This window comes from Meriones unguiculatus, chromosome 2, assembly GCF_030254825.1.
Source record: "Meriones unguiculatus strain TT.TT164.6M chromosome 2, Bangor_MerUng_6.1, whole genome shotgun sequence".
Classification (NCBI taxonomy): Eukaryota; Metazoa; Chordata; class Mammalia; order Rodentia; family Muridae; genus Meriones; species Meriones unguiculatus.
Window position 1 is genome coordinate 10,117,769 of NC_083350.1, and position 72,089 is coordinate 10,189,857.

Sequence of the window (72,089 nt, forward strand, 5' to 3'; positions counted from 1 at the left end):
TGTATTGTGGAGTTGATGGCGATTGTATGTTTGTGTACTTGTTTTCTTTTTTTGTTGCTGTGAAGTGTCTCTATCCTGTGTTTTTTTTTGGTGTAGTTGATTTTGTTAGATTGGAGTTTTCCTTCTATTATCTTCTGTAGGGTTGGGTTGCAATGTATATATTGTTTAAATTTAGTTATGTTATGGTATATTTTTGTTTTCTCCATCTATGTTAATTGAAGGTTTGGCTGGGTATTGCAGTCTGGATGGCATTTGTGGTCTCTTAGTGTCTGCATGATATCCATCTCATCCCTTCTGGCCTTCATCGTTTTTGTTGAGAAGTCTACTGTGATTCTGATAAGCCTGTCTTTATATGTTACTTGGCCTTTTTCCCTTGACACTTTTAATGTTTTTTTCTATGTTCTGTAGAGATCAGTCTGAAATTTAATTGAAACAAAATTTCATCAATTGAAATGCTAGGAAAAATTGTAGACATGATTAATTGTTTTCCTAGCTAGAAGAAATTCAAGAAGAATTCACAGAAGAGCTCATAAGCACATGGCAGAGGGAGAGAAATAGGTTTGACTCAAGGATTTGTATTTGAGCTGCTCCTTTTCAAGTTTGTGATGTTGTCAATGAGAATGACCCCACAGGCTGCTATATTTGAATGCATGGCCCCTAGGTACTAGACTCTGTTTTCTGGGGCAAGGGGAGGAATTGGGGGGGATTAGGAGGCATAGCTTTGGTAGAGGAGGTGTGTCACTAGGGGTGGAATCTGAGGTTTCAAAAGCCCACAGCATGCCCCTCTTTCTCTCTCTGCCTTCAACTTGCCTAAAGATGTAAGCTCTTAGCTACTGCTCTAGCACATGGCCGCCTGCTGCTGCTTTGCTGCCCACTGTCATGGTCATGGACTCACACTCTGAGACTGCAAATCCTCAAAGAAATGCTTTCTTTTATGAATTGCCTTGGTCATGGAGAGTTTTCACAGAAATAGAACAGTAACAAAGACAGAGTAAATAGAACTTTTCTAGTGAAAGGATAAATAAGGGCATTTCCTGGTGGGAGAATAAAATGTGAAAGTTGGGAGAACAAAAATCATCATGTCATAAACTGGATATCCATAAGAAACTACTCTGGTGTGCAGCAAGGAAGTGACATGGGCTCTGTTGAGCTATAGTCTAAACACTTATGTCTCCCATGGTAAAGCAGATACTACTGAACACATCTTCTCTCCCTAAATTTAACTGTTTTAACCAGACCACCAAAATTGAAGTACCTCAAAACATGGAGTGATAATGAGCAGTTTAAGTGATTTGTGACTTGATCAAGGATACTTCTTACAGAAATGCCATGGCATGATAATTCATGCAGATCATGTTTTGTAATGTCATGAAGCAAGCGTCTGCCACCTGCCATGCAGTGTACCCTTTCTTCTTCCCAATTCTGTCTGTGCAGTGTTCCCTTCAAGCTCTTCATGAGTGCCCTATTAGAAGAAGTGAAGCTCTTCAAAATGGCTAAACCAATGTGCTTCAGACTTTTAAAACAATCATACAATATCATTTGTCAGCTTCAAAGACAGGAAGGGGTGACTATCATAGAATTTTGTTTAGTGTTTTGTCTCTTCTGTGACTAAATCATATTACTTTTAAAAGATGGAAGCATTGGTATGACACTATCAACCCTGAGTGGTTTAAATTCCTTCCACCATGAGAGGTTTTACTATTTGATATATAATTTGATAATTCAAGGTGATTCTTACAAAAGCTGAGCAATAACAACTAGCAACAAGCTAAAATAACAGTGTGTTTTGGTTGTCTTATACTTACTTAATTAGAACCATGGCATATAAAGGTGGTGCTGTGAAGGAAAGCATCTCAGAAATGCACATAGAGGCAGTATCAATTGGTCTCAGTGGGCAGAGAGAGAGAAAGGGTGAGAGAGAGAGAGGAGATGAGGCTGAACAAAGATGTATGTGGGAGTGGGGTCAGGAGTGAGGCAGGGGGTGATTGGTGGATATGATTAAGATGCATTGTACACAAACATGAAAATGTCAAGACTGAAAAAGGGAAAATTAGAGGGAAAAGAAATGTTTTTATGGTTATCATTTTTTTATACCTTAATTGTTAGTATTTGGTTATATTGAAAACAACAGGTCTTTACTCAGACTGTTTTTAATCTCTTTCTGAGGGTATTGCTGGTGCTATTTTTTGTTTAATAATAATAATTAATATTATATTAATAATAAGTAAAATAAACAATAAATATAAAATAAATAATGATTATTATTATTACTATTATTATTTACAATTTAGTCATCTTGCGTCACAGTTGTAGTCCCCTCCTCATGTCCTCCTGGTCCCACCCTACCTCCCTCTTCCTCCCCTCTCCCTCTTCCCTAGTCCACTGATAGCAGATGTCCTCCCCTCCATACTGTCTGATTCTATCCTATTAGGACCCATCAGCACTGCCTGAATCCTCTTTCTCTGTGAGTTGGGTCGGTGGCCACACTAGGGACAAGTGATTAAGGAAGACAAATGGTACTCGCACTTTGGAATACAATTTATTAAAAAGTAAACAGACTTATACTACATAATCCAAGCATTGTACTTGTGGGTGTTTTGCCCAAATGAATTATAAATTTATGCCTTAACCAACACTATCACATAAATGTTCAGAGAAGCATTACTGATGGCCAGCCCAAATAAGAAGCAGTCCAAAGGTAAGAGAACAAACAAAGAATAAAAACATACATGTTGTCCATCTACAGAAAGGCATATAGCCTTGGCAATTGCCTGAGTTGTCTGTGGATTCCTATGGGACTCCTTTGGCCAACAATTAGATGAGATGTAATCCTATCTTGGTACTAACCACTTCAATTGGTGACGAGATGACCAGTCAGGACTCTGTCTTTCCCATTATTTGGTGATTTTATTTGGGTTGCCTTCACATATGTATATATTTTAGGAAGCTTCTACTGTGTAGGTTTCCATACTAACCCTCTAATGGCCCTTAATTTTAGCTGCCTCTCCCTGTATTTCTTCTCCCTCCCCCTTCCTCACTTGATTCTTCTGTTCCATCACCCCACCAACCACTCATAACTGTCTATTCTATTTCCATTTCCTAATGAGATCTATCTGTGCCCCCAAGTTCCTTACTCCACGCCTAGCTTCTGTGGTTCTACAGATTAAAGTTTGGTTATCGTTGACTTAATGGGCACTATCCACACATATGTGAAAATATACTGTGTGTTTCTGGGTCTGGAATACCTCACCTCACTTAAGATGTTTGTTTTGTGTTTGGTTCCATCCATTTACCTTTTTTTATTCAGTTTTTTTTTTAACAGCTGAGTAATATTACTCAGTAATATTGTGTAAATGTACCATATTTTCTTTATCCATTTTTCTATTGAGGGGCATCTAGGTTATTTCCAATGTCTGACTGTTATGAATAGTGTATCAATGAACATGATTGAGCAAGTGTCTCAGTGGTAGGATGAAAAGTTTGTAGCTATATGTCCAAGAGTGGTATAGTTGAATCATGGGTTTGTTCAATTCCCATCTTCCTGAGGAGCCACCACATTGATCTCCACATAGTGACTGTACAAGTTTGCAGTCCACCGGCAGTGCATGGGTCTTCCCCTGACTCAACATCTTTGCTAGAATAAGCTGTCATCTGTTTTTACTGATATAGCCATTCTGATGGGTATAACATAAAAATCTCAAAGTAGTTTTCATCTGGATTTATATGATAACTAAAGATGTTGAACATTTTAGCTATATCCTCTACTGTGAATTATCTTTTAAAATCTGTACCCTATTTTAAGTTGGATTATTTTTTCTCTTGACATCTATTTTCAATTAAAACTCATATATTCTTAGTTTATATACAGTTTAATTTGCAATTTTTCTTTTATGATTTACACTGAATCTCCTTTAGTATATAAAATATCCAAATTTTCTTTCACATTTTAAATTTCATAATCCTGACTCATTAATATAGATCTGTGATTCTTATAGAAAAGCATCATCTCTGGTCTCCATTCTGTTTATCTTCACACCAATACTAAAATGACTTGATAATGATAATTGAAGAAAATTGAGTGGATAGTACAGATAGCTACCTAAAGAAAATTCTAAAAATGTCAAATTTATAAAAATAGTTAAATCAGTTGGAATTCCTTTTTATAAATATATTTACTTGTTTTCTTTTCATATACATATATATATATGAAAAAATATATATAATGAATTTGACTCCTTTTCACTCCTGTTATGACTTTCTCCTTCCCCCTTTCTCCCATTGAAACTTTACATCATCCCAACATTTTTTTTGTCCAAGTTTCATATCTTTTGTGCTCTCTTTTGGAAATGGAACTATCACATAAACTGTAGAAACAGTCTGGCAGTGTCTTCAATATTTAAACACACCATTCCCTGTGAATCAGCTACCTTACCCTACATATTTTCCCAAAAGATATAAAAATAGACTTCTGCTTGAATTTTTTTACAGTTTTACCCAGAGTATGCCAAACTCTCGAGAATCCAATTGTCTGTTAGCTGATGAATAAAGCCAATTGCTGTGGCTTGTTACCCAGCATCAATGTGCAGCAACACAGGCGATTTTAAACACATTCAGAAGACTGAAAGTAAATTACACATTCTATAGCCCGATTGATTTCGTTTATTTGAAATTTTAGAAATGGGAATAATATAGTAACAAAATAGTAACTTAGAATTAATGATTGGAGAGCTATGACAGACTTTATGGAAATTTATGAACACATTTGTCAAAAGTAATCAGATTATATTTTCAAAAGGGTAAATTTTATTTTATTTAAACTATCCTATCATTTTAAAAACAAAACTCTTTATTTATACACAGAGGATTTTAGAGATTATATCTTTCCATTTGTATTTATCACCTATATAATAAAGTCTAACCAAAGTATTGGTGCTATTCTACCATGGAGAGTTCATTTATAATTACTTTAAACTATTTTGCAAATAGTATTTATACTGCTTTTCTTTCAGTGCATAACAGTAGATACACCATAAGAACATTTTGGAGGTAAAGATTTTTTCAGCTATAGAAAGTGATTTGGGCAATGTGAAAAATCAGGGATGATTGTGGAGGTAAAAAGATTGCAAGAGCCAGAGACATAGAACGTTTACTATGAGATTGTGTCTCCTAAAAAATGTCAGAGAACCTACATCCATGAAGCCTCATTAATATCGCTGCCTAAACAAGACCTGAATATGACCACCGATGGATGTGGAACATGGTCAGGAGAAAGATCACATGGCCCTAACTCTAGGGAAAAAATGTCAGAAACTGGGGAGTGCTGAGAGCAGGAAAATGGTCTTTCCTAGGGAAGAACCCCTCAATTAGTTATACAATACCAGATGGTCGGCCCCGAGATCATATCTACAAGTAATATTATACAGATTGAACAGGACGTATTTAGAAATTTTGTGAGAGAGAGAAAGAGAGAGAGATTAAACAGAGAGGCCATGAATTTGAGAGAGCAAGGGGAATATGAGAGTTTCAGAGCAGAAAATGTAACAATATTCTAATTTCAAAAATAAAAATAAGATATACATTCCCTTTATTATTGTTACATTGTTATTTCTAGGTAAATAAAACTCTGCTATTATCATATATATTATCATACATATACATATACATATAGACAAACAGACAGCAGAAGTTCGACTTTACTCCAGGTTTCCTGTTTCCATATCAAACATTCACTACTATCATGAATCTTCCTCCATTTCTTTTGAATCAAATGCTCCATATTTCTTTCTCACTGTATAAAAACGCTCCATATTTCATTCAGACTGTATTTTACCTAAAATGGGCTCTACTCAGCAGATAAAACTTTTCTGTATTGTAAAGATTTGTTCATTTTATGTGTTTGTGCATGTGCCTGAATATATGTTTATACAGTAGATTAGTACAGGTGGCCATCAAGGCCAGAAGAGGGTATTAGATTCCCTGGGACTGGAGTCACAAATAGTCCTAAGCCACACAATATGATCCTATGTAAGACCAACAAGAGCTCTAAACCACCGAGCCATCTCTCTAGCCCACATTTCTCTGTATTTAAATTGGCCTATAAATTTTAATCAAGAGTACTCTTTTATCATTACTTTACCTTACTCTATAACAGTGGTTCTCACCCTTCCTAATGCTGCAACCCTTTAATACAGTTCCTCATGTTGTGGTGATGCCCAACCAAAAAAGCATTCATTGCTACTTCATAGCTATACTTTTGCTGCTGTTATAAATTGAAGTGTACCCTGCTCAGATGTAGCCCATAGTAGCTCAGTATCCAAGTGGGTTTCCCTAGTAAGGGGAACAGGAACTGTTTCTGACATGAACTCAAGGACTGGCTCCTTTACCTCTCCCCACTCCGGAGGGAGGAACAACCTTGCTAGGCCACAGAGGAGGACATTGTAGCAAGTAGTGAAGATACCTGATTAGCTAGGGTCAGATGGAAGGGGAGGAGGACCTCCCCTAGCAGTGCACTTGGAGAGGGGCAGGTAGGAGATGAGGGAGGGAGGGTGAGATTGGAAGGGAATGAGGGAGGGGGCTATGGCTGGGATACAAAGTAAATAACCTGTGATTACTATTAAAAAATAAAAAAAAATTAAAAATATTGAAGTGTAAATGCCTAAAATGCAGGATATCCGATATGTGATCCCCTAAAGGGAATACAACCCACAGATTAAAAACCGCTGTTCTGTGCTAATGGAAATGCCTGTTTAATCTCTCCATCAAATCATAACTTGGAAAAAAGTGACATATATCACTTTATCCCAGAAAATATATTGTATTATGCTTGATATATAGTATTTTTTCACTTATCACATTTTGTTCTTCTGTAAAAAGATGTTGAAAGTGTATCATTCTGATTTAGAAGGAGTATATTTCTACTCAAAACATAAGAGGACATATCTATTAATGTATCATACAATTCAGGAATTTAAAGAATTAAAAAATTAAGTATATTTTCTGATGAAACACGAATATTTAAAAACACTAAATTAGGCACTGGTGCGCTCTCTCCCTGCAGTGTGGCTGTTTATGTGAAGCAGTGGCCTGCCTCCTCTGTCGCTTTCCCACTTGATTTTATACCTCTTTCATTTTACACATGCAATATTACATCAGCAAGTATGTGCTTAATGGGCTGAAGCTAATGAAAATTGAAGCTTTGAAAGTGCCAAATCTGATTCTCGAGGGTGTACATTGCTACATTTTCTTCTGCTCCTTAGAACAGTCCGTTCCAGGGATCCTCAAAAACAAGTTAGTTTCACTGCAGAAAAGATAAATGACGGATTGCAGAAAGTGTGCCACTTAAGTCCTGCGGTGCTTCACTTGGGACTCATGACATTTCCCTTAAAATATCCCACACTCACTTTGGTCATGACACACAACTTCATGCTATTTGTTGAGCTAATTCAAAATTAGATATTGACACCAACCCAAATGTCCTAAAAAAAAAGACTCATTAATGCTATAAAATTTGAGAGATTAAATCTATTTGCATTTTTCTACATGTAGACATCCGGTTAGACCAGCACCATTTGTTGAAGATGCTATCTTTTCTCCATTGAATGGTTTTGGCATCTTTGTCAAAGATCAGGTGTCCATAGGTGTGTGGGTTTATTTCTGGGTCCTCTGTTCGGTTCCATTGATCCACCTTTCTGTTTCTATGCCAGTACCATGCAGTTTTTATTACTGTTGCTCTATAGTACAGCTTAAGATCAGGGATGGAGATACCTCCAGAAGATCTTTTAATGTAGAGGATTGTTTTAGCAATTCTGGGTTTCTTGTTATTCCATATGAAGTTGAGAATTTTTCTTTCCAGGTCTGTAAAGAACTGTGTTGGTAATTTGATGGGAATTGCATTGAATCTGTAGATTGCTTTTGGTAAGATGGCCATTTTTACTATGTTAATCCTGCCAAGCCATGAGCATGGGAGATCTTTCCATCTTCTGATATCTTCTTCTAATTCTTTCTTCAGAGACTTGAAATTTTTTTCATACAAGTCTTTGACTTGCTTGGTTAGGTTCACACCAAGGTACTTTATGTCATTTGTGGCTATTGTGAAGGGTGTTGTTTCCCTAATTTCTTTCTCAGCCCTTTTGTCTTTTGTATACAGGAGGGCTACTGGTTTTTTTGAGTTAATTTTGTATCCAGCTACTTTGCTGAAGGTGTTTATCGGCTGTAGGAGTTCCCTGGTAGAGCAACCATGTTTGTAGCAGCTTTATTTGTAATAGCCAGAAGATGGAAACAGCCTAGATGCCCCTCAACTGAAGAATGGATGCAGAAATTGTGGTACATCTACACAATGGAATATTACTCAGCAATGAAAAATAAGGAAATCATGAAATTTGCTGGTAAATGGTAGGAACTGGAAAAGATCATCCTGAATGAGGTATCCCAGAATCAGAAAGACACACACGATATATACTCACTCATATAGACATGTAATATAGGATAAACCTACTAAAATCTGTACATCTAAAGAAACTAATCAAGAGAGAGGACCCTGACTAAAACGATCAATCCCCATCCCGAAAGGGGAAGAGGAAGGACATCAGAAGAAGAAGAAAACAGGAAATAAGTTAGAAACCCGTCATGGAGGGCCTCTGAAAGGCTCTGCCCTGCAGACTATCAAAGCAGACGCTGAGATGTATGGCCAACTGTTGGGCAATGTGCATGGAATCTTATGTAAGAAGTGGGAAGATCTGGAGTGTACAGGAACTCCACAAGGAGAGCAACAGAACCAGAAATTTGAACACAGGGGTCTTCCCAGAGACTCATGCTCCAATCAAGTACCATGCATGGAGATAACCTAGGACCCCTGCACAGATGTAGCCCATGGCAGTTCAGTGTCCAAGTGGGTTCCATAGTAATGGGAAGAGGGACTCTCTCTGACATAATCTGATTGGGCTGCTCTTTGATCACCTCACCCTGAGTGGGGAGCATCCTTACAAGGCCACAGAAGATGACAATGCAGCCATTCCTGATGAGATCTGATAGACTAAGATCAGAAGGAAGGAGAGGAGGACCTCCCCTATCAGGGGACTTGGGAAGGGGCATGCGTGAAGAAGGGGGTAGGAGGGTGGGATCGGGAGGGGAGGAGAGAGGGGCTTATGGGGGTTACAAAGTGAATAGAATGTAGTTAATAAAATAAAATTAAAAAATTGAGAGGTTAGATTGATTTAATCTGGAAAATTATGTTTTTTTAGCTCAAAGGAATTACTGAATAAAGGAAATAGCAGTGACTATTTGAGTCAGTCATCATATCAAACTCATTTGATTTCACTCCATGACCATATTATCAGATTTACATAGGTATCTCACAGCAGTCTCACAGTCTTTTGGTGTGTCACTAATAAGTCTTATGACAAAGGTGAGGTTGTGGTAACTGAGCCATCATGGAGTGTGTTTTGCTCTATCATTGCTCACCTTCCAGGTACCCTTTCATACCACAAACAGCAGTGTTTTCATCATAACAGTTTGCTAATAAAGAAGACATAAGCTCACAAAATCAAGGATGTCCCAATGTTCAAAAGAAGGGAAACTGATAAAATAAAGATCATGTCTGAGCAATGAACTAAATCGAGTAGCATGAACTTTAAAAGGGACAAATATGGGGGCAGCAAATGAATTTAAATAACCAATGAAAGCTAAGGTGAAACAGAGGCACAGAAACACAGACATGTTAATATATAGTAACCTCAGACTTAAGCCATACTTCCATGCGGCTAGGAAAAGGGCATGAAAAGTTCAATGTTTGAGTGAGTGTTAAGTGGCCAGGTAAAGGGCAAAGTTGTTCTCTGCAATGGAGATTTCAGTGTGGTAATTTGTGTACCGCACTTTATAACACAAAAATGTCATTGAATATGACCGAGATGTTAGAAAAATTGAAGTTCATGATTCATGAGGAACATTTAGGTAATCAGGAATATTAGATACTGAAAAGATGAGAATTCACCAGAGACAAGAGAGCTTTTGAAAGCACTGAAGCCTGCATGGAGGATAGGCAAGGGAGACATTACAGCGGTGAGAAACAGTGTGGCACTGTGCCCGCCTACAAGCACAGAGGGGAGGGTTGTCTTTGTTCCCAAGATGAAGAAAACTACCAGTACTGTATTACTCTGTTACATTCAATAAATTGATATTTAGAAAAAATGTAAAAAGTATTTGAGTGGAAGAGGTTCCCCCACACCCCTGATTTTGTCATAGCCTGCTAGGAATGTTGTCTAAAAGAAGGGCATGTTACCAAGAGACATTCTCCATAAGTGAAATATAAGTTAAACTTTAAAATGAGATGGCAATGCAGATAACATTTACTCAGGGTGGATTGATTCCTTGAACTTATTTTGACTTTTCAAATATTCAAGAATGCTTTTAGAGTGAGCGAATGTGGAAACCGGAATAAGTAACAGGATGCACAGGCTTAGAATTGGTACAGATGTGATTCTACAGGGCAGATGTTGAAATACCAGGGCAGGTGCCACTTTGGAATGGATTGTACAGAAACACATGAATAGCTACAAGAAAGGAGATGGTTTGTTAGGGAAAGACTTATTAAGGGAGAGGTGCAGGGAAACATCTGCCATATTCCCCCACTGACAGGTTCAGAGGGCAAGAACGGAAAGGAATGAATACAGGTCCACTGTGAACCTTTTGGGTCAACAGCATGGTATCTGGCTCCTCCAAGTTTGTATAATTTAAGCTTTTCTGACTATAATCTTTTGGTTGAATGAAAATCAGGGAAACTGAGGGCTGCCAGTCTTTGCATTGATGCTACCTTGACATATTAATCTCCGGATCTTTCTTCATTAATTTCTATTCTCGTGCACTAGAACTAATTCCCACATGGCAAAGATTCACCTACTTTCTGTGCGAATTCACCCTGAATTGACTGCAGACATCTTGAGTTGTAGTCACCATGACTGTCCCCAAGAAGTGAAGTCATGTTTCCTTACTAGATTGGTATCTGGAGTTTAACATTACTCTACATGTCAGGGTGCGCCTTATTCCTTAGCAGCAGTTTGAGAGCTACTCTGACTTGATGTCTGCTCTGACTCAGGGCCTGGTAATGCCGTGACGACACTGGGCTCTGCAGAAATGCCTGTCCAGGAAGCTTACTTAGCTTCCCTCAGTTATGTTCTCTTCCACAACAAATACGGACGGAATTAAGTGAGATGGGGCACAAATACGCTTGGAATAGGCAAGTGGGAATTCACTCTAGAGTTCATTCCAGATGAAACATTTGTTTTAAAAAGTAAGTTGTTCATACGAAAAGTGTGAGGTCAATGAAGACTGTAGGCAGACGGAAGTTTCTCAATACACTCTTCTTGAGTCTAAAACTGACTCTGTACGTGTGCAGAGCCATGAATAGCCTGGAGTCATTTTGGAAAAGATTTTCTATTCATTGGCCCGTAGGTGATAGGAAGTAGCAGAACAGTTTAACAGTGCCCAGCACCTAGTTAGTTTAGAGAAACTTGTACAAAATACAGTGTCTGTGTATTTTGTGTTGCTGTTATTTGTTAGTTTTCTTTTTTTTTTTGAGTCTCAAAAGTAACTATTATTTTTAATTAATTTTTTTTTTATTAATCACAGTTTATTCACTTTGTGTCCCAGCTGTAATCCCCCTCTCATTCCCTCCCAATCTCACCCTCCCTTCCTTATCTCCTCCCATGCCCCTCCCCCAGTACTGATAGGGGAGGTCTTCCTCCCCTTCCCTCTGACCCTAGCCTAGCAGGTCTCATCAGGACTGGCTTGCATTGTCTTCCTCTGTGGCCTAGTAAGGCTGCTCCTCCTTCAGGGGGAGGCCAGCCACTGAGTTCATGTCAGAGACATTCCCTGTTCTCATTACTAGGGCACCGACTTGGAGACTGAGCTGCCATTGGCTACATCTGAGCAGGGGTTCTAATTATCTCCATGCATGGTCTTTGGTTGGAGTATCAGTCTCAGTAAAGACCCCTGTACCCAGATTTTTTTGGTTCTGTTGCTCTGCTTGTGGAGCTCTTGTCCCCTTCAGGTTTTTCCATCTCCCCCTTCTTTCGTAAGATTCCTTGAACTTTGCCCAAAGTTTGGCTCTGAGTCTCAGCATCTGCTTTGATACCTTGCTGGGAAGAGTCTTTCAGAGGCCCTCTGAAAATTATTCTACTTTCTGTTTATTGAAACTCTTAGGGAATATCTAACATGGATTGATATGTTTCTTCTAAGAAAAGTTAAGTGAAATCTTATCTCATGAACAGCAGAATTTTGATTTGGGAAATACCCTTAGTGTGAAAAGAAGAAAATAAATTTATGGATAAATGTAGTTTTCTCAAAGAGGTAAGCTGTAGTGATATAATATCCTAATCATAGATACATTTTCATTATTAAATATAATTTGTAGGTTTTGAATTAAAAATAAAAGCCTATGAGCATGAATCACCTTGTTTCAGGGTCCGTAGCTGTTAGTGGCAAGGTTCATCTTATGTGAATGAAATAAACGATTTTCTGTTATTTAAAAGGAGTAAACAACCACTGCAAAGAAGAAGTTATCCAAATGAGCGGCTACTTCCTAGATAATACTTTATTGCTAATGAAATTCAGATTAAATAAACACATAGACAATATTAAAAATTATTCAGAGGTCTCTAGCATGTTTATATTTATTTATCTGACCCATTAACCATTTCATTACTCCAGTTCTGTCAGCTTTTCTCTCTCTCTCTCTCTCTCTCTCTCTGTGCGTGTGTGTGTGTGTGTGAATGCTTACAGAAGCATAAAAATCAGTATTAACACCATTTGCTCCTCCAAGTGTATACTTTGGATGGATATGAAATTTGAGAGATTAAATATATTAGAGATTAGATATACAAACATTCACACACAGAGACACACACACAAACACATTCTAATTCTATTCATGATATAACTCTCGTTGTTTTTAGCCTAAGTTTCAAACTTTATTTTTCTTAGCTGTCATTTAAAAGAGTGATAAATGATAATATTTAAATGGAGATTAATGTCTTATTTATTGCAATTTGCCTTGAAATACATCAGGCAAAAGAATTTGCTATTTAGGCAGTAAGTGAGATAATGAAAACCCCAAGCCTAAGCACAATGATGCTTTGAGGTCACCATCAGTACCTCAGTCCGCTTAACTCCTCATCACTTAGCTGGTGCCTGTTCATCAACTCCGGTTTATATGATAAGCTTTGGAGAATGAAATAACCAAGATGATAAAAGCTATATTTTTTGAAATGTCTTTATCACTTTCTGGTTTTCAGATGAATCTCTTTGTGTCATTTCTCAATTTTCTTACATGTGATTGTTTGCCAGCACCATCTAGACAAATTGTTAAAATTCAGCCTTATCCATGGAACAGAAAATATATAAGAACATCAGAAAAAAAATAGTGAAATAACACACCCACAGAATTGTAACATTCAATGTCTTACTTTTACAATGATTAAGAACTAAATAACATTATTTTGTTCAATAATGAATCATGCCAAGTTGAAAAACTATTTAGAAGTTTAATGTCTAAAATTTCATTTTCATCCAAAGGTGAAGGAGCACTTTGATGGAGCAAATGGTGCTAATAGTGATTTTATGCTCTTGTAAGCATTCACACATTTTGAGTAACATAACTCAACACATAATTTCTCCATTGTGAATGAAATCATAAATGGTAAGCCATACAAGAATATTTTTACTTGAGAACAGCAATGGTCTGGAAGAAAATGATACATGTTAAGAAATTGATCCTTCTGTAGCCAATCATGTATTCTAATTGGCAACTTCAGTCATTTATTTGCTATTTCTTTCTTCATGACTTTCAAGAAAAAAAAATGTGACCCTTGTAATAAATGTGTTTTCCTCTCTGACAGGATAGCTAAATGCTTAGAAATAGAAACACTTTGTTCCCTTAACAGCACAGAAAAATACCATTTTTAGAGTGATTAAAAACAATATTTATGGCCTCAAGTTTGCGTACTGTGTGTTAAAAAGTCTGTCAAGTTAGCTGTTTATTACTCACAGCTTAAAGCATCATTGCCAGAAAAGGATCTGTGAGTCTTTGAACAAGCGTAGCTGCTGATGGAAATCAGCAATGTGCTACCATAATTTTAGATATTATGATTCACAGTAGTGACTCTATGTACTGTATTTTCCTGGGAAGGAACATACAGACAGCTAAATAGTAAGGAAGAAATAGAAGAGTTGCATTGCTATGATGCCAAATGCTCAGTTGCATTTTCCCAAGCAGGACATAATGTGGATAGATCAAATTTCAGTTTATTATTTCCTTCTTCAAGGACTCTATGTCCCAGAAATTTTCTCATGAATATCAGCCTCCTCAATAGTGACTGACACGGTCTCTCAGAGGACCTTGGCAGAAAAGTTACATTACAGTCTCACATCATAAATCTGATAGTACATGCCAAACATAAAAGGTACGTTGAGAGGGCAGCCTTGACACTTTCCTCCATTTTCATAATTATTTTAGTGGTGATAACAAAAAGGAGATACATCATATGCAGAGACCAAAAAGAAAAAGTTAATAAGTGGATATCTCAGTAAAGAGTTTGCAATTTGTGGATTACATGCTACACTGAAATGCCAAAATGACAAAATTCTGACCAGATGAGCAGAATGGCTCAATAGGTAAAGGTGTTTGTCACTAGCCTGACAACTTGAGTTCAGTCCCTAGGACCCACATAATAGAAGTGAGCAGACTCCCACAGTTGTCTTCTGACACATACACACTCACAATTAAATGAATTGATAAATAATTGTAAAAGAGAAAAAAAAACTTTCAAAACAGAAATATTTTCCCATATGAGCAAATGTTGAGGGTATATCATGGGTGAATGTAGTTTAAAAAATGCTGATGGTTATTATTTAAGTTGAAAAAAAAAACACCCAACATTCTAAGTATAACAATGTAACGTTAGAATCCACAGATCCTGTAGCCTGTAGAATTACAGTTTCAGACATTTATACTTTTGAGACATTATTTGTGAATCTAGGTGCTAGGATTTCTTAAGTGTGAAAGTAAGTTTCCATTAAAAGGGGGTATTGATGGCCAGACATCCTGCCCCCACATCCTTCCTAATGTCCTGCCTGAGAATCAAGAGTTTGGGTGCAGATTCATTCTGTGAACCACACCTGTCTTAAGGAAACTCTAAGAAAACAAAACAAAACAAAACAAAACAAAACACAACTTCTTCCACTTGGGGCCTGATTCTTCTATTCATAACTCCCATGGACCCCCGCCAATGCTGTCTGTCTTTGGTGCTGAGGCCTAACCTCTCCCCAGGGCTTCTGCCCTGTTGTTGTTCGCCTGTGTCCATCACAGTGACAGCTTCTCTAATGCATGCCAATATATTCTTTATCCCAATGTTTCCTTGAGCCTACATCTAAAACTTTTCACAATAAGAATAAAGTGGACAAACTTACTAGTAAATTAAAGCATGTAGTCAAAATTGGCATTTTCTAATATAGCAAAAACATGTGAAAATAATTATTTTTTGCTTTGCTTTGCTTTTTCGAGACAAGGTTTCTCTGTATAGCCATGGCTGTCATGGACTCACTTTGTAGACCAGGCTGGCCATGAATTTACAGAGATCTGACTGCCTCTGCCTCCCTGGCTCTGGGATTATAGGCATGCACCACCACATCATCTGAGAAAAATCATCCTTAACTCAAGTTTAAAAAAATAAAATAATAAAAGATTAAAATACTAGAGTAATAAAGTTTCTAATTAATACCAAGGTGTTAAAAATTATAGCATCAAAAACTGTGGCTAAAGAGATAACTCGGTGCTTAAGAATACTTGCTGCCCTGCTAGGTGGAGCCTTTCAGAGAACCCTCTACAGTAGGCTCCCATCCTGTTGCCTTCTTCTACCTTTCTACCCAACAGGGGATCAAGGCAGATGCTGAGACTCAAAGCCAAACTTTTGGCAGAGTGAAGGGAATCTTATGGAAGAAGAGAGGGGTGGAGATGGAAGGACATGAAGGGGACAGAAGCCCCATAAGGAGACAACAAAGCTAAAAAATCTGAGCCCAAGAGTTCTTGCAGAGACTGATGCACCAAACAAGGACCATACATGGAGAGGACCTAGACACCCTGTTCATTTGTAGCCGATTGGCAGCTCAGTCTTCATGTGGGTGCCCCAATAAGGGGAGAAAAGGCTGCCTCTGTCATGAACTCAGTGGCCTGCTCTTTGTTCACTCGCCCCTGGTGATGCAGCCTTACCAAGCCACGGAGGAAGAGGATCCAGGCAGTCCTGTGAGACTTGACAAGCTATGGGCAGATGGCAATAGTGGAGAACTCCCTGTTTCAGTGGACTAGGGGAAGGGAATAGGGGGAAAGAAGGAGGGAGGGTGTGACTGGGAGGAGTTGAAGGAGGGCTTCAGTTGGGATATATAATGAATAAATTGATTAGAAAAAAAAATTGCTGCTCTATCAGGAAACCCAACTTCAATTCCTAGCATCCACACCACGCAACTCATAACTTCCTATAACTCCAGTGTCAGAGAATCCAACACCCTTCTTTGGCCCCCAGAGACCTGCACACATATGGTATACACATATATATTAGGGTTCACACATTTACTTAGGCATGCACATTCATACAAAATAAAAAAAATATATATATATTTTGAGTCAGGGTTTCTCTGTATAGCTTTGGATGTCCTGGACTCTCTTTGTAGACCAGGATGGTCTTGAACTCACAGAGATCCACCTGCCTCTACCTCCATGAATGCTGGGATTACAGGCATCTCCCACTGTTGCTGGCTATAAATAAAATAGTAAAATTTAAATAAGCTGTTTCAGTGAATCTGCTTCAGGCCCTCTCACCCTGAGGTGAGAGCCATAGTCACACACTTTCTTAGAGAGTGAATACCAAATCAGAAGCCACCTTCACGTTCATGTACCTTCTAGTGAGGCTGTCTGTATTCTTTGTCCTGTGCCTTCTTTCATTCTCATGCCCAGCAATGAGCTTCATTCATGAAATTCTCAGTTGCCATGGAAATTATCCTACTCTCAAATACTGAGTACCTGAAGGACTTATCAAAATTCTTCCTCCCTGATCTGAAATCAATCAACTTAGCGCAAAAGCAGAAACAGAACAAAAATTCTACTCCATGGAGGCAGGCTAGAATCCCATATCACAGCCACAAAAAAGAAATCAATCCACACACCCAGCTCCTCAATACAACTAATATGAAATTGCCAAGACAACACATCTCCTCCACAGAGAAATAGTCCTATAAAAAGTTCTCTAATAAGAACTACCCAGATAAACCCCAACAGAAAATTTAAAAGAACAATCAAATAATTCAAGAGTTTAAAGAGAACACAAACACTGACGTGAACTTGAAGAAAATAGGAAGTCCAGAGTAAGGTCCACGAAAATACAAAGTTATAACTGAACAAAATAATCAATACAATTCAGAATTTAAAAAGTTAATTCAATACACATACAGAAGATGCAGAAATATTGAATAAAACTCAAGTTAAATGAAGCCAATTTCGTAACCCAATTAGAAAACTCAGGGAAAACTACCAGTAAAGTGGATCAGGCAGAAAACAGACAAGAGGACATAAAGATACAATAGAGGAACTGACCATACAAGCAAAATATATGAAAAAATACAATAACATAGTAGCATGAAAAGAATATACGGGGTCTGTGGAAGGTCTTGCAACACCATGCTATGGAATATAGACACCACAGGAGAAGAATCCCAGCACAATGGCAGAAGCCAGGTCTGCGTCAGGGTTATAGAAGAAAACATGCCTAAACTAAGGAAAGACCTACTTACTGAAACACAAGAAACACATGCAACACCAAGTAACAATTACTCATCATTTTACAGTTAAAACACCAAATGTACAAGACAAAGAAAAGGTTTTGAAAGCTGAAAGAGAAAAACCACAAGCTACATACAAAGGCAAACCCACCAGAATAACCGCTGATTTATCAATAGAAACCTTAAAGTCCAGAAGAGCCCGGATCAATGTAGTGCAGGTTCTAAAAGACCACAGGTGCCAACCTAGATTGCTTTACCCAGAAATACTATATGCTATAGTTCGAGGAGAAAGAGAATCTTTCTATGATGTGAGCAGGCTAAAAGAATTTGTGTGAATAAAAATCAGCCCCACAGAGAGGACTGAAAACAATATTTCAGAAAGAAGAGTGCGTTAAAGATAGAAAAGAAACAAAATGAAAACAAATGAATGGCCAAGAACAGAAACAACAGACCAAGAACACTGCATCATTAGCAACTGCTTCGTGGTGAAAGGGCAGATTCTGTAACTCTGCACAGAAGACTATGACAGAACCCACTTGGCAGGAGGCAGTGGAGCTGAGAGGTTAGTTTCTATCTACCAACCAAATATAGTCTGGATGTGACAGATGGAAAAAAGTTGCTGATTTTTGTAGGTAAAGATTTCAAGTGATTACAGGCAGGAATGAGTGAGGATAGTGGTTTGGAAAGGAATGGAACAAGGTAGAAAGGAAGGCAGGAATTAAGCAATTTGTCAAGGTATTCTGGTAAGGTGATATGAAAGTTGAAGCCTAGAAGGGAGACAAAACAGAGACTCCTGTGTAATAGGAGATACATGAGCCAGTGTGATGCAAGGATAGAAAGCAAGCAACCAAATGTGAATTTAGAGGCCACCTGAGCTAATACAGAGGCTGCTTTTAGAGCCCATAGACAAGGTTAGCACCCCCTAACTGTTGTATCCAGCTGTTTGAAAAATAGGCAGCAAGGGCAAAAGTGGGTCTTCATTTGTCCCAACATCTCTAGGACCATTCCATTCCCCATTTTTCAGAAGTATGCAAAATAAAAGGTTGGTCAACATCTGAGAGGGGCAGAGCAGGCGCCAGTAAGGGTGCTTCTTGGAGAAGAGAGAAAGCAGGTGTGAAAGGCTTAGTAAAATAGAGGCTCTGTTAAGGGTCCCCGGGCCACTTCATAGAGGGGGTAACCAGGAGGAACAAAGTTTGGAACCCAGGTTCTGAGATATTCCACCAGACCCAGGAAGAAGAAAATCTCTGCCTTGGTGGCTTGAGGTACTATCTGTGATCAAAGATGAATGTGTGGCTATTGGGGGATAACAGAAAGCCTAGATACTTTACCTAAAGGACCGAGAGCTGAACTTCAGAAGGGGAGGCTCTAGGCTTAGATTTTTCAAACACCTATTTTATTTAGTAGGGAAAGGGGCTATAGAACTCTTTTAGCGACTTCCTGCTGATTAGGGTCAATGGGTTTTTTGGAGATATACCAAAAATGTCAGTCATCAGGATACCAGTAGTGTTGTCAAACAGTAAAGTTGCAAACCATAGCAGCAGCAGCAGCAACAACAAACAGGAAGCAACAGCAACAGAGGTGGTACCACTCCGCAAAAATAGGAAGACTCTGCCCAAATGGCTCAAATCCACCAGAGGCAAAACTCTGCCAAAGCAACACAGAAGTTTTCTGGAGCATTTCTCTCTGTGAAAACCAACACAGCAATGTGAACTGTTTCAAAGCATAGTGATGCAAAAAGCAATGTCCCCTGTCTGTCGGCTTCTATTTATCCTTTTTCAGAGCCCACACAGGATGTTTTTCCAGCTAGCAAAAACCATGCACCTCACATGAGGTAGTTTCCAGCTGACAAACATCACACGCCTTTCCATGGGGGTGGTTTTCCATGGCGTTGGGGGGAGACATTGTCACATCCCACACTTGGAACCAAAACCAAAACATACTTATGTGACACAACTGAGTTGCCAAATAAACTAGAAACTTTCACGCTATATCTTTTGTTTTATAAAAAGTTAAGAAGTTGTGCAGTATATTGTTGTGACAGTGAAAGCAGAGCTTACATACTGGAAAAATCACTTACATATTGGATTGTCTGGGTGGTGGGTTGTGAGATAAGAGCACAGTGGCCAGAAAAGAAATGGGAGATAATTCAGAGCCTCCGGGGGCAGACAATGCAAGTGAGCTGAGATGCAATCCTGCTGTCAGGGTCCTCCCAGCTGATGGAAAAGAGATCGTGTGAATTCAGGTGTAAAGGAGTGCTAGATAAAGTCCACATCAGTAAAGTCAGAAGGAGGTAAAGCATGGAGGAAGGGCTAGGTGCCGCGGCCTGGACTGCAATGACTGGGGTATATAAAAGCCTAGTCCTAAACCAGGGAGTAGGAGCTATCAGGCGTTAGGGCAGGCCAGATAGGGGTGTTATACAGTAAGTGAGTAGGCTTGACAAAAATACCTTTATTAAAAAGGCATTGTATGACAGGCTTTAAACCTTGCCTATATTTTAAGAGATATGGTATTGAGAGTGACAAGGGTTGAGATGGGGTCCTGGAGTAGTGTCTTAATGGGGGATGATGAGAAGCCACTGAAAGAGAAGTATCCATACTTTTGGGTAAACAGGAGAGTCTGGATTAGGATAGGGTGATCTTTGGCATCAGCAAGGAGATTCTTCAGAGGCTAGAAGGAGAGGGAGAATTCCAGGAGGGATTGTATAATTGTATTGTAGACATGATATCCCTCCACAGTATTGGGGTTGGGCAGCTAGACATAACGAAGGACAAGTGAAAGGTGACCCCAGCGGGAAAGGGAAAGACCTGTAGCTCTGGGGTGATGGGGCCAGCTGTCAACACCCATCACAGAGATCTGAGAATAAGTTTTATCGATGAAACAAACTGGTGCACATTGATGGGAGGAACCTGGTGTGTACATTTAAGAAAACAGTCGTTTGTCACTGTATTCCAGTAGTTTCACTGCTAAGCACATACAAACACACGCATTCACCAAGAGAAATATAAAGAGTATTCATAGAATCATCATTACAGCAACTGTCAATTGAAAACACTCCTGATACTCATCAAAGCAGCCTAGATCACATGCTGCAGTGTTTTACATTAACTCGAACACTGCATAGTTACATAGAGCGACACAGACTGATCCCACCACCATTTATAATGTGCATGAAGACAGTAGTCAGGCTATACATGTTCATCTGCTATGTGTCTTGAAATTTTAGGGAATAGAGGAAGAGACTGGGGATATGATGGCTCAGTGGTTAAAGTTTGATTGCGGAGCCCATCTTGGCTCACAGCCTCCTGTGATTCCAGTTTCACTGAATCTGACATCCTCCCTGGCCTCCTCCGACACCAGGCACACATGTAGCTTATATACACACCATACGTGCACTCAAAACACTCATGCAAATAAAAAAAATCATTTTTACAAGGCTAAGCAGGAAGTATAGACCAAGTAATTCCCCATGTTTATTAAAAATGACTGAGCCCTACCTGCTACCTGAACAGTTAGCCTGGGATCTTCCATATTAATCTTGATGGATTTTTTTAATTTACATTTTTTATTAATTACAGTTTATTCACTTTGTATCCCAGCTGTATCCCCCTTCCTCATCCTCTCTCAATCCCACCCTTCCTACCTCATCTCCTCCCATGCCCCTCTCCAAGACCATTGATAGGGGAGGTCTTCCTCCCCTTCCCTCTAACTCTAGTCTATCAAGTCTCATCAGGACTGGCTGCATTGTCTTCCTCTGTGGACTCGTAAGGCTGCTCCTCCCTCAGGGGAAAGTGATCAAAGAGCAGGCCACTGAGTTCATGTCAGAGATAGTCCCTGTCCCCATTACTAAGGAATCCACTTGGACACTGAGCTGCTATCTGTGCAGGGGTTCTAGTTTATCTCCATGAATGGTCCTTGGTTAGAGTATCAGTCTCAGAAAATACCCCTGTGTCCAGATATTTTGGTTCTGTTGCTCTCCTTGTCACCTTCATGTATTTCTATCTCCCCCTTCTTTCATAAGATTCCCTGCACTCTGCCCAAAATTTGACTGAGTCTCAGCATCTGCTTTGATACCCTGCAGCGTAGTCCTTCACAGGCCCTCTGTGGTAGGCTCCTGTCCTGTTCCCTGTTTTCTCCCTCTTCCAATGTCCATCCCCTTTGCCTTTCTGAATGAGGACTGAGCATCTTACCCAGAGTCCTCTTTCTTGATTAGCTTCTTTAGGATCAGATAGAAGAGGAGGAGGACCTTCCCTATCAGTGGACTGGGGGAGGAGCATGGGTGGAGAAGAGGAGGGAAGAATGGAACTGGGAGGGGCAGCAGGAGGAAGCTACAGGTGGGATACAAAATGAATAAACTATAATTAATAAAAATAAAAATATATCTTAAAAACTGCAAATCACAGGTAACTAGACAGAGCTGGAAATTACCATTCTGAGTGAGATAACCCAGATCCAAAAAGACAAATGTCACGTTTTCTCTCAAATATGAAATGCTGAAAAAAAATGTACTCATAACCCAATAAGAAATGGTCATGACTGAAAACATACACATGCTTAACATTTTATAGACTGGGCAGGTCATATTTTGGAATTTGTATGTGTATGTACATATATGCATGTAACAGCAATTGATCTAAAATTAGCCAATGAAATTGAAAGAAAGCAAGGAGGAGTATATGGAAGAAGGAGTGAAAAAGGAAAATAATGTAATTATGCTATAGTACAGAAAATAAAAGAAAAAAATGAAAATCACATGATCAGCTCAATAGTTGTAGAAAAAGACTGACAAAATCCAACATGACTTCATTCAGAATAGATCTTGACAGACATTATTTCAATATAATAAAATATATCTATGACAAACCCACAGCCAACATAAATCTAAATTAATAAAAATGCAGAGGGATCTTATTAAAATCAGGAATGAGAAAAATGATCTATAAAAATAATTTTCTTACATGTTTGTCATTCTAGAGTAAGACAGAACCGTCAATGATACATCTGCCTTTTTGTAGTAGAATTGTGACATGTATTTGAAAGACAGTGATGGAACAGTATGAAGCAGAGCCAAATTGAAAGTAGCACAGGATAGAGCACATCACAAGCACTAGGCATCTGATAATGTCAGCAACATATTTTTACTGCCACAACTGTTGTATTGATCATTGCCACATCAGATTAAATTTAACTTAATAGACATCATTATTCTTGGACTGGGACAAATAGAAATCTTACATGCAATATTTATTTCCTGGAAATTGAGTGTAAGAGACACTTCTATCTTCATTAAGGTGTTAATAAAGTATGTCAGATGTTTATAAGACTTTCAGAAAGTTAACCAAAGAACCTCGCAGTCCACTTGGTTATTTTTTGCAAAGTACATTAAGATATAATCTACGATGATTAAACTGAACACTGCTTGTCTGTTCTTGAGAACAACTCCTTTTGTCGGGAATTGGAAGAGTTCCAGTGGAGCTGCCATATGAGAATGAGGAAACTGTAGTCCCCTCTTGGGGTTCTTAATCTCACCGTTTCACCAGTAAAATAATTTAAAAATGAATTCAAATGGAGGTTCTAGGATCATTTTATCTAAGTTTAAAGAATAACCTCAGAGGAGGGAAACTGTAAATCTCAGCAGTTGCTGGAAGATAATGGAGAAGTGAAATAAAAAGTCACCCTCTGTGTTAAGCTGGCATGGAGTTCAGCCATGCTTCACAAAAACAACTGCATGGTTGGCAGTAGTGCTTCAGAGAGAGAAAAAGTAGCTCAAAGTATCAGAAAAAGCACACTTAGACTGGGCAGTAGTCAAAAGAGTGTCAGAAGTGAAGAAAATAGAAAAGTTATACCTTTTCTAGCCAGGACTCAGAATAATGAAAGATCCATCATACTCCCAGCGTATCTGCTAGGAACTGCACTACAGGCCAGGAATTTTGGGATGGAAATGTACATTTTCTCTTTTAAGGGCTAATTGTGCCTCCCATCTTTTTAACATGGCTCATTTTATAATGAGCCCATCTACCTACAGGTGGTCCTGTTTTCCTAAGAGGAACTCCCTTACCCAGGTCAGTGCCTTGCATAACCAGAAGATTAGGTCTCCACTCAGGGCAGGGATTTCATTCTTTTGACCAAAAGGAAATAGTTTCCCCTTAATGGTTTTTCTTTTTCTTTTTTTTTTCCCCTGCGGCTCTGACTCACTATCAGAAATAAATAATGTTTCGGTATTTTCACTGGAAGGTAGTAATCATTAACATACCATACTAGAGACCAGAGGAAGAAATGATCATTTCCTGTTGTGGAGAATTTTACTTGGAGGCAGCCATTCTGGTGCTCAAATTTATACAAAGTTAATGGTAGTATCTGAGCCACACATTTTTCATTAATTACGGTTCTATTCAGGCATAAAGGCCTTATTGTAGCTAGATAATTCTCATTTAACTTGGAATAAAAGCCTTAATTTTTGACATTATATACTCTTACACCATAAAAATAATCTTTAAATGTCTCTATGAAAAAATCTGTAGAACGATTATTAATATTTAATATTTATTAATATTATAGTAAAGGAGAACTTACTCAGTAACCTGCTATATATCCAAATAACCACACAGAGAGAGTAGGATTTAATTAATTAGCTTAGAGCACAATGATGAGCAATAATTACTCCATCCTGAACCTCCAAGCTGGTATTGCTTCCTCCCATTCAGATTTCCCAGATTATACTTGCTTTTTACATCTGGTTCATTTCTCCTGATGTTTCCCAGTTCTTTCCTCATGGCTCCATCTGCTTCTTCTCTCTTTCTCCTCCTTTATGGGACGAGGATGTCACACCCTATTCTATGTATCGCTCAGCATTGCCTGATGGGCATTTAATTGGCAGAAGAGAGAACAAATGCTTTGCATGTTTACACAGACTTGAGACAGTATATACTCAGAGCAAACATCTCAATGCAATGTATTGACGGAAACCAGGTACTCAAATGCTGGGGTAAAGAAACCAGCATTTGAATGAACAAGGGTAAACTGTACACAGTTCTCAAGAACATTATGCCAACACAAATCTTCAGCAGAAAGTGAAAGTGTTAAACTAAATCTAAATGGAAGTGTGGGGTTATAATGTTATATAAACTAGACTTTGTAGTTCATGAGACAAAAAGCGTATTGAGAAAAAAAAATAATGAAAATCTATATGTAGGATGAACATTGAAGACTGAATCCATGTGCCCCGAGCCCAGACTAGAGACTAAGTTAACATGACCTTACTATTTCAGTGTCTCCATTTCCACAATACTGTTTTCTTTAGCAGATGTTTGTCCAGGCAAGCAATTGTTCATGGGAAAACTTCCACAGAAGATTCACATTTCAGGAGAATTCTTACCTCATTGCCTTCATCAATCCTATCATAGCATCAGTGATCTTATTCAATTCTAATCAAAGTTTCACGTTTACAGATTTGACCTAAGAAAACTTCAAGTTCTCACTAAATTTCCTTTTGTTTTTCTTTCTGTGACCCTACTAAAGACCCTTCAGATGGGATTTTTCATTACTGTGATAGAGTATTAAAATACCCCATTTCTTTTAATCAGTCGTCTGTGTTGTTCAAAGCTGAGGCGTGACACTGGATGTTGTGCAAAGACTAAAACTCTGGGGAGAAAGTTATGCTTATAGAGAAAGTACTCTTGAGTTTGCAATGGAAACAAATATTAGTTACTTAAATAGAAACGCTTCACACAGTAAGGCATTTAAAAAAATGTGTTTGTTTCCTAGGCCATGAAAACCTCTGTCTAGATCTTTTTTTTTTTTTACCTTTTATTTATTTTTTAACTTTTATTAATTACACTTTATTGACTTTGTATCCCTCCATAAACCTCTCCCTCCTCTCTTCCTAATCCCACCTTCCCTCCTCCTTCTTCACGAATGCCCCTCACCAAGTCCACTGATAGGGGAGGTCCTCCTCTTCTTCTGATCTAAATCTATCAGATTTCATCAGGAGTGGCTGCATTTTCATCTTCTGTGGCCTAGTAAGGCTGCTCCCCCATTAAGGGGAGGTGATCAAAGAACAGGGCAATCAGATTATGTCAGAGGCAGTCCCTCTTCCCATTACTATGTAACCCATAACTAGAATCTCTACAAGACCATGAAGTGGGAGACTGAGTCTTTAGTACCTAAATACGGGGTCAATTTAAACTTCCCTGGTTAATGAAATTTCACAGAGAGATCAGCTGCAAACATCTTCTTTCTAGATAACCCTTGGGAAGGGAAATACTGGGAGCCAAGCTGCATTTGTCGGGGAGGGCAATTTATTTGGTTTTAAGGATATTTCTAATGCCTTTTAACATTCTCTAGTCCAAGATGCTACACACTAAATTGCCATACATTGGAGATTCTTTTTTTAAGTTTCAGCTCTTAACAGTGATACAGTAAATTAAAATTTTTCACTCAATAGGGAGAAAAATACTCATTTTATGAAGTTAATGAGTTGTGGGTCCTCTTGATTACAGCTGGTCTAGTGATTTTATAGATAACACAATTACTGATGTAGCTTAAATACTCTTACATCTCAGGTGTAGGGAAGAGCCTGGTACCCTGAACAACATTGCAAACACCTCCAATGAAAGAAGAATGACAACCTGAACACAAACAACAGAGGCTAGAGAGATGGCTCCATGGTTGAGGACTTTCTGCTCTTACAGAAATTCAGTGTTTGGATATCAGCCTTCACACAGGGGCTTCACAACCTCCTGTAACTCTGGTTCCAGGGACTCCAATGCCCTCTTCTGGCCTCCTCAGGCAACTCCACACACAAATGAAATGCATGCTCAGACATAAACAAAGACACATCAATTAAAATTAAAAATAATATAAAAATAAAACAATACAACAACTACAAAACAATACAATACAACAATACAAAAACTTAACCCATGCTCTAACTCTAGATGGGAAGATTTCAGTGCAAAAAATTACATGAAATGAAAAATTAAGGCAAAATGTCTGTTTTGGTTTCATATCAGATGCTGGGATAAAACACTGACCAAAAGCAACTTTGGGATGAAAGCATTTTTACCTTATACTTTATAGTTCATAATCCAGGGAAGCCAATGCATGAACTTAAGGCAGAAGGTTGAAGCAGGAACCATAGAGAAATACTGCTTGATGGCTTGCTAGACATAATTTTACTCATAAAAGACCCCACTAGCAGAACTAATAAATACTTTCATCAAAGTGGTAAGATGCAAAAAAAAAAAAAATAACATTATAAAATCAATAGAATCCCAAATACCAATAATAAATAATACCAAGAAAGAAATAATCTGGGCAAGTCCACCCATAATAGCCTCAAACAAAATAAAATACCTTGAAAAATTCCAAGCTAAAGAAATGAATGAGTCTACAATAAAAAAATTTTAATTGATTTTTATTTTTTATATTAATCACAGGTTATTTACTTTGTATCCCAGCCATAGCCCCTCCCTCATTCTCTCCCAATAGAAATTTTAAAACAGTGAAGAAAGAAATTTATTAAGACACTAGAAGACAGAAAGACTTCCTGTGCTCATGGTTTGGTAGGATTCATACTGTGGAAAATGATAATTCTAGCAAAAGTGCTATACACATTCAATGAAATACCACTCAAAGCTATCGTGCCATGTTTTGGAGAAACAAAATAATCTAAAAATTCGTATGAAGTACAAAAGATCACAGACAGTCAGAATAATCATTAGCAAAATATGGTTATTGAAGGTATCACCATACCTGATTTCAAGTTACATTTCAGAGCAATAAAGGCATGGTATTGATACAAACACAGACATGTAGAATGGGTTGGGCAGATGACCCACATAAGACCACACAAGTGGAGCCACCTGACATTTGACAAAGTAGAAGTATGAAATTAGATCCTTATTTTTTACCTTGCATAAAAATTTACTACAAATGGTTGAAAAACCCCCATTTAAGACCTGAGGCTCTGAAAGTGCTTGAGGAAAAAGGTAGGAAATAATTTTATCTATATAAACTTCAGTAAGAACATTCTGTACAGGATCCAGCTACTCATGAAATACAATTGAACCATGGGTTGTATTGAATCTGGTGGGACACATGAAGTTGGAAACTCTTTTCTACAGCATAAATTAAACTATTAAAATTTTTGATAACTTCATACACTAACTTTCTTCCTCTCCTCTCTGACTCTCCCAATGTCCTTTACACTCAAAAATTCACCATCTGTTATTGTAACACATACTAGCATATGCACATAAACATACACATATACACATACATATGTGTGACTGCATAGACATGTATATAAGCCTACTGAATTTAATTAGCCTTACTTCTATGTACATGCAACCAGAGGTGACCAGCTGGGACTGAAAAACTGACGAGGGTGGTCATCCCTGGAGGAACTGCTTCTTCCTGTCTTAGTAGTAGAAGAGTACCTTCATGTGGGTGTGTAGCCATATGGCATTTCCCCTGTCCAACTGGCATGTCAACTGGTCCTATCATTAATGCCAGTCTTGTTCAGGATACCATGTTACTGAGAGTTCATGGGTGCTTTTTTATGTCATGTCTAGAGTACACTACCTAGCATCAGGAGTCCTGTGTCTATAGCGCTTATAACATTACCGGTTTTTCCTTCCTGAATTTCACTGAACATTAAGTGTACATTTACAAAGCCATTATTGAGTTCATTGTGGAGATTCTCAGCTAAATATAAGAGCTGCCATGATTTAACTATAACAACCATGCCTGAGCATATACATAAAAGGTTCAATATCTTGCTATAGAGATATGTCCTCATAAACAGATAAAGAAATTGTAGAATATACACAATAGAATTTTATTCTTTTATAAATAAATGTGAAATTATGAAATTTGAAGATAAACAAATGAAAATGTAAAAAACCCCACAGATCAAGGTAACCCATTGTCAGAAAGACAAGCACTGCATGTTCTTTCTCACATGCAGATGCCTTTCAGAGTTCTATGCTTAACATGGGGTCCCTTTAAAGCCCAGGGAGCTAGAAGGGATGAATTTGACAAGTAACACAGAAAAGAAGCTTAATAAAAAGAGGTAATAGTTGAACATGATAAGCAAAAAAAAAAAAAGGGGAGAAAACTGGAGGTTAAGTGGTATAAATTGAAATGAGGATGAAGTAAACAGGAGATGAGGGACAGAGTGTGGTTAACTTAAAACCAAGGATGTGTGAAGTCAAATAGGATCCTAGTGCCTTGAAGTTAATTAAAATTATAATGTAAAAAGCAAAAGAGTCTGAAGAGTTATTCCATACGGATAGATAATCCTGGTCCCAGAAGCCATAGGTTATGGAACAAAATCCCAGTGCCAGGTGTGATTATATTTATGAGTTGTTGATTCGGGAGGCAGCAGAAGTCCCCAGGACAATTCAGGCTATTACCATTGCTCTTGGGTTCTCACCAGAACTAGATGGAAACAGCATCCTGCTGAAGACATCACACTCTTTGCTTTCAGGACAGAGGGAAATCAAACTGGACCTGACTTGGAAGCTTCCTCTATGTTTGCCAAGGTTCCTAGCACTGGAAAGTGCTATGCTGAGCAAGAAAAAAAGTTATCAGTCGCTTTTCCACTGCTGCCGCTGAGTTGCGCGGAGGCGGAGGCTCGGGTGCGTTCAAGATTCGGCCTCACCCGTAACCCACCGCCATGGCCGAGGAAGGCATTGCTGCTGGAGGTGTAATGGACGTCAATACTGCTCTACAAGAGGTGCTGAAGACCGCCCTCATCCACGATGGCCTAGCACGTGGCATACGCGAAGCTGCCAAAGCCTTAGACAAGCGCCAGGCCCATCTTTGTGTGCTTGCATCCAACTGTGATGAGCCCATGTACGTCAAGCTGGTGGAGGCGCTCTGTGCTGAGCACCAGATCAACCTGATTAAGGTTGACGACAACAAGAAGCTAGGGGAATGGGTAGGCCTCTGTAAAATCGATCGAGAGGGGAAACCACGGAAAGTGGTTGGTTGCAGTTGTGTAGTGGTTAAGGATTATGGCAAAGAATCTCAGGCCAAGGATGTCATCGAGGAATATTTCAAATGCAAGAAATGAATTAAATAAAATTTTTGGCTCATTAAAAAAAAAAGTCATCAGTCTTATTCATCTGTGAGCCTTGTGAGCTATAGCATCAACCTGCAGGCAAGATGTGGCCAGTGGAGCAATAGCAGCATGATTGCTATTGGGGTAACCAAGCATTTTCTTTTTTCTTTTTTTTTTTATTAGTTACATTTTATTAACTCTGAATCCCAGCTGTATCCTGCTCCCTCATTCCCTCCCAATCCCTCCCTCCCTCATATCCTCCCTGCCCCTTTCCAAGTCCACTGATTGGGGAGGACCTCTTCCCCTTTCATCTGACCCTGTTTTATCAGGTATCTTCAGGACTGGCTGCAAAGTCCTCCTCTGTGGCCTAACAGGACTGCTCCTCCCTTGGGGGGTGGGGAGGCCAAAGAGCCTGCCATTGAGTTCATGTCAGAATAGTCCCTGTTCCCCTTACTAAGGAAAACCAATTGGTTACTGAGCTACCACGGGCTTCATCCGAGCAGAGGTTCTAGGTTATATTCATACATGGTCCTTGGTGGTGTGTCAGTCTCAGAAAAGACCCCTGTGCCCAGACATATTTGGTCCTTGTGGAGCTCATATCCTCTCCACATCATACTAACTCCCCCTTCTTTCATATGATTCCCTGTACTCTGCCGAAGGTTTGGTTATGAGTCTTAGTATCTGCTTTGATACAGTGCTAGGTAGAGTCTTTCAGGGGCCCTCTGCGGTAGGCTCCTGTCCTGTTACTTGTTTTCTCCTACATCCAATGCCCATCCCATTTGCCTTTCTAAGTGAGGATTGATCATCTTATCCTGGGTCCTCTTTCTTGTTTATCTTCTTTAGGTGTATAGATTTCATTATGTTTATCATATCTTATAGGACTATATGAGTGAGTATATAGCATGTGTGTCTTTCTCTTTCTGGGATACCTCACTCAGAATGATCTTTTCTAGATCCCATCATTTGCCTGCAAATTTCATGATTTCCTCGTTTTTGATTGGTGAGTAGTATTCCATTGTGTAAAAATACCACAATTTCTGTATCCATTCCTCCATTGAGAGACATCTGGTTGTGGTCCAACTGGATGTCTACATGCAGAAAAATGAAAATAGATCCATATTTATTACCCTGCACAAAACTAAAGTCCAAGTGGATCAAAGACCTCAACATAAAACCAGATACTCTAAATTAGTTAGAAGAAAAATTGGGGAACAGCCTAGAACTCATTGGCACAGGAGACAACTTACTGAACAGAACACCAACAGCACAGGCTCTAAGAGCAACAATCAATAAATGGGACTTCATGAAACTGAAAAGCTTCTGTAAAGCAAAAGACACTCATCAGAACAAAACGACAGCCTACAGACTGGAAAAGGATCTTCACCAAACCTATATCTGACAGAGGGCGGATATCCAGCATATATAAAGAACTAAAGAAGTTAAAAAGCAATAAATCAAGTAATCCAATTAAAAAATGGGGTACAGAGCTAAACAGAGAATTCTCTATAGAGGAATATCGAATGGTAGAGAAACACTTAAAGAGATGCTCAACATCCTTAGCCATCAGGGAGATGCAAATCAAAACAACCCTGAGATTTCACCTTACACTCACCAGAATGTCTAAGATGAATAACTCAAGTGACAACACATGCTGGAGAGGTTGTGAAGAAAGGGGAACCCTCCTCCATTGCTGGTGGGAATGTAAACAGGTGCAACCACTTTGGAAGTCAATCTGATGCTTTTTCAGACAATTAGGAATAGCACTTCCTCAAGATCCAGCTATACCACTCCTAGGCATATACCCAAAATTTGCTCAAGTACACAACAAGGACATTTCCTCAACCATGTTTGTAGCAGCTTTTTGTGTAATAGCCAGAACCTGGAAACAACCCAGATGTCCACCAAGCATTTTCTTACTGCGTTTCACACTCAGTCCACCAAGGGATCCGTGCTCTGTGCTATGAGTCTGGTAAAATGCTAATCTTTTTAGAACAAAGTTATAGACCCTTGAGGGAAATCTACTATTATACTGTTATGTAGATATGATGTCAAACTGCCTTCTGAGTATTTATGTTTATCCGTATAGGTTAGTGTTGCCCTCCTTCTGGGTCAGAGAAGCCTTTGAAGTGGGTAATGGTTAATGCTGAGATTTCCAAGTGGTGAAAGTATTAAGACTTTGAAACTGTTGAAAGATCTGTCCTAAATAGGCATTTATATCACACCCAGGGTACATTACACAAAAGGAATCAGAAAAAAAAATTCAAGAGCTGAAGGATGAGGTATGCTGCAGGAAGCTCCATTTTTTTTTTTTTTTTTTTTTGGGAGAGGAATATTAAAATGACTGCTACACTGATAGCATCAGAGCATCCAAGAGATCCATCTTCCAATTCAGACACCTGGGTCTTTGGTCCCCTTTCACCCACTGTTACTGGTTTTACTATGCAACATTGTTGGAAATCTGCCTTCAGAATCACAGAGTGTGCCATTTTCTCTGTACTGCTTGGGAGACCTTTGAAGGATAGCTGATCTTTGTGTAACTGTAACTTAGTCATTGATCAGAGGAGTTGGCATGGCTGGTCACCTTATTTAAAATAAGAATGAGTATGTCTCTTTTTTTTTTCTTTTTGTTTTTTGAGACAGGGTTTCTTTGTGTAGCCTTGGCTGCCTTTTAAATTTTATTTTGTTTTATTTATTACAATTTATTCACTTTATATTCCAGCTGTAGCTCCTGTCCCTCATTCCCTCCCAACCCCACCCTTCTTCTCTCCTCTCCTCCCATACCCCTTCCCCAGTCCACTGACAGGGGAAGTCCTCCTCCCTTCCATCTGACCCTAGCCTATCAGGTCTCATCAGGAGTGGCTGCATTGTCTTCCTCCGTGACCTGGTAAGGCTGCTTTCCCCTCAGCAGGAGGTGATAAAAGGCCAGCTACTGATTTCACATCAGAGACAGACAGCCCCTGTTCCCATTACTAGGGAACCCACTTGAACACTAAGCTGCCATGGGCTACATCTGTGTAGCGGTTCTAGGTTTTCTCCATGCATGGTCCTTGGTTGGAATATCAGTCTCATAAAAGACCCCTAAGCCCACATTTTTTAGTTCTGTTGCTCTCTATGTGGAGCTCCAGTCCCCTCCAGGTCTTTCTATCTCCCCTTCTTTCATGAGATTCCCTGCATGCTGAACCTTGGCTGCTTTAAACTCACTTTGTAGACCAGAACTCACTGAGATCTACCTGCCTCTGCCTCCCTGAGTTCTGGGATTACAGGTGTGCACTGACACGCCCAAATATGTAGTATGATGTCCTTGATTTCTTGGATGTTTTGTGTCAAGAATTTTTTAGATTTAAACGTTTTTTCTTGATGGATGAATTGATTTCTTCTATTGTAATCTTCTACAACTAAAATTCTTTCCTTCGTCTCTTGTATTCTGTTGTCAATGTTTACCTCTGTTGCTCCTGTTTTCTTCTCTATGTTCTATGTCTCCAGGATTTCCTCGGTTTGAGCTTCCTTTATCATCTGCATTCCCATCTTCAGATCTTGAACCATTGTATTGATTTCTTTCACCTGTTTGTTTGCATATTTTCTCTATTTTTTGAGTGATTTATTCATTCTTTCTCTACAGACCTCTCTAAAGGCCTCAGTCAGTTTGACTGTATCTTCCTATTTTTCTTAATGGATTTTTTTGTTTCCTTAATAATTATCGGCACAAGCATATATTTAAGGTCATTTTCCTGTGTTTCATTTGTGTTAGGCTATCCAGGGCTGCTTGCCATGGGCTAACTGGGTTCTGGCGATGGCATATTGCTCTGGCTTTTGTTGATTTAGTTTTTATGCTGGCCTTTAGTCATCTGGTTGTCTCTGGCATTGGCTAGTAGTTTCTGGTGCCTGCTACACTCCTGGGGGGTGCTGAGGGAAGAGTCCTGGGGAGGAAGCTGAATGGTCCTGAAGGAATACTCCTCAGATTGATGGGTATGACCTCTGACACATGCTTCTCAAAGAATTGCCCATGGTTCTCCTCAGATGTATGATCCTGTGGACTAACTGGATTCCTCAGGAGTTTAGGGACTCTCCTCTCACCAGGGAAGTCCTTATGGCTGCCAGCCACCCAACCACTGGCTTTGTTGCTCTGAGGGTAATGAGCTGCAGCTGCCCAGACATTGTGTTCAGACACTGTGCTTGCTGGGGGCAGCCATTTTGGAGAACCAGAGCTCTGGTTGGTCTCCCTAGGGCTATTGGTTAAGCTATGGAGCTGCATCTTGGGCGTTCCTCTGGCTCACAGTTATCAGGAAGCCCAAGGTTGGAGCTTTGAGCTCTTGTACCTGGAAGGTATTCATGGGCTGGTTAGAGCAATACAAAGATGAATGGCTATACACTGAAACAGAACACTGACAGGAACTTGGGAACCTTTCGGGGGATTAGTCAGGTGATGTTGGTCCTCCTCCCAAGGGTCCAGCCCGTGTATGAGGACAAGGGATCTAGGCCAAGCGGGTGAGAGGTATCAGAGTCACTACGCAGACACTGGGAGTCAGGTGAATGCAATTTGGGGGCAAGCAGATGCAGACTCATTTATTTTGGAAGAGAGAGCTTTGGGAGATCGATCAGGTTAATTCACACCATCTCCGTTTGTCTCTGGGCAGACTCTCCAATGTCAGGTCACCAGGTCACGTACTTTCTGCCTGCCCAACTACTTCTGTAGTCATGTTAGCAGAAGTTGCTCCAGGAGGTGAGCCCTAATGGCTCTTTGGAAGGAGTGCCCACAATCTAATGTCGGATCTTCTTATTTCCCTCACCGTGGACTCTCCTCTCGACTGGGAGACCGAGGCACTGGTGTTTTCAGACCCACATGTAGGTCTGGGATGGTGAAAGCAGCTTTCAGGCCTGTGGCTAGATGCTGGAGATCAAGCTTCGGTGGGAACCCTGGAACTTTCCCAGGGATTAGCTGGGTGACCTGGGGTTGGACCCAATTGTTTCTTTTACTGTGAGCTCTCCTCTCACCTGGAAAACACAGACACTGGTGTTTTGGGACCCACAGTTTGGTCTGTTGGAAACAGTCACTGCTGTCCTAGGTGTGTGATCGGTGCCACCATCTTGAATCTCCCCCATATTTTCTTTATCCATTCTTCACTTGAAGAACATCTAGGTTATTTCCAGTTTCTGGCTATTTCAAATAATGCTGCTATGAACATAGTTGATCAAGTGTCCTTGTGGTTTGGTGTAACATCTTTTAAGTATGGCCAGGAGTGGTATAGGTGGGTCTTCCCCTAACTAGGAGGCCTTGTCCAGCTTCAATAGAAGAAGATGTGCCCAGTCCTACTACAACTTGATATGTCAAGGTAGATTGATGGAGGTTTTTCTTTCTCTGAGGAGAAAAAGATTGGGACATAAGGAGAGTGGAATGGAGGGAGGGTCTAGGAGGGGGGAAGGAAGGGACAGCTTTGATCTGGATGTAAATTAATTAACTAATTAATACAATTTACACTAAAAAAAAAGGAAAGAAAAAAGAAATCTAAAGTTAGGAATCCAAACCTTGACAAAACTCAGCCATTCATGAAAAAGAATGAAGCTTCTTTCTTTTTTGTCTTTGGTGAAACTAGCTTACCGTAAGGTAGGGTTACTTGTCATGCCTCAAAAGTCAAGGTTAAATGTTGTGACACAGGGAAGAGGCGAGAGGCAGAGAAGACTCAGGAAGCTAATGCAACTTAATTAGACTCAGGAAGCTCAGGAAGTTAAAAGGTTGACAAGATAACTTTTCAAGGTTTGAATAAGTGAGGAAGGAGTGTTGGAGGTTGGTCTGGTGCTCTGTGTAGTCAGAGGCTAAATACTAGCCCCCCAGATCTGGTAGCTATCCAGCCATGTCCACCAATGATGATGTGAAAACTTTAATACACAATATTCTTGATTGGTTAACATAAAGAAAGGTTGAAGCCTGTAGCTGGGGAGAATAGAGGCAGGCAGGCGGGGGGTCTCAGGAAGGACAATGAGGCAGGGAGATGGGGAGAAAAAGGAGAAGGAAGATGGAGAAGGAGGACTCAGCCTGATGGAGCAGCTCCCGCTCAGACAGGATGACTTATTGGCAAGTAATTTGGGGAATGCAGTTGGGTGATAGTCGGGCTAGCTTAGGAAATTAGTTTAAATCACACCTTCCCAGTTATTGTGCCAAAGTTGTTTAAATAAATTAATAGGTCTCTTTCTGGATTGTTTTGTGGCAGGGGTTGGGGGGTGCCACACAGCCTGGTCATAGAATAGCCCTCAAGAGTCTGATAATTACTTCACACAAGGAGAGAAGAGTTTTTTTCATGTAATACTTCCGTGCTGGGCAAGGGGTTCCAGGATGCCGCAGCTTCTTTGGGTTGTCAGAATGCTGGTGTAAGCTTTTTGATGATGCGGTTACTCAGGAGTCACCCATGATTCTTCAAGTAACCCATCACCCATTTTTCTGTAACCACAATAAATTCATTGGCTCACTGACTAGTCATGGGTGGAATAATTCTTTTGGTATGTCACAGATGCCCTACCTGAGATGAACATTTTTTTTCCCCATCTCCCAGGTGTGTGTGTGTGTGTCGGGGGTGGGGGAGACAGCATTTAATATGAAAATTCTAATTATACCTCAAGTCAAATATTTCAGAAGTTTGTGAGGGCTAATAATGGAAACTAATTCTGATTAAAAATAAAATGTAGATTAAGGTGAATAAATGTTGAGAACCAGCACCTGTATATTTGTGCAAAAGGCTAGCACAGAATGACCAAGGGTCAGACCTATAGAATAGCATCACCTTCAGTTTACAATTTTATTTAGTTATAACTTCTTTTCACTTAACCACATAGTAATGGTTTTAGCAGGAGAAATAGTTGGCATTTCTTGTTAAGAAGAAACAAGAAAGGTGAGCTAATATATTATGTTGTTACTCCAGTTTCTGTAATTATTGCAGATGAAGCTGAAACATTCCTCAAGTAGCATAGTTGAGTGTTTCCTATGGTTTCCCACACTTCAAAAAACCCAATAAAGATTTTGCTTCAAATTGTAGATAAATGATTAGGCCTCCTTATATGGTGGAGTATATGATCATTTTATTTTCTCATGCTTTCTTTTCTCTTAAGCTAATAGTGAAATCTATTTAAATTTCTACATTCCCTGTATTATGCCATACAAACTTATGAAGGCCTAATGGAATAGAAAACACTTGAAAAATAAAAACAAATCCCACAGAGCGAGGATTCATTTGCCTCTTGCAGGGTATTTTCTTTGTTCTGTAAATATTTCACATTCAAAACCAGCAGCTAAGTCACGTCTCCATCTTTCTCCATCAGCCCTTACAAAGCTTGCTTCCTCCTAGTTCTCTTCCTAAGGTCTCATAATTAGACCAAAATAATGAGACATTTCACCTGAGTATCCTGAGAATGCATTAGGTATTTTAAAGCAATAGATCTTTATCTCTGCGGGGGAGATAAGGAATGAGTTCAAGAGGGATGAAGGAGACAATGAAAGTGACCAGATAAATATTAGATTATTTTTCTAATTACAAAAAGAAAAAAAAATGGAAAGAAAAAGGAACCGCCCTCTGAGTACTGGAGCCTTCCAAAGGGACCAAAGATGTCTTTATAAACCGATTTGCCTTCCTAACTGTGATTTACCAGAATGACACTTAATATGTTCTGAGCACAGTTGATGCCTCAGACACAATGGCGGATGACAGCCCACATAACCTCTCTTTCAGCTTTCATCTCACATATTCCATTTGAAGTTGAGTTCAGATGAGGGAGAGAGACACAGAATTAATATTACCTTGGATCAGCCAAGTCTCCAGAGGGAGCAACAGAAGCTCTTCTGGAAACAATAAACCCTTTAAACATGACAGGGGGAATGAGACCTTAGAAGGCCTCTGAAAGTATCCATTATTACAGAAGGGACAGGGGACTTTGATTTTTTTTCTCAGTAAAAGCAGTGATGAAATAGTGCCAGTTTTACATACAAATTCAAAGATCTAGGATGGTTTGTGTTAAAAGTCTTTCTCCTGCTCCATAATACAGTCAGCAGAGAGAAAGAATTCATTCATATGAACTATATTTGTCATGACATTGATATTTGTCTTCTGTTTAATTTTTTTCTGAAGAAAAATCAAATAAAAATGGGTTACTTCAGCAGCAAAAGCCAGAAAGGAAAAGCAAATTATATGAACACACACACACACACACACACACACACACACAAACCTTTTCAAATTAAAATATCCAAAAGTTCAAATAGGAAATGTATGGCTGCATAAAGAATTCAAGAATATTTTAATTGATACAAAAGTGTACACTTACAAAAAGAAAAGAAAAATACCAGGACCATTTATAAATAACATAAACAAAATACATATGTACATTTGTGTGTTCTAACAGCAATATATTCATTACTATTAGCATTACAATGAATGCGTCTAGGGGATGGGGATGGCTCAGTGATCAAGAGGGACTGCATTGCAAGATGAGGACATGAGTTTGAATCCCCAGCACATGAATGAAAGCAGAGCTTGGCTGTGGGCATATGAAACCCAGCCTTGAGTGGGGTGACTGTTCATCATTGGTTAGAAATTTTATAGATCAGTACCAGAGACATTTATTATCACACAATTCTTTCTTTTACTAACACGGGCAAGACCCAGCAGGGAATCTGTAAATGGCAGTTTCTCACTAGCTTAGCCTGAGGGGGGAAAATGCACTTTCAATTTTAGACACTTGGCTGGTAGTGAATCCTAGAAGATCTTCCAAAGTCACTGAGAGGACTGTTGACAAGCCTTTTCTACCTCATGACCATAGTGAAGGAGAGCATGGCAGCAACTTTAACATCTCATTGTCTCCGTGAAACTGTCATTCAGTGCAAAGAGCTTCTCCAAGAGAAGCATTGTCAGTTGCCTTCAATCCTAGGTGCAGTGAATTGAAACTCAGCTTTCCTGAATAAAAGGCTAAATGCCCTCATCCTCCAATCTTTCCTTTAGGGAGAAAGAGGTTGATTATGGCAAAGAGAGCTGATTTTAGCAACTTCTTTCAAAGAGCCACTTCTCTGCTAAGAGCCAGGGTCAAGACATATTAAGCAAAATGTTCAATACACTGTTAATGGATGTCCTGGAGGGCTCACAAACTTATTTATTCAAGAAAGATTCAGTTATATTCAACAGAATGGTAATTAATGAAGCAAAAACATAAAACCATAGATTTAAGTAAATTCATCACCAAGTGAAAATAAAAGTAATTAGGATATGGCTGTAGGTCTTTGATTCTCAGAAAAAAAAAGTAACTACAATTTTCCCTAGACAATGACCTATGTGTAAAGAATTATCTCTTAATAATTTTAATTTCATTGGTTGAAAGTGGTACAATTAAGAACCCAAATTTTAGTTAAGTGACTGTATTACAAAGTTTTATGTAACCACATACTCCGTTTTAAAAGCTCCCTTGAACTTATCTGTAATGCCCTTAGTTGTGGGCATTATTTTTATCGTGTGCTCATTAGACCCCTAGTGAAAGCTGTACTTGGATTTCCATACTTTATTACCAACCTAGTTAATCACATATTCCAGCATTTGTATATTCATGCACACAGACAGACAGGCAGGCAGGCAGGCAGATACACACACATACCACATGTAAATGCCCACATACACCAATGACTTCATGTGATGAACTCACAGTAATTCTAATCTTAGCATAGGCATTCTTCTATGGTGGATCTCATTCCAGACTAAAGTTTGATTAACTAGAAAGACCATCTTTAGACTATGTTAGGATCATGTTGGAAAAGGCCAGGCATCTGTTTATATTAATGCTCCATAAGTATTTCTCATGTATCAGTGAAAATCCTGGTCTACAATTATGGATCTATGACATACACTAGGGATAAAAGGTCTTCCACAGATTCAAAGTCAGATGCAGAGAAAATAAACCTTAAATATTCAATTGATTGTCTAAAGGTCTGGATTATATTGATCAGGACTAAATTTTAGATGATGGAATGCTTTTTGATTTTATCATACCCACAGCACATAATTCTATCAATGCAGAAATAAGTAAAATTTGTATATTAGAATCTTGTTTACCTGCAAATTTCATGATTTCCTTGTTTTTTTATTGCTGAGTAATATTCCATTGTGTAGAGATACCACAATTTGTGCATCCATTCCTCTACTGAGGGGCATCTGGGCTGTTTCCAGCTTCTGGCTATTACAAATAAGGATGCTACAAACATGGTTGAGCAAATGTCCTTATTGTGTACTTGAGAATCTTTTGGATATATGCCTAGGAGTGGTATGGCTGGATCTTGAGGAAGCGCTATTCCTAGTTGTCTGAGAAAGTGCCAGATTGATTTCCAGAGTGGTTGTACAAGTTTACATTCCCACCAGCAGTGGAGGAGGGTTCCCCTTTCTCCACAACCTCTCCAGCATGGGATCTGGAAAAGATCATACTGAGAGTGAGCTATCCCAGAAGGAGAAAGATGCACACAGTATATACTCACTCATATAGACATATAATATAGGATAAACCTATTAAAATCTGTACACCTAAAGAAACTAATCAAGAGGGAGGACTCTTGCTAAAATGCTCAATTTCTATCCAGAAAGGCAAAGAGGCTGGACATCAGAAGAAGGAGAAAAGAGGGAACAAATCAGGAGCCTGACACAGAGGACCTCTGAAAAGCTCTGCCCTGCAGACTATCAGTGTACATGCTGAGACTTATGGGCAACCTTTGCAGAGTGCAGGGAATCTTAGGAAAGAAGTGGGAAACAAAAATATCTGGAGAGGACAGGAACTCCACAAGGAGAGCAATAGAACCAAAAAATCTGAGCACAGGGGTCTTTCCTGAGACTGATATTCCAACCAAGGGTTATGCATGGAGATAACCTAAGGCCCCTGCACAGAAGTAGACCATGGCAGTTCAGTATCCAAGTGGGTTCCATTGTAATAGGAACAGGGACTGTCTCTGACATGAACTGATTGGCCTGCTCTTTAATTACCTCCCTCTGAAGGGGAAGCAGGATTACCAGGCCACAGAAGAGGACAAGGCAGCCACTCCTGATGAGATCTATTTGACTAGGATCAGAAGGAAGGAAAAGAAGACCTCCCCTATCAGTGGACTTGGGGAGGGGCATGTGTGGAGAAGGGGGAGGGAAGGTGAGATTGGGAGGGGAGGAGGGAGGAGTTTATTGGGGGATACAAAGTGAATAAAGGCTAAGTCTTTAATGACTAAATTTGAATTACTTAAACAGAATTATTCCTCTGAGAGAAGACTCAATGGTTCCTGCTATGGTTACTCTTCACTTAATTAGACTTAGAATTACTACTCAAATACATCTCTGGCTCTACCATGAGGACATGCACAGAAAGGAAGGCTCCTTGAAGTCTACTTAGATCTGGTTAGTGAAGATCCCAGGAGTGAAGTGGCCAGCAATCTGAGTAGCTTCAGCAAACCTCCATGTCTCCTCCTGGCTCCTGTTTCCATGGAGGTTTGCTGAGATGCCAGCAGGGGCTTTTCCAGGCCCTCTTTGGATTTTTGACGTAGAATCCATCACTTTCCCATTTTTCTATGTGCTTTGCCATCTGAAAGTCAAGGTTGGTACCACCCAAGTATGTTTCTGTTACAAGGAACTTGAGACCATCCCCTTCCTTATTCTGCAGGATGCTGAAGACTGAACACTGTGTGAGAGATTCCTTTTAAGCCACAATGGGAACCAAGAAGAACACCAGCCATATGACATAGTGACAAGGCTGCAAAGGTGTATTTTAAGTGTCCTTGCTTTGGAATTTTAAGACTTGATTAGTTGATAAGACTTTGGCAAACTACAATATTGGATACTCCAAAGTTAAAGACTAAAAAGGTCTTTTTCTTCTATTACCCTTTCTGTAATTACCTTTGAGCTTTCGTGAAACCTTTTCCTTATTCTATCCTAATGAGGCACAACTGCTGGTAAGAATATTCAATGATGCTTTCAAACAAGATTCAGTAATTTTTTATTTTATTTCAGTAATTTTTTATTTTATTTATATTTATTCATTATTATTATTTATTATTTATTTATTTTATTTTATTTTATTTCAGTATTTTTTATTTTATTTCAGTAATTTTTTATTTTATTTTATTAATTACACTTTATTCACTTTGTATCCCCCATAAGCCCTTCCCTCCTCCCCTCCCAATCCCACCCTCTCACATCCTTCTTATGCATGCCACTTCCCAAGTCCACTCATAGGGGAGGTCCTCCTTTCCTTCCTTCTGATCTTAGTCTATCAGATCTCATCAGGAGTGACTGAATTGTCATCTTCTGTGGCCTGGTAAGGCTGCTCCCCCTCAGGGGGAGGTGATCAAAGAGCAGGCCAATCAGATTATGTCAGAGGCAGTCCCTCTTCCCATTACTATGTAACCCACTTGGACACTAAACTGCCATGGGCTACATCTGTGCCGGAGATCTAGGTTATCTCCATGCATAGTACTTGGTTGGAGCATGAGTCTCTAGAAAGACCCCTCTGTTCAAATTTCTGGTTCTGTTGCTCTCCTTGTGGAGTTCCTGTCCTCTCCAGATCTTACTATTTCCCACTTCTTACATAAGATTCCATGCACACTGCCCAACAGTTGGCCATAAGTCTCAGCGTCTGCTTTGATAGTCTGCAGGGCAGAGCCTTTCAAAGGCCCTCCGTGGCAGGTTTCTAGATTGTTTCCTGTTTTCTTCTTCTTCTGATGTCCATCCTCTTTGTCTTTCAGGATGGGGATTGAACATTTTAGTCAGGGTCCTCTCTCTTGATTAGTTTCTTTAGATGTACAGATTTTAGTAGGTTTATCCTATATTACATGTCTATATGAGTGAGTATATATCCTGTGTGTCTTTCTGCTTCTGGGACAGCTCACTCAGGATGATCCTTTAAATTTTTAATTAAGCGTGAGAAACCCAAGGAAAAGCAACAGGAATGCTCAGTACCTGGATTCCAGGACGTAAGCAGGGGGAAGAAGCTCACGAGCTCTACTTTGTAAAAATGTGGTGGCCATTTATTTTGCTATTTTCCTAATGGACATATACATCTGGAAAGAGATTTACATAGAAAGGATATTTCTGAAAAAAAAAATTATTTGCATACTGTAAGCAAGTTGGAAAGTACTGAGAGACCAATTTTCAGACCTAGGCTGATACATGATATTCCACAGCTGAAAAATACTTTATCCACAAGACAGAATCTTAGAGTTCATTTCAGTTATGATCTTTATTATTGTTAATTTTTGCTTCACCCAGCATTACATTCAAGAAAACAATATTTAAGGGACTGAGGCTGCAACAGCAACGTGCGCAGCAAAGTTCATGCACTTGTGTAGGTTTTCCAGGTCGTCGGTACTTTCCTGGATGTTAGAATTGCTACTTTCTCCAGAAAATACATGAATGGTACCCATTCATCCAGAGAACCTGTAAGGATATCTGGAACACCCCTGCCTTTTGTTATAGTGTGTCTACCCCTTTATTTCCTTCTTATTATTACTTTTCTATATCCCATGATATGAAAATATAATTCTGATAATATTGTCCTACATACAAACGTTTTATAATTTGACTTTCCTTGTTTATGTCTTCTCTCCCTGTCCCACAATTAGATGAAACATTTTTGACTGAAAATACCTTTCCAAGTTTATGTTTCATGATATGATTAACTATGGCCAGTTCCTCTGCCATATTTGCCAGAGGATGGCTATGTTTCAATAATATGTCTGTCTCATCCTCTGGTTTGGAAAAGTGCATATCCATGCAGAAAGGGATGGGATGTGTATCACCAACGATATAGAGAAGTTCGGAGGCATACATTTTGAGAAGAATCAGGAAGCACTCCTTCACTGCTGAGTTACTCATTACCCAAACAAATATTCATTGAATAATGATAATATGCTGGAAACATATGGAAGTGTTGTGCTCCATCTCTGACTTCACAATATTTATGTGTTTACAGGTGAAATGTATGCTGTGAGGGCTTTTTCTTTTTTTAAGCATGGGTTCTTTAATGTTTTTGCTTGTCCATTTCTTGGTATTCCCTTCTTTAAAGATTTCCAGAGAGTTATATAGAATATTGTGTAATAATTTAGAAAATTATTTTCTACATTCTTGGTCCAAATTGTTTACCATTTTTTAAACAAAAGAGCAAATTTTCTATCTTCTCGATGATGTAAGTAAAGGTTCTTATGCCAAACAGATGATGGTGCATAGAACCAAAAACTTGGCTTATGCATTAGATGAGCTGCCTCTATAGTCCAATGTATGTGTATGTATGTATGTAGGTGTCTTTGATGTTACTAGATTGCATTACAGTTATGCCCGCTTATACTTCTGAAAGCTGAAAGGAAACACCCATACTTACACAATTGTCTACCAAATGTCATTACAGTAACACGAAGATAAAGGCTGCATGAGAGTTTCTGCCATTCTTACTGTAAGGTGTGGGTCTATTGACCACTTCTATGATTAGTTTTTAACATACCCAATGTTTAAAATATGTTTATCCAACTATTTTGACAAAAGAAATATTGAACATATATAGACTATAAATAAGGTTAGAACATAAAATTTATTCACATTTCAATATCCATACAAATAAGAAGCAAGCTTTGATTTGAAATATCTCTGCTCTATGGCGTTATAATTGGTCTTTCTATTTTGGTAAAGCTGTGGAAATTTGGTAAAGTTGTCACTCTATGCTAATGAGTGACCCAAAGAACTTCTGCCTGGCCTTACCCTTTTGCTGTTTAGACTTGGTGAAAAGAGAGGGTTTGCAAATTGAATATAATATTACCAGTAGCCAATAATTTGGCCTAGCATACTAATGAAACAAAACCCTCATAAAGTACTCTAAACTGCTGCTCTATGAACTGGTGTGCTCAGAATATTCACATATTGAGAGGGTGGCATGCCTCTTCTCAAAGGAAGCAGATGCTCTGCACTTGGAACCCACTTAAACCATATTCTATGGAACTCTTTATTTGGTTGTTGTCTTCTATCCTTTATAGTGAATTGCATGGGTAAGGTGCCTTCAAGAGGCCTGTGGGCAGTTTTAGCAAATCATGGAACCCGAAGAGCTATTAAGTTAGAAGCAGAGGTGGCCTGAGGTTTACAATAGACATCTGAAGCCTGATTGGTCCTGTCAGATTGAGCTTTTTAATTTATTACACCACAAAGTAACTAAAACTTGAAAGTCTCCAAGTGGAATTTCATTCTTGAGGATCCAGCTAGTGTCCTCGAATTAGAAGAGAGTTGAGATAGCACATAAAATAGACAATGGCCATGGCCAGTCACTGAATGCATTTGTCACATTGAACCCTCTGTTCAGTATGGAGGAATATTTACACAGCTTTAATACACTAAACACTTTTGAAGTATAAATAAATTTTAACATGATGTATATATACCTCTTCATGTTCTCTTTCATGTTTGAAAACAAAACAAAACAACCCCCTCTGCTAAGCAAACCAAACCAAAACACAAAATAATAAACAGAAATCACTAGTAAACAAAATAGTTCCTCAGAAATAACCTAGCTATATGTTCTGTTCAGTCATCTCCTGAAGAAGAATGAGGAGGAGGATAACCAGCACCAGCAGGAGCTGGCTTGCTGAGTGGAAGTAGTGTTGAGAAGGAGTCCATTTGTTTCTTTACAATGCCTGAATATGTTCTGGAGTTGAGTCTAAAGGAAACCAGTGTGAAGATGGAAGGCAAGTTTCAGAGAGGAAAAACCACCTCTAGGCCTTTTGTAGCATCAAGGTAGCATCAAGCCTCGAGGCTTCAGGACGCATGCACATCAGTAAAAGGAGTAACCATGGAGATCCCCTTGTTAGTCCTAGTTTGCTTTAAAATTCCCAACACTGCTATTCAACAGACACAAGTTTACTCTGGGCTCATAAAGGTGTGTATACTGACTTGGAATTCCCTGTGAAAACTGTTTGCCTTCATGTGAAATTAGCAGTTATAACCTTGGCAGTGTAACTTTGTGTTGAGTGTGGCCTTTTATACTCTTTCATCCTATGAGAACATTCCCCGGGTGACTAGTGGTTCGTGGAGAAAGAAGATTCTCTGTACATTTAAGGCAAACCAGCATCATCTTCACATTGGAACTTCAGTACTTCAGGTTGGACGTGAAGAAAAGGTCTGTCGATCTGAGTGTTGGAATGGCATGGTAGACTGCACTCCAATAAAGATAGCCACACAGATCTCTACCACTTCCCAAAACTGCTCACCAGTCCTCAGTGCATCAGCAAGGAGAGAGCTAATCAATGTCGGAACAGAAAATGGTGGATATAGGGAAGTAGGGAAAAATAGAATTACATGTGAACTAAAGATTACGATGGAAAAATATGTACATCATATTTTATGCATATACAAACCTACAAGCTACTAAAACTGTATTGAAATTTTGGTGTTTATAAAAGTTTGGAGCAGAACAATTATACAAAATTTAGATTTGCTGACTTTCAAATTAGCTAGTCATCACATTTTCTTTCTCAGAAATATGAAAGTAAAAAACCAGCCAGTTAAATTTGAAGGCAATGAGTCAACATGGTGAAATAGAGCTGGGACAATGGCAAACTAGAGTCCCATCAAGGCAAAAATGGAATAAAAATACAGAGTTAGCACCAGTGGCTGCTCAGAGGGAGAAGGATATGAACATAGACACAAACCAGAGATGCAATTAGGAAGATGCTAAATTACTACACAACTTTGTAGGCAAGAGGGTCCTGCGAGCTTAATGATTGCATTCAAATATTTCAACATTTATTCTGGCAGATCAATCTCCACTATAGCAAAATATTTGTTGTCTACAAAGAAAAGAAATATTGAACATATACAGACTGTAAATAAGGTTAGAACATAAAATTTATTCACATTTCAATATCCATACAAATAAGAAGCAAGCTTTGATTTTAAAATATCTCTGCTCTATGTGGTCAAGAGAACTTTTCATTTCATTCTAAGTGGTACCAATTTGTTCCAGGAACCCTTTTTTCTTGAGTGGGCTTGTATGAGCTTCTCTACTTTCCAATCGAACTCAAAATTGCAGTGATTTTATTTGGGTTTCATCTTGGGAGTGATACCATTTCTAGAAGAAATGATGAGACCATTACCAGAATAAACGATGCCTAGGAAATCCTCCTAGATCTGTGTTTTCATTTCAGCAGCCTGAAACTGACTCACATCCATTTGCTGCTACCATTTACTCCTCAATTAAGGATAACTAATTACCACTTCACTTTGACATTCAGATTTCTACCCTCGTCTAAATAACCACAGAGCTACGGTGTCATGAGAAACCTGATCCTGTAACAGAACTGCTCTTTTTATTTTGGATGGAGTAAGAGGAGAAGAATGATGGATTGCACAGGCTGTCTATGGAATAGAGGCAAGCCCCACAGATTCATTTACACAGCTAAATTTAGAGAACATTGGGCTCCTAACAAGCTCCATTTCCTCTTTTAACTCAGCACTTCAAAAGGATTTACACCAGTGTTCCTTGAGGTGAGAGTAGATCTGAAAAGAAACAGATATGCATATGTTTCCTCATTTGAGTCTTCCTGCATATGCAACCATACTATATATATATATTTAACTTACAAACTGCTTTTATTGATATTTCATTACTTCCATGAATTGATTCAAGAATTTGGAAGTTAACACTGGTCTCACTGCATACAGAAAGAGAAGTACGGTATGTATTCCAGACTGAACACTGGTGTAGGAGCAGCCACTGTAATTCAGAGGACTATTGCATTCATTTGTTGTCTGAGTATTTGTTATCTTTCAAAAATAATATGGGTAGGTTCTGTGTGGTGTCATGTGCATTTAATAGCAGTATTCATTCGAACAGAGCAGAGGCAGAGGAGGCAGAGGCAGAGGAGGTAGAGGCAGAGGGGCAGAGGGACAGAGGGGCAGAGGGGCAGAGGGGCAGAGGGGCAGAGGCAGATCTCTGTGAATTCGAGGCATGCTAGGTTTGCATAGCAAGTTCCACATAAGTTAGGGCTGCATAGTGAGCACACGTCCATAAAGAAAGAAAAGAAAAGAAAGAGAAAAGGAAGGAAGGATAAAGGAAGGAAGGAAGGAAGGAAGGAAGGAAGGAAGGAAGGAAGGAATGGAGGGAGGGAGGGAGGGAGGGAGGGAGGGAGGGAGGAAGGAAGGAAGAAAGGAAAGAAGGAAGGAAAGAAGGAAGGAAGGGAGGAAGGAAGGGAGGAAGGAAGGGAGGAAGGAAGGAGGGAAAGAAAAGAAAAAAATGGTCTGGATAAATGCAGCAAACATTTTTTTGCTGTGTCTCTAGTTACCAATACTGACAGTGCACTTGAATGTATTGTGATGGGCCTCATCCCTTCCATTCAGGTCGTTGTTGAGTGGTCTGCTCAGTCTATCCCTGTGAATAATTTGATCTCTAAATGAAGAGGAAACTCAGAGGTTTTTTTAGAAGGAATCTTTTTTATCACGTTCTTATATTTTGTCTCTTAATTGAGGAAATTAGTGGCTGTAAGGGGTTGGTAGAGAACACCCCTTTACCTTTGCTACAGCTGTGCCATCTATTCAGAAGCTTTATATCAATAAATCTCCACTCCAGATTCATTTCTGACACCTTTTTTTTTCAAGTCAAACTGCTTTCTTTTTTTTTCTCATTTTTAATTTTTTTAGTTTATCCATTATGTATCTCAATTTAGGCCCCCCTCCCTCAACTCCTCCCAGCCCCACCTTCCTTCCCTCTTCCTCCCCCCCGTGCCCTTCCCTTAGTCCACTGAAAGGAGGGATTCCCCTCTGCCATTTGCCCATAGATTATCAAGTCTCATCAGGATGGACTGGATCCTCTTCCTCTGTGCCCTGGTAAGGCTGCATCAGCAGGGGCAAGTGATCAAAGAGCAGGCCATTGAGTTCATGACAGAGGCAGCCCCTGCTCACAATTTGAATGTAACTAATCAGGTGTACTTGCTTACCTTTGAAATAGGAAAGTAAGTTGAGGACCAGAGCAATGACCAGTTGACCTTTCCTATTATCAAGCAAATTCACGGATACACTTTGCTTCCTTATGGTAACATTAATATAGATGCTTGTGTCCAGTCTCTGGCTTGAAAGGGATCAAAAGGCAGAGGTTGGGGCATGTATTTCTTCGTACAAATATGACAGGTGTAGTATGGCTCTCAAGGTAGCACTCGCCAGTGACAGTTTCACAACAGGCAATAAACATAGCGTGAAGCTGAAGTCAGTCATATCAGCCTGTCATACACCTGTCTGACTGTGGCAGATGACGCAATCTCGCTGGCAAGGCAACTCTGATTATGTTCTGTAATTCATTCTTGAATCCCCAAAATGGATGTCACTCCTCTATCATTCATAACTGTTCACAAACACCTCGCCTTCCACATTAATACCTCTTTAACTTAAAAATAACCACATTGCATGCTAATTATATCTTAACATAAACTAATATACTTTGGGTTTTGAATGTGTCTGTGAGTTTCAAACACACGCCCCACACTAATAACTGGGTTTGTTTACTTGACTTTAAGGAAGTGATGGGGAATTATTATCAAAGGTAATTATCAAACTATTATTACTAGTAGTGTCTGGGGCAAAATTAATATGAAACAGTCCTTTGGAATCTGGTATGGAGTGCCTACTGGACGGTCTTGGTGGCCAAGTGTGGTGGAAAAGTGATGACAATTGAATACAGCCTTGTTCTATACTTCCAGAAATCACTATGGGTAAAATCATTAATTTTAATTTTACTGGGGAGATTAATATACAAGAGAATGGACTAGATGTTTTTAATTATCAGTGTCACAGTGAATGGGAATTCATATGTTCCATTTTAGAGAATATTCTGTTTCTTAAAGTTACAAGGTAGGTGTACCAAGCAAGTAGGTGTAGAAGTCTGTGTACCGACTGCAAGGGAAATAATGAAACATCTATGAGTAAGATAATAGCATTTAGCTGTGGGAGAAAGAGGTTATGAAAATTACCTTGACACTTATAAAACTTTCATAGCATCTCTCTGATTATGCGGTGGCATCCAGAAATAAAATCCTGCTTGTTCTCATAATAGGAACATCTCAACCATTATCACTGCAACAGTGTTTGAATATTAAAAGCAGTTTATATTGAGAGAAAGAGCTGCTGAAGAGGCCTGAGGAAGATGCTTGGAACAATTTCACTAGAATAGGTTTAATTTTTCTTCTTTGGTGCTCTGCTGGGTAATTGAAATTTAAATTATGGCTATACAGTCAAAATAGAATACCCACACATATGGGAGAGGGAAATACTCTTCTAAAATATACTTTTGAATAGTCAAATATGGGATCTGAGATATTAATAAACTTTGGGCATCTACAACACAATGATGGTTGACTGGCAAAAGGTGAAAACTTACAGAGATGGTTAATAAGTGGGAACTTTTTCTTAAGTACATTTAAATGTCAAACAATTCTCAAGTTATTCAGTAGTCCATGTGTACACAGGTAGATATATTCATCAAGGTGACAAATACATATATTTTTTGACTTATTGGGTGAAGTCTTTGCAAAATGACAATAGGAAGACCCGGGAATCTTCATTCTCACAAAAAAGGTAAACACACTTTCTGGAACTCCCCAAAGATTTGGTTCATAGCAATCACTTAAAACTCATAGGGTATTTTAACCTATCATATACACTTTAAAGTTATTATTGTGGTCTTGACATGAAACAGATCTTGGTGAATAAAGATTATTATGTCATCACTCATTGAGTAACACCAGTTGTAGCTGAGGCTCAAGTAGTCTTTTACTATAGTTACTATGACTACTTTCTGCTACTGTGAGTCAATATGTAGCTTTGAGGTTTTTTTTTTTTTTTCAATGCAAGTTTATTCAGGAACCTTGAACAATCCTCGGACCCTGGGGAAAGCCAGCCCACAGCTTAAATAGCCTCTGGGTAGCCAACCCAGGCGTGCCACGGGGGCAATGCAGATAGGTCCACATACATGGAAGCAAGCCAGATCCTCGGCCTTAGCCAAATGTGGAGTTGTTCGTGACAGAGAGCACTCACCATCGGGAAGGTGGAAGGCGGAAACCAGCTCCATCTTTAAGGCATAGCATTCCGCAGCTCTCTACAGTTCCCCCTTTTTGTTTTAGACGCATCAGGCAAGAGTAGAGGTCTGATCTCTGATATTAGAAATAAATTGGGACTTTGTACCGATGTTCATTTAGGTGTCATCCACCCAAAGAGCATCAGACCCGTCCGATACCTTTTTCTCAGAGGCGGGACCAGCTTTGAGGTTTTGAATACATTTGCTTCCATAATAATCTGAAGAGTCTAGCTTTCCTGACCCAGAAAATAGAATAACTTATTTATCTAATGGCATAACTGTCTGACTGTTTCACAAGTCAACCATGAAGGCTTTGTAGATGCCCAAAGTTTATTAATACTCAGATTCCATATTTGTTTATTCAAAAATATATTGTAGAAGAGTATTTTCTTCTCCCTTGCACATGGGTATTCTATCATGACCTATAGCTAACTCTTCTTATAATTAATCTGTAGAAAATCTTATTCTTTCCTCTTCCTAAGGACACACAGACATACTACAGTGATTTGCTCAAGGAGTTTGTACCTATTTAAGCAGACAGTACTAAGAAGTCTTATGCCTTGGGTCCTTGAAATTGCTCAGCAAACAAAGGCACCTGCTGACCAGGCTGACAAGCTCTAGAACCCACATAAATAAAGAAGAGAATAAACTCCTACAGTCTGTCCACCAACCTCCACTCCTGTGTTGTGACATATGAGTGCACCAATGTGTACAAATACATAAATTGATAACATGTAAAAATAAGTTAAAATACAAATAAAAAGAAAAAAAGAAGCTCATATCTTGATGACTTCCATTTGGTACCCTCAGAGTTCTAGGAGACAAACATAATAGAGACTAAAAGGCTGGCTACTTTGATGAACACACGGACAAAACAGTAATCTGGGGCCTGTTTGGTTAATATACGTTAAAAACCCAGAAAAATTGAAGCATCTTACAAACATTACTACTAAAAACTGATTCCTAACGATGCTATTAGAATTTAGGTGACATATGAAAAGAAACATGGGTGGTTTCCCTAGGAGTTTAATAGGATGGATCCTAATTAGAATTCTAAATAAGAAACAAAGAAAAAAAAGTCTCTTCACTTGGTACAGATGCAATTAGGAATTTACGATGTTGGTGGATCTGGAGTCTGTAACCAGACAGAATGGCCCCGATGTGAGAATCAATGTGAGCTCCCATAGATTTGGAGAGTAAGATTCAATCAGCTAATCATTCCTGCTTTGTAGAAAAGCTGCCCTTTGTCAAAAAATTAACTTTATTTTTATTTTATGTGTATGTTTTGCCCGCATATGTATCTGCGCCCCATGTGTGGCAGGGCCTGTGGAGTAGTGTGGAGGGTACTGGATTGTCTGGGACTGGTGTTACAGGTGGTTATGAGCAACATGTGGCTTCTGGAAATTGAACGTCCCCACTTTGTCTGCAAGAGCAGCCAGTCTCTTAAAGGTTGAATCATCTTTCCAACCACTGCATTTATTATTGTTATTTTTTTATCTATTAGAAGCTCTGTTTATTTGATGACAAGGATTTTTTTATGTAGCCCAAACAGACCTCATGATAAGTATATATTCATGGGGATTATTGTGAATTTCTGATTTTCCTGCCTTCACCTCTCAAGTGCCGAATTTACAGATAGGAGCCACCACACATGGCTCTGAGGAGTAATATATATATATATATATTACACATGTGTCATCATATGTTATATAATATATTATGCTATAATATATAAAAATATAAAACATCCAACCACCAAAAGCCATGTTATTAGGAAAGGGAAGACAAATGTAATAGTCTTTGTAGAGTAGTTCAGCTAATTTTCTTTGATATTACATCAAATCTAAAGAACCACAATATTAATTATTTTAAAAGTTATAGTACATGGCAAATTCAGGTTCCTCAACCCTTGCTGCTAGACATCTCAGTTAAGGGCACCTCCGTGGGCTTCTGGGAGCCTCCCCTGTCCCAGAGATACTCGCTTCCCCTGATTTCCATTCTCTCTCCAGTTCATCTTCCTTCCCCTTCCCTGATCTCTGTTACCTTCTCCATGTCCTCTCCCACCAAATTTCCTCCCTCCATCTACTTCAGTTGTCTATTTTATTTTCTGTTTCGATGAGATTCAAGAATCTTCCCTTGGGCCCTCCTTGGCTTCTTTGGGTCTGTGATTTGTAATGTGGTTATCCTGTACTTTATGTTTAATATCCATTTATAAGTGGGTACATACCATGCCTGTCTTTCTGGGTCTCGGTTACCTCACTCAGGATGATCTTTTCTAGTCCCATTCATTTGCCTGCAAATTACATGATGTCTTTGTTTTTAATGGCTGATCAGTATTCCATTGTGTAAATGTACCACATTACCTTCATCCATTCTTCTGTTAAGGTACGTCTAGGTTGTTTCTATTTTTTGGCTATTATAAATAAAGCTGCTATGACAATATTTGAGCAAGTGTCCTTGTGGGACTCCCAGTGGAGGGAGTCCATAAAACCTTCAACCCAAAATTTGTCTTGCCTACAAGAATTGTAAGGATAAAGACTGAGCAGAGATTGATGGAATGGAAACCAATGAGTGTCCCAACTTGAGACCCATCCCGTGGGAGAGAGTCAACCTCTCTCACTATTAATGATGCTCTGTTGTGCTTGCAGACAGTAGCCTAGCATGACTATCTTCTGAGAGCTTTCATCCAGCAGCTGATGGAAACAGATGCAGAGACTCACAGCCAAAGAATAGGCTGAGCTTAGGGAGTTTGTGGAGGAGTGGGAGGAAGGATAGTGGGATCCAGAGGGGTCAAGGACACCACAACAAAACTTACAGAATCAACTAACCTGGGCCCATGGAGGCTCATGGAGACTGAACCACCAATCAAAGAGCATGTGTGGGCTGGGTCTAGACCCCTTACACATATGTAGCAGATCTACAGCATTGTCAATGTGTGGGTTCCCTGGCAATATGAATGGGGCTGTCTTTAGGCTGTTGCCTGCCACTGGATCCTTTCCCCTAGCTCAGTTGCCTTGTCAGGCTCCAGTGGGAGAGGATGTGCTTAGTCCTGCTGTGATTTGTGATTTGAGGTGTCAGGGTGGGTTAATACCCCTTGAGGAATGGAGGAAGGTGGGTGAGGTTGGGGCTTGGAGGAAAAGAGGGAGTCTGGGATCAGGTTGTAAAGTGTTTAAATAATAAGTAATTTAAAATTTGAAGTTACAGTACAGAAGCTTAAACTTCTTGATACCTCTGCCTTGCTTGTAGTAAAAATGACAGGACTTTAATGCACAGTTCCTTTGCAGTGTCAATGAAAGTGTCAACATGGGCAACACAAGAGGTAATGTTGCATTCATCCATTTGGGTTTCAAAAAGAAAATACCAATGACTGGCTAGCATAAGCAATAGGAATTTATTTCTAAGAGAACTAAAGAAATGAGAAAGATTGTTTCCTTTCTCTGTCTGTCTCTGCAGTGTGTGGATATATTAAACGGTGGCCATGCAGTCCAGACAGTGAGTCTTCAGTAATGGACTGGTTCTCTTCATAAGGGTGCACATCCCATTTATGAGCGTTCCAACAGCACAATCTAATTCCCCCTCTTCCCCCAAAGTCCTACAGCGGAGATTCTTTTTTCAACATATAAACCTTGGAAACAAAACAATTTAACCCTCAGCAAATCCTAAAGTGTTATTATAAAAATGGTTGTGGTTTTTCAAACTTCAATGAAATGGCACTCAAAGGATTACAGGTAATGCTCTATGAACAGCTGCTATAGAAAAAGAATTCCTGCATTTTAGTCTGCCTCAGTAGAGTGAACACCAGCCCAAGGAAATCAAGTGATCTGGAAGCTCAGTAAGAATTGTGTGGCGACGTGTTATAGGATCCATCAAGCTGGAAAGCTGTACTTCCTTAGTTTCTCTGCATCACTTCATGGACAAGTTTGACATGAGCTAACTCAACCACATGCATAAGTAAACTGCATGAGAAAGTCAACCATTCTGCCAGCTCTGTATAATCAGATTCATTGCATTATTTGTAACTACTTTCCAATGCCCACTTGTCTGAGGAAGAAGAAACTCAAGTTTGCCTCTGTAGCTTATCCTCAACACTGTGCTGCCATAGTTGGAAGGAAATGACATCATCATCATACTCCAATGTGGCCCTGAGCAACAGGTATGCGTAGAAATAAGTCATACAGGCAAAAATTCATTATATGAAAGTAGTGATGACTAGGATCACAGATCTGTACTCAGTTTATAGGCATTGGGGAAGAGATCGATCAATGAGCAACAGTTTAGAAGAAATATGAGTACATGTTTCATGGCAAAGTGATGTATATGAGATATTTGAATCACTTTTGAAAGATGAAGTGTTTGGGAAAATTTATACCTTATAAAAGTGTTCCGCTGAGAATAGGGAAGGGAGACAAGAAAGGCAAAGTGCAGGGTTAATTGTGATCAAAATGCGTTGTGAACCTGTATGAAAGTATCAATGAATTAATAATTTTGTTCAATAATATAGGCTAATATCAAAAGAGAAAATAAACAAAATGTTAGACAATTGTTAAACTCCATAAAATCATGTTTCCTGGTTTCTCAGTAATCAGATAAAAGAATGATTCTTTAAATTGTTTTGATAAGTCTCGTCTGCTTCTTGCCTTTTATCTAAACCATAACCTCACTACAGGGTCCAGAAAATAGACTGGGTGGAAACTGTCCTTGGGTCTTTTTGTCCTTTCAAGTACGGTCACGCAGAAGAGATCTGTGGAGAGCCACTTGTTTGTCAGGCTGTTTTGTTATTGAGCTCTCAGTGAAAAACAAGTTTTCACCCTGGCCTTCACCTGGAGACAGGGATAGCCAGAATGTTTTACCAAGTTCACTTCCTTTTGTTTGTGTGAGGATCACACAGACAGGTGGCCGAGGTACTTCTCCATGTACCCCTTCACTGTATCAAGGTGCTTTGTTCTGACTATAAAAAGGGATTGTGGAAAAAACCTGTGTGACAGTTTCTACTGGCAGCCCTCTCAAACAGATCCCATGTGTAGTGTGTTTTATTATTATTATTATTATTATTATTATTATTTTCTTTCAATCCTCACTCCCCACTGAAGAACTCTTAGACTCTGCCAGCTGGCTAGAACTCCAACAATACATGGTCAATAAATCCTTGGCTACACTATGCTCAAAATTTATTATGCCATTAATTGGCTTAGATAAAACTGGTTTACAGTTTAGTTTCATCCTGCATATCTCATACATTTATAATTTTAGGACTGTATAATGCTTGTGAGAAATTATATGTTTACAGAATAAAAGAACCGGACACCGGAGATGCTGGATCAAACCTGACAGAATTCATTCTTCCAGCATGCTGAGACATTGACACATCTGTTCCAGCATCTTGCATGTTACAGCATTCTGGTGGTTTATGCCTCAACTACTTCAATTGCTGTTTTTCATGGAAGCCTGCTCCCAAGCTTTGAATAAATCTCAATTGGTCCAGTATTTTAGACCATTCCAAACAGGACTTCTATTAAGCCTGAAATTTCTCAACATTCAAAGACTGAACCACAAATGTTAATGTTTGCTTAATTAACCAGTTTATCCAAATTTTGTGGGGGGTGCCCTAACAAGATTTGTGTGTGTCCAAAAAGTCAGCTAGAAAAAAATTCATGAGATCGATGTCCAATTTTTTTAAAGGGGTTGTGTAGGTTTTGGTTGTTTTCTGGGGCTATGAATGTTTATTTTCATTAGGAGATGGTTTTAAGTTGTTAATGATCTTATTCAGAGAGAAAATAAAATTAGGATATTAAGTAATGCAAGTTAATTGTTAGTTAATTAACTCATAGTCATATCAGGCACTAGTCAAATTTATCACAGGAATATACATCATAGGTTTAACAGATAGGTATGATGATATAAAGATAGGTAAGTCTTCAAAAACCTCAGAGACCTACCTGACTAAAATGCTCAATCCCCATCCTGAAAGGCAAAGAGGATGGACATCAGAAGAAGAAGAAAACAGGAAACAACCTAGGAACCTGTCACAGAGGGCCTCTGAAAGGCTCTGCCCTGCAGACCATCAAAGCAGACGCTGAGACTTATGGCCAACTGTTGGGCAGAGTGCATGGAATCTTATGTAAGAAGTGGGAAATAGTAAGATCTGGAGAGGACAGGAACTCCACAAGGAGAGCAACAGAACCAGAAAATTTGAACTCAAGGGTCTTCCCAGAGACTCATACTCCAACCAAATACCAGGCATGGAGATAACCTAGAACCCCTGCATAGATGTAGTCCATGGCAGCTTAGTGTTCAAGTGGGTTACATAGTAATGGGAAGAGGGACTGCCTCTGACATAAACTGATTGGCCTGCTCTTTGATCACCTCCCCCTGAGGGGGAGCAGCCTTACCAGGCCACAAAAGATGACAATGAAGCCACTCCTGATGTGATCTGATAGACTAAGAGTAGAAGGAAGGAGAGGAGGACCTCCCCTATCAGTGGACTTGAGGAGGGGCATGGGTGAAGAAGAGGGAGAGAGGGTGGGATTGGGAGGGGAGGAGGGACAGGGAGGTGATCAAAGAGCCAGCCATTGAGTTGATGTCAGAAATAGTTCCTGTTCCCCTCTCTAGGATACCCACTTGGATACTGAGCTACCATGGGCTACATCTGAGCAGTGTTCTAGGTTATGTCCATACATGGTCCTTGGTTGGAGATACAGTCTCACAAAAGACACCTGTGCCCAGGTCCTTGTGGAGCTCCTGTCCTCTCCAGGTCATATAAACTCCCCCTTTTTCCTATGATTCCCTGCACTCTGCCGAAGGTTTGGTTATGAGTCTCATTATCTGCTTTGATATACTGCTAGGTAGAGACTTTCAGAGGCCCTCAGTGGTAGGCTCCTGTCCTGTTACTTATTTTCTCCTACATCCAATGTCTATCCCATTTGTCTTTCTAAGTGAGGGTTGATCACCTTAGGGTCCTCTTTCTTGTTTATCTTCTTTAGGTGTACAGATTTCAGTAAGTTTATCTTATCTTATAGGTCCAGGACCCACTTATAAGTGAGTATATACTGTGTGTGTCATTCTCCTTCTGGGATACTTCACTCAGAATAATCTTTTCTAGATCCCACCATTTGCCTGCAAATTTCATGATTTCCTTGTTTTTCAATGGCTAAGATAAAAAAAACTCAATTGACAACACATGTTGGAGAGGTTGTGGAGAAAGTGGAACCGTCCTCCATTGCTGGTGGGAATGTAAACTTGTACAACCACTTTGGAAATTAATCTGGTGCTTTCGCAGACAATTAGGAAAAGTGCTTCCTCAAGATCTAGCCTTACCACTCCTAGGCATATATCCAAAATATGCTCATGTATACAACAAGGATATTTGCTCAACCGTGTTTGTGGCAGCTTTATTCGTAATAATCAGAACCTGGAAACAACCCAGATGTCCATCAATGGAGGAAAGGATACAGAAATTGTGGTACTTTTACACAATGGAATACTGATTTTCTTTTTATATAGTAGCTTAGAGCTACACATTTCTTTCACAGGAATGCTTTTACTGTGTTTCAGAGGTTTTGTTGTTCTGTGTTTTCACCGTTATTTAGTTCCAAGACTAATTTTTTTTCTTGATTTCTTTGGACAATTCACTGTTCAGAAACATTTTTTTTTTTTTTTTTTACGTGTTACTCCATTATGTTCAGATATACACAGTCATTTCAAGTTTTCTGAAATTTTTAACAGGACCTCCACAAGGAGAGTAACAGAACCAAAAATTCTGGCCCCAGGGTTCTTTTATGAGACTGATATTCCAACCAAGGACCATGAATAGAGATAACCTAGAACTCCTGCACAGATGTAGGCCATGGCAGCTTAGTATCCAAGTGGGTGTCCTAGTAAGGGGAACAAGGACTGTCTGACATGAACTGCAAATTTCATGATTTCCTTGTTTTTCAATGGCTAAGATAAAAAAAAACTCAATATACTGCTGGCTGGCTCTTTGATCACCTCCCTCTGAGGGGGTGCAGACTTACCAGGCCACAGAGGAAGACAATGCAGCCAGTACTGATGAGACCTGATAGACTAGGGTCAGATGGAAGGGGAGGAGGACCTCCCCTATCAGTGGACTTGGAGAGGGGCATGGGAGGAGATGAGGGAGGGAGGGTGGGATTGGGAGGGAATGAGGGAAGGGGCTGTAGCTGGTATACAAAGTGAATAAACTATAATTACTATAAAAATAAAAATTAAAATCTAAAAGATTTATTTTGTGTTCCAGGATTTGGTCTTCTTAGAGAAGCCTCCATTTCATGCTTCGCAGACTGTATATATATATTATTTGGTGTTTGGGACAAATACTCTGTAAATATACATTTGGTCCATTTGATGCATGATGTTTAATTATGATGTTTTTCTGTTCATTTTTTTCCAGATGACATGTCTATTAGAGAAAGTAGGATGTTGAAATCACCTATTATTAATGGGTTGCTATTAATCTGTCTTGAAATTGCACATTATTTTTAACAAAATTAAGTGTGCCAGAGTTTGTCACATATATGTGTATGATAATAATGATTTCATGGTTTATTATTTCCTTGATTAGAATATAGTATCTTTATTTTTGTGATCAGTCTTAGTTTAAACTCTTTTCTACATAACATCTGGCCTTCTTTCATTGTTTGTGTATCTGGTGTGAGGTTCTAGGCTGCCTCAGTTGACCCATTTTGGGAGTTTTTTTGCCCAAGCTTGGTTTATTTCAGATCAGGTGTGTGGAGTTGGTAGGTCACTCCTTCAGATATGTAGTGTTGATTTTCAATTGTAGAGTCATGGGTGATTCAAATTCAGTGTTGATGAAAAAAACCATGCAAATGGGACAAATGGCTGAATCTGCTTTTAGTGGTTTGCAAGCTGTGTACTCGAGCTTGCTTGCAAGTATGAATATGGAATGGATGAGCTGGGGTCTCAGACACTGCCCGGGCTTGGATGGTATGCAGGATAAATCAAAGCAAGGCCTAGGGGAACAGTGAAGGTAGGACTCATGCCACTGGTCCTGGGCGCATTATGTGAACCACAGCCCATGAGGCTGAGAATGGCACAAGTGGAACTAACTAGACTTCCAATGCACAGGGCATGTGACTCAGGGTGAATGTGGGGAATAGAGAGTGTGCAGGTATAGTTCAAGAGATTCGCCAGCCTGGACCTGGCAGAGGATGGGTGCCATGGGCAAAGTGTGGAGGTTACCATAGCATGGGCAGATTGAAATTGGGAGAGCTGAGCCCAGTGAGCATAGCATATCCAACTGAGACCAAGGCTGGGGTTTGGTGTTACATGGGTGGTACTGATCAGAGTAGATCAACACACAGCGTGTAATACCTTGGATAGGTCTAGGGACTGGAAAAGGGGTGGGAAGGGGAGTGTTCAGAGAACTCACCAGACTGAACCTGGGCACAGATGTGTGTCCTGGGTAATGGCCAGGAAGTTTGCTATGCTGTGGGCAGGCTTTAGCAGAAAAATTGGCCAGACTGGGTTGGCAAACAGTATGCACAACCAGCACCAAGCCCCAGAGTTTTGCCTAGAGAAATTATCAAGATCCAATTTGATACGAATTATGATGCCTCTTGTACCCAATTAAGGACCTACTGGCTATACTGAGTGGGAAAGACCATAAGAAAGCACCGTTTTTAGGTCAATGTGTGTAGTCATATTTTTGTGTGAGAAGACTATAATTACATAGTTATAAAAAGAGGGTTGCCTGTGAAGAAAACCAGGATCTTAGAGCATTAAGGGGTGCAGAATCAGAATTCCCAAGGGAACAGCAGAGTGCGTGAGCAATGTGCAGTACAAAAAAATCCAGGGTCATTCTTCCAGTGAATGGTGGGCTTTGCTTTTCATTGATATCTGGAGAAAGGGTAGGTAAGAGACGGTAGCCAGGCACCATTCACAATAGTTGACATTGAATCTAGTCTACATTTAACCACATAAGCATTTAATTAGTCTGGAGGCAAACATTCAACACCTAATTACTAGGGGGAAAATGCAAGAATAGGTGTTGCTGTGCATCGAACTTAAAGTCATCCTAAGTAGAGAGGTCCTTGTCATTGTACCTCGTAATAAAGGAATTCAGTCCCAGTGTCTATATGCTGAGGAATTAAAGCAATTATTTTGTTTTGTGTTTTATCATTGTTAATTGTGCATTACAAGTCTCATTCAAGAACATTTAAGAAATCATAGACTCTGGGGCTGGGGAGATGACACAGTAGTTAAGAGCACTTGCTGCTCTTCTGGAGGACTGGAGTTTGGTTTCCAGCACCCAAGCTGGGTAGCTCCCATCTCCCTGAAAGTGCAGCTCCAAGGATCTGAAACTCCCTTTGGCCTTTACAGGCACTTGCACTCACGTGTATAAACCCACACTCAGTTTTTAAAAAGTTTTTAAAAAATCATGGAGTTCACAATTTAATTTACAATTAAGTATAGAGCATACAATGTGCTTCTGTAAACCTAGCCCTATGGATATGCAGAAGTCAAAGTGGTTATTAAAAGTAAATTCAAGATTTACTCCCCAAATGCATATTTTAGTTAAGGTGGTAACTCATGTACGTATTTTATCTCAGTGAAACTAATAATTATATATCTAAGTGATTTTAATTCTCAGCCTTGTGGAAAATTTCTTGCCATCATTTCTGTCATTAGACACTTTTAATAGTGCTCTATTTCTGTCACTATTCACCTTTAATAGTGCTCTGAAAGTCAAAGTGGTGACAGCAGGAGATGGATACTGTTCAGGCAACGTGGGGCAGGAATGCCGAACATAAACAGTTCTAGTTACTCTCCTTGGGCAGAAGCCAGATACAGCCTTGGCTCTGCTTTGACTGCAGCCAAGGGTGTCAGAAGAAAGCTCTGGTGCCTGATCTAGATGCTTCTTATCTTCCTGTACGCGAGTACCTGACCCAAACTTAGAGGCATCGGGACACCTCAGGGGTGGGTAGACCGAGCTGAATGGCTCCCTTCCCCACACCTCACCCCGTAGTCCTTGTACGGGGCTTTAAGTTCCTAAACTTAACTTCTCTTTGTCTATGAATTTTATTCACGTTTCTTCAGACAATGAACCTAACAGCCGCTGGCTTGGGATTGGTTTTGTGGTCATTGATTAGTTAGTCCCAGACCAAAGCTCCCCAATGTATGCTCACCTGGAATGAAAGATGAACCCTCACACTCGAGGGTCCTGCTTTTCCTTATCAATATGATTAATGTTTTAGCCACTCTTCTTTTGCTGTGGTAAAATGCCATGACCTAAAGCACTTGTAGAAGGAAGGGTTTATTTGGACTCGTGGTCGCAGGGCTGTGAGCCCCTCACCACCGCTGCAGAGGGACAAGGGAACGTGCAGTCACAACACTGAGAGCAGAAAGCCGAGAGCTCAAGTTCTCAACTGCAAGCATGATGCAGAGAGAATGAACTGCCTGCATCCGGGGACTTAGTTTCTCCCCCAAGTCCGCACTCCCTAACAGAGCTACCAACTGGGAACCAGAGATCCCAGCCTCATGGGGGCATTTTCATTTCAGTCACTGCCAGTACTAAATAGCATGACGAATTGTAAGTCTTTGGCCTTTGGAAGATATATTTGTTTTGTTTTAGCAACAACTGGAAGTTTGCTTCCAAACGGATCTTTTAAACAGACAGTGAGAATACCGGGTAGTTCAATGTATTTTAAAACTATAATTTAAAAATATTTTTTAAAAGGACCAAAGGATGTTGACAGAAACCAGTTTCCCTGCGCTCTTAGGGTGTCTTCTGCTGCAATGAAACATCATCACCAAACAGGATGTTAAGAAGGAAAGGGTGTATTTGGCTTACACTTCCATATTGCTGTTCATCATCAAAGGAAGTCAGGACAGGAACTCACAGGACAGGGACCTGGAGGCAGGCGTTGGTGAAGAGGCCATGGAAGAGAAGTGCTGCTTGCTGGCTAATTTATCAAGGTTTGCTGAGCCTGCTTTCTTAATAGAAACTAGGACCACCAGACCAGGTATGGCCCCACCCACAGTGGGCTGGGCCCGCCCCCATCAATCACTAATTAAGAAAATGCTCTACAGGCTTGCCTATAGCCTAATCGTATGGAGGCATTTTCTTAACTGAGGTTCCCACCTCTCAGATGACTTTAGCTTGTGTCAAGTTGACATAGAACTACCCAGCACACACATAGAATTTCCCAGCACACGTGCATAGAGCATGCACTGGCTCTGAAGGGATGCGTGCTTCAAAAGTATTAAAAATTATGCAATCAGCTGTGTACCTGTGTCCAGGTACTTAGTGGTGTGACATCACACAGATCCTTAATGCAGTGGACAGAAGAGCAGATGTATCCTTGATATCTGTCTTTTTGCCATGTGAAAACACGGCTAGCTTTCTTGTTATCACCGCTACACTATGATGCTTGAAATACTCTCTGGTGGAGTCTAAGAATACTTTAGTTTTTAAATGTTTACTTATCTTCTATGCCTCGCTATAATTTTATTACACATGCATGTCCACATATGAATTTACTCATGGCCAGTGCTTTCCTGTCACTGAGGGGATCACTGTGAACAAGGGGTTTTCTATGATAATTTTCATGCTCTTCCTACAGCTGTCTTCCAGAGGGGGATGCTCACGTAAAACATACCTTTCTCTATACCTGTGTTCCAAGTAATTATGGTTGTGAGCCCAGCCTTTAACAGCTGAGCCATCTCTCTCCAACTATTGTGTCTATGTGATCTATCTATCTGTTTTACATGTTCTTTTCTAAAAGAACTTACAGCAAGTAACTCAAATCCCCCTGACGTGTATTTTTCTTCCATTCCTTATAAGAGTTTAGTTTTTCTTTGTATGTGAAAGAGAAAGGCAACTGGATGTAAAGAACGTGTTCCTCCACATCTTCCAGGAGAGAGTGGATAATTCAGATTCTACCTGCTCTAACTTTCTACTGCGGTCACCCGATACATTCTTTTCTGTTGTTTTTATGAAGCCATAAAATATTAGTTTTTTTGACATAGATATCTGAATAAAGGGACACCAACATTTATCATTCCACTTGTAGGGAGGGTAGAGGACAAGACAAAATTTGATTGTGTATTGGAGTTATATCTGGCCACTGAAATATTGCTGTGTCCCTATAAGACACATGAAGCTTTACGGGTGCGCAGCAATACAAAACCAGTTGTCAGTTCAGTGAGAAACACAACTCAGGAGGGTTTGAGTTACTCGCTCTAAGTTCTCTTACAAAGGAACATGTGTGATTGGGGCTGTGAATGGCGTTCCCTTGCCAGGCTACACTGAGCCAGCACTTCTCTACTCTTTTCTAAGCATTCTTATTTTTGTTATAGTTTTTTATAGACACAGTTTTACATTTTAATTTTTCTATGCCTGTTACATCCATCTAGTAAATATTCAATTTAACTTTCTTGGGTATTTTTGGTTAAACATTGAAGTTTTCCTTTAATGTCTATTTTTCTTTTGCCTAAATTTGCTCTTAAACTTTCACAGAGTATGCTATACATCAGACAATCTTTTTAAAGGCTGCACTACAGAGTTTATTAAGAAGGCTGAGGAGATTTATTATGGTAAACATCACTAATTGAATATAAGTTTAATTTAGAAGACTCAAGAATCTTCTAATTGGATATCTGTTGATACAGCACAATTTATTATTTTCATTCACCAGGGTATAATCCAGACTTTATTCTGAACATAGGAAATCATCAATGCTTTCACAGGGAAAATGTGAATAGAATTATTTCTAAAAGCAGTGAAATAGATATGAATTTATGAACTGATTCTAATAAACTAGCTTTTGTGACAAGCATTCCCCTCTTTTATAAAGAGGAAGACAGTGTTCCCACAGTAGAATTGTTAGGAGATACAGGATACTTTCTGGACTTATACTTGAAATACAATATTACATGTCTTCCTCATCAGGAATGGAAACCCTACAAGTAACTATGTTCAGGTTCTTGTCTGCCTTTAATACCTGTGAATTTTTTATTTAAATGAACAGTTCATGTCCTTGTTGACAAAAAAAAATATAGATCAGTCACACAGAATTCAAACAATTCATGAATTGACTATTAAAATGGGCTACTCTTAGATTTAAAAAAATAAATTAAGCTCATTGTAATTTGGGCACATATAAGTAAATGTTACAGACATAAAAAAAAAAGAAATAAAGTTAAAATGAAGTGTATTGTGGGTTATCCCAAACTATTAGGGACCTTCAGGAGAGGGTGCATTCCTCTCTGCCCCCTGTATCAGAGCTAAAGCTGTGCCCCAGGAGGCATTTGTCTCCCTGGAATGTCTGGATTACATTCCCATTAGCAAACATTCCAAGCTGTTTGTGTCATTTCCAAGCTGGAAATATCCTGGAAGACTGAGGTCTTCTCCATAGAGCTCATACATGATTTTCCTTCTATCAAACTAACTGCCTTTGTTTAATCACCAAAGGCCATTTTTTCTTAGTATTTAAGTTAACTCACAAATTGATACCTTGAACCTTTCTGTGTGGAAACTGAAAAAAATTACTTATTGCCCCTAATATTTTGGACCAAAAAATCCTTTAAAACATTTTTTCATTGTTGTTGAGCATGTATAAAATGGCCCTACAAAAAGTAGTTCCTATTTACATTTAACCATATACAAGCCTTTCACTTTCATGGTCAGTTTTGTCAGGAATGTCATGACCAGTTTTATTGCATCACAATGTGAAAGAGACAGACTTACTGAAGAAAATTTAGTGGTTTTTGTTATGCGAATTTCATTTTTAAAATTTTTATTTTTAGTAATTACAGTTTATTCACTTTGTATTCCACTTGTAGCTCCCTCTCTCCTCCCCTCCCAATCCCATCCTCCCTTCCTCTTCTCCACCCATCCCCCTCCCCAAGTCCACTGATAGGGGAGGTCTTCCTTTCCTTCTGATCCTAGCCTATCAGATCTCATCAGGACTGGCTGTATTGTCTTCTTCTGTGGCCTGGTAAGGCTGCACTCCCCTCAGGGGTCGGTGATCAAAGAGCCAGCCACTGAGTTCATGACAGAGACAGTTCCTGTTCCCATTACTAAGGAACCCACATGGACACTGAACTGCCATGGGCTACATCTGTGCAGGGGTTCTAGGTTATCTCCATCAATGGTCATTGGTTGGAGTATCAGTCTCAGAAAAGACCCCTGTGCTCAGATTTTTTGGTTCTGATGCTCTCCTTGTAGAGCTTCTGTCCTCTCCAGGTCTTACTATCTCCTCCTTCTTTCATGAAATTCCCTGCACTCTGCCCAAAGTTTGGCCATAAGTCTCAGCATCTGCTCTGATACCCTGCTGGGTAGATTCTTTCAGAGGCCCTCTGTGGTAGGCTCCTGCCCTGTTCCCTGTTTTCTTCCTCTTCTGATGTCCATCCTCTTTGCCTTTCTGAATGAGGATTGAGCATTTTAGCCAGAGTCCTCCTTCTTTATTAGTTTCTTTAGGGTTTTTCACAGATTATTAATCTGAAAAAGTGAGCTGCTAGGTGGAAGTTCTGGCTGACTATTATCCTTCTTCAGTTATGAATCTTCTCAGGGTTTGTGGTGGTGTAAATGAAACTTTCCCCATAGACTCTTGTACTTAGACACTTGGTCCCCTGTTGGGCTGTTGGGGAAGGTTTAGGAGGTGCAGTCTTGTTGGAGGAAGCATGTCACTGGGGCTAGGTTTTGAGACTTTGAAGACTCACCGTTTCCAGCTTGTTCTCTGTGATTTGTCCTCTTTTGCTTTAGATGTAAACGCTCAGCTACAGATCTTGCCACCGCTGCTGTCACTCAATGCCTTTCCTCTTGGCTGCACTGACTCATCCCTCTGGTATCATAAGCCCAAATAAACCCTTCCTTTCCCTCAGCCACTGTTTTCTCTCACAGCAGTTGGAAGGAAACTAGAGCAGGGCTTCATTTTATTTATTTGTAAGATGAGAAACATTCAATTAACTAGTCTTCAAAACATTGGAAGAAATGATATTATATCCTGAATATGCTACATGCTCACTGACATTGTCTTTTTCTATCAGAATGGTGTCTGATTTTATACTTGTTCATAAAATATATGTCTCTAATCAATTTGTTGGAACTAACTGCTACAGAGGGTGAAATAGATATGTTGCTTTTAAGAGCAATGTCTGCTTATAAAAAGCTTCCTATCAATTCATTCATTGATGGAGATCTGAAAATTTGGAGACAAACATATCAAGACAGTCTCTATACAGTTGTAGAGTCAGCAATAATGGATTGCCTACTGTATCCAGTTTAAGTGTCATAAGCATTTACTTATTGTATTCTCAAATCAATTAATTTTCTTTTAATCACTGATAGGCAGGGCGAATTTAATAACAATTTTTGAACACAACTAAGGTACAAATGGAATTGATAATGTTGTGGTTTTTAAATAGTTCACTTACCTCTATTAGTCACAAAATATTTTTTCTTTCTTTTTTTGAAATTTATTTATTATTTATTACAGTTTATTAGCTTTGTATCCCAGCTGTAGCCCCCTCCTTCACTGTCTCCTCCCTGTCCCACCTTGTCGTCTCCTCCTTCCTCTTCTTCCTCTATACTCCTCCCTTAGTCCACTGATGGGAGAGGTCCTCCTTCTCTTCTATCTGATCCTAGCCTATTAGGTCTAATCAGGACTGGCTTCATTATATTCCTCTGTGGCCTGGCAACATCCAGTTCCAGCCAGGGGAGGAGAAAGAGAGAGGAAGTGGGAGAATCAGTTGTGAGGAATCACCGCAGGAAGTTGTGAGGAGGACAGATGCATGGTATCTGAGCAGGAGTAACCAGCCATGTGGAAGAATGTAGATTAAGATAAATGGGTTATTTTAAATTATGAGTTAGTCAGAGAAGAGCCTAGCTATATGGCCCAGGTATTTGTTAATATATTTTGAGTCTCATGAGCCATTTTTCCAGGAGCTTGGGAAGGGAGGAAAACAAGCACCCTACTACAAGACAGGATACAAATAACCAGAACCATTAACCAAGGCTCCAAAAGCTGGATTCTAGAAATTTGTTCAAGTCAAATGAAGGTCTGTTTTGTAGCAGTTTCCTTCAAGATTAAAACATTCCATTTCTATGGGAAGCTCCATAAGGAGAAGGTAAACAACCCCAAATAGCTTCTATAAGTTCCTGAAACTGACCAAATTCACCCTTCCCCTGTAAACAGTAAATACTGCTGTCACTCTCAGACCAGCCAATCTGCGAAGAAGTCTCATACCAGACAATCTTCCTGAAAGAAGCAGAAAGCAGCTGAGCTGTCTGGAAAAGCTTCGATCAATTGAAGCACCTGGAAAGGACACTCTCCAACCTGCTGGCCTGCCTGCTGTATGATCCAGGTTCCCAGATTTTGTGAGGTGTCACCTAGGCTGAAGTGAGCTTTGGTGTAGCTGTCTTTGCATGATTTATGCTCCAATGAGTAACTCCTTAGGCATATTCCTGTCTGTTACCCCAAGAAAACTCATTAGTCCACCAAGTTGGACTTCAGTAGAATCAGTACATCATGGGATCATTATCTGGGCTAAAAAGATGTGTGTGTTATGTCTACCCAGAAAAAATCTTATCGTACAACAAAGTCGGTGATATTATGCATGTAAATTAATATATCCTGTCATAGTATCAGGTAAGCCATGTCCATGTTTCTCAAAAACAGTACCTATGTCAGTGTAAACCGGGGAGTTTTTCTTCCTCTATAAAATAGTCTGAGTTAGACTTTCCAGGGTCAAATATGGGGCTTCATGGGTTTGTCAAGGATGCAGGCTTATTGCAAGTCTAATGCAATCAGTCCACAGTCTTCAGATCCAAATGGTCATTGACGCTCCAGCCTCATATCTACTTTTATAGTGGATAAGATGAAGAAAGGACCAGCACAGACATGTTCATCTAACTATTAAAGTGATTACTATTGGCTCAGGATCCCCAAGACCAAGTTCTTAGCACAAAGTAGATTTATTTGCCCTAAGGAAACAAAGGACAGGAAATAAGAGACAAATACTGGGGAGAAGGAGAAGGGAACAAGACAGTGGGGGAAGGGGTATTTGTCCTGGAGGACAAAGGACTTCCTCTGGATAGAAAGGAGACGGATGTGGCCCATAGGAACATGGCACTTTATGAAGGTAAATGGAAACTGTGTTAGAATGAAGTGTTTAATTTTAATTATACATGTGAATTAAGCAAGCCGAAGGGAAATTTTGATTACTGGACTCTAATACTTTAATAGCTGGACCTTGCTCAGCCTCATGAGGAGAAACTGGCCAAATAAGAGAGTAGACCTTGGTGGCTAGCTTTAGGACTGTATTTTTTTTTTTTTTTTTTTTTTTTTTGTCAGCAAGGCAGAGGGAATGGGGGGAGACGGGCAAAACCGGCCAGAGCCATGTTTGCCATGCTCGAGCTGGCTAGAGCCCATTCAGCTATATTTGTATGTGGCTTCTTAGAAGCTCTCACAGAATCTTCCTTCTTTCCTTGGCTAGTCATTTTTGCCACTTAATGAAAGGTAAGTAAATAACATAATCTTTGTCCCAGGGTATCATATCTCCAGCTCAAAGGCAGGCATTCTACCTCTAAGGAAAGAAGGGTGAGAAGATATTAATGAAGACTAGAGGCAGTTGCAATTACATGAGTAAACCCAAGGCCTGGATGGATAATAAAGTAAGACATTGCACTAGAGTAATTCTATAATCTTTGCCTATACAAGCATGGAATGGCCTACTGCCATATGCGCGCGCACGCGCGCACGCACGTGTGCGCACACACACACACACACACACACACACAAATGCACACATATTTAACCTGCCTGTCAAATTTATGAATATGAAAATCTAGAATAAAATGCAATCTTTTTGATATTCACAGCTTTTTAAAAATAACATTTCCATGGAGCACTAAAGCTATGTGCATAACATTCCAAAAAAGAAGGGAAAAAAATAACATAGACATACCACAGAGCTCAGAACCTGCTATCAATTCTATTCACAGTGGCAGAATGGTTTTAATGGCAAAGGCATTTATGAGTCATAAATTACTATTTATAAATGCAGTGTTTAGTATTCATTTCAATGGACGACATATGGCTGCAACATTTCCAAATAGCTTGAACTGATAAATAGGCTACTGAAGTGGTTCAATTTGTTAAAATGCTAACACATTAACTCCTACAGGAGTAGGATTGCAGGTTTGTATCTGAAACGCTGAGCGTATATTTTGAGATTGCAAGATGCCACCTTTGGAAACTGGACGTAGATTTGTAAAACGAGTCTCGTAGTCCATTTTTCACCATGATTTATATGATTCTGTGCAGAGAGAGTCTGTGATCCATCAAAAAGAACTCATTCATTTGTCTTCTCACTTCAGAGTATGACAAACTTGCTACCAACAACGTCAATACCCTCCTGTTTGCACGGAGTTGTCTCTGAGCTGTACATAGTGAACAGGATCGCTGACCAGAGTGTTTCCATGTATTTCACTGCAAATAATAGAATTGTTGGTTTCTTAAACAACTGAAACATAGAACTATTGAATAAGGGGAATGGTCTCTCTCAAAATGGTAGGAACAGGCCTATGGAGCAGGGCAAATCTGCGAGAGAACATGGACCCCATACAAGGTTCCGGTGGAAAAAGTATGCATATAAGAAATGTAGAATTTTATATGAAAAACTTGTGTGGTCTTAGTGCAGATAAGTCTGGGTCATATGTGCTCTAAAATGGAGATTTTCTTTTTAGTTTATTGTTAATATTTTATTTTTGAGGTTGTCATTTAATGTTTTCCCTTACCTTCTTCTCTCCAAACCTTCCCATATACCCCTCCTTGCTTTTTTCATGTACATGGCCTTTCTTTAAATAAATATGCATTTGTGTATATCTATCTATCTATCTATCTATCTATCTATCTATCTATCTCCAGTTGATTTCAAATAATGTTACCTGTACATGTGCTAGGTTTGATCAGTTGGCAGTGGATAAACAACTAGTGTGCTCTCCCCTGGGAACATCACCTCTCTCACTTTCAGCTTTATTCAGTTGCTTGTATGTGGGTTGACATGTATGTAATGACAACACTGAAGAAAGAGGTGGGGGAAAAACATTTGTGTAGCAGTTAATGATAATTTGGTCACATTAATATCAGACATCAAACTCCAACTCTGAACATGCAGAGTTGTAACTTAGATCTCTGAACAACAATAGTAGCAAAACACTAAAAACACTTCAAATTAAAGACTCATGTATAAACACATCAAAATTTGAATAAAGTAAACTAGGAAAGCTATAAAAGTATAATAGACAAAATCAAAAAATGGAAATAAATGAGGTGTTTAATGTTCATGAATAGTAGAAAGACTCAACTTGTCAAGATTTTGCTTCTCTCTGATGTAATCTGCATCTTTACATCAATGAATACTTTTATAACTGTCAGCAAGATTAATCTAATCTTTGCAAAAGGAAGCAGAAGATAAAGTAATAAGAGCAATGTTTAAAGATCCCAAAGTGGGCATACTGATAGCAGTCATACTTCATACTCAAAATAAGCCATAGACATGAACCCAGTAATACTGATGCAAGGGTGGAGGAAGAGATCAGTAGTTCAGAACAGAGAGTCCCCAAACTGGCAAACACAAGTGTAACAAGTGGTAATGGAGGCAAAGACAGGAAGTAGTTAGTGAGCGATAGCACTTCTACCTTCAAATGAGTGGGTCTAGGCACAGAGCTGACACTTCTCACAAAAGCACATCACAGCAAAAGTATCCAACTCCTGGATGATATACAGGATGCAATTTGAAGTTCTTTGGATATGGTAGAAACTTATTTTCATTTATTATCAAAGGTTAAATCCATTAAAGGAAGAGTTGATAAATGGAATCTATTAAAATGTCCATTTTTAAAATTCTGTCTCTTTGCCTCCCCTCCACAGGGGGCAGCAGCCTTGCCAGACCACAGAGGAGGAGGAGGACCTCCCCTATCAATGGACTTGGAGAGGGGTATGGGAGGTGATGGTGGAGGGGTGATGGGTGGGGAGGGAATGAAGGAGGGGGCTACAGCCAGATACAAAGTGAATAAACTGTAATTAATATAAAAAATAAAAATTTAATTAAAAAGATGTCAAATGTGATGACA

General features: G+C 39.4%; 1 protein-coding gene across 1 annotated transcript; it reads left to right on the forward strand.

The window, feature by feature from the left end:
- The first annotated feature begins 29,427 nt into the window (after positions 1-29,427).
- LOC132652270 (small ribosomal subunit protein eS12) lies at positions 29,428-29,924 on the forward strand. Its single transcript, XM_060377004.1, has one exon. The coding sequence runs from the start codon at positions 29,498-29,500 to the stop codon at positions 29,894-29,896; it is 399 nt and encodes a 132-aa protein (XP_060232987.1). The 5' UTR covers positions 29,428-29,497; the 3' UTR covers positions 29,897-29,924.
- Positions 29,925-72,089: the final 42,165 nt, after the last annotated feature.

Coding starts and splice junctions, on each gene's coding strand:
- LOC132652270 (XM_060377004.1), top strand. CDS start 29,498: ATGGCCGAGGAAGGCATTGCTGCTGGAGGTGTAATGGACGTCAATACT.